General features: G+C 42.0%; 1 protein-coding gene across 1 annotated transcript; it reads right to left on the bottom strand.

Annotated features, from left to right (window-relative positions):
* Positions 1 to 4509: 4509 nt before the first annotated feature.
* LOC131254318 (cation/H(+) antiporter 15-like) lies at positions 4510 to 40713 on the bottom strand. The gene is made up of 3 exons (XM_058255309.1): positions 40450 to 40713; positions 37840 to 38865; positions 4510 to 5619 (listed from the first exon to the last, which is right to left on the bottom strand). Exons 1-3 carry the CDS (start codon positions 40690 to 40692, stop codon positions 4510 to 4512), a joined length of 2379 nt encoding a protein of 792 aa, XP_058111292.1. The 5' UTR covers positions 40693 to 40713.
* Between the last annotated feature and the right edge of the window lie 31376 nt (positions 40714 to 72089).

Raw genomic sequence — 72089 nt, forward strand, 5'->3', positions numbered from 1 at the left:
ATTTTTTGCGACGATAATCATAGCTCGTAGCAAAAGCGCTGCCTATTTGCAATGATTTACAATATGATTACAAATATTCTAACCTTTTATAAAGAAATTAAATTTGTCGCAAAAAGTTTCAGTTGGTATTGGTCGCAACAAGTTAACCTAGTTGTCGCTAATACAAAATATTTGTAGCGACTTTATTGTCGTTGCAAAAAATAATATTTTGCGATGACACTTAATTTGTTGCATAAAGTAGACTTTCTGTGGGAAAATTTGGTGGAAAAAGTTTTTACGACGATAATTACAGCTCGTTGCAAAAACGTTGACTATTTACGATAATTTACAATGTTGTAGCAAATACTCTAACCTTTCGTAATGAAACTATATTTGTTGTAAAAAGTTTTGATTGGTATTTGTCGCAAAAAGGTATCAGTTAGTATTTTGTGACTACAGTCAATTCATTGCATAAAGTGGACCTTAGCGATGACAATTGAAACGCGCTGTGAAAAGCCTTTCTCACCATGTAATTTGCCATTAAAAAATTAGTGGGAGAAGCTTTTGTGATGACTATTGTATTTCATCACAAAAATGTTGAGTATTGGCAATGATTTACAATGTTGTTATTAATACTCCACCTTTTTACAATGAAACTACATTCATTACCAAATGTCTAATTTGGTTTTTTTTTTTGCAATGAGTTTAATTACTCGTCGTAAAAATACCTGTGGAAAAAAATTTTAATTATGTATTTTCGCAACGAGCTTAACCAGTCATCGCTAAAGCCACTATTTGCGACAACTTTTGTGTTGTCGTAAATTTTTTTTTTCAACAACACTTAATTCTTCACAAAGAGTGGCTATTAGTGACGATTGGTTAAGCTTGTTGCGAAACGTCATTGCCGACATACAATTTCCTGTGAAAATTCATGCGGCGAGTTTTTGTGACAAGTTTTGCAACGACAATTGAAGCTCGTGCAAAAAATTTGATTATTAGCAGCGATTTAAAATGCCATTGTAAATAGTCGTTGTTTTGCAACGACTTGGAATGTCGTTATAAAATTTTGACTTTTTGCGATGAAATTAAACTTGTTGCTAAAAAAATTGTTACAAAAAGACTAATTTGTTGTAGTGAGTGAAAAGACAAAATACTTGGGTTGATACAAAACTTTTGTTACCATACTAATGTTTCAACAGTGGTCATTGAATTTCTAATATTTCCTCTCATTTGGCCCACTTGAGCTTTGGATCTACTTCATTTTTTGTATCATGGTCTGGAACGAGCTTGAAAAACATCTGAATGGGGTGGATTTCATACAAACATCACAATGGACCCCACCTAACATCCACTGCAAGTTCCTATGGAAGGATTTCACATAAAATCCCCATCCCCCCAAATTTGGGAGTGGATTACAAGAGACCTTGTGTCCGCCTACATGGGTGGGACCTTGACTGTGGGTCTCACAGTGATGTGTGTACCTTAAAACCACACCATCCAACCATTTTAAAAGTTCACTTTAATACATTATCCCAAAAATGAAGCTGACACAAATTTTAGGCCAACCACAACATAGGAAACAATCATGATTTAATCTTCACCATTAAAAACTTCATAGATTCAACTGAAATGTTTATTTGCTATCAACGTGTTGATAAGGTCACAAACAACTAGGTGAAGAGACCACACAAATATCATATTGATCCAAAGCTTTTGTAGCCCAAAAGAAGTTTTTAATGATTAATCACCACTGTTTTCTTGTACTATGGTTCATATGGGATTTGGAGCTACTTCATTTTTTTTAATCATGCCCTAAAATAAGCTTTCAATATGGATGGACGATGTGGATGTAGTCACATACATCATAGTGGGCCCCACGGTCAGAGGTCTCACCAACCTTGGTGGATCCGAGGTCTCACCTAATCTGCTCCCCCAAATTCGAGCAGGAATTGTGTGCTACCCCCACTAACCAGAAGCGGATTGGCTGGTGGGCCGCATGCCATTGATCTAGCTGGTGTGTTGACATCAGCAAGTTTTGTGGTCCCATCATGAGGTATGTGTTATATCCCAACCGTCCTTTCATTTGGAGAGCTCGTCCTAAGGCTTGAACCGAAAAATAAGACAGATCTGAATATCAAGTGGACCACACTACAAAAAGCCATGGGGGATTGAATGCCTACCATTGAAACCCTTTTAGGGGTCACAAAAGTTTAGGATCAATATGATATTTGTTTTTCCTCTTCATCCAGGATTGTGTGACCTTATGAACAAATCAGACGTAAAATAAACGCTATCGTGGGCCCTATGAATGTTTTAACGGTGAGAATAATTGTCCCATTGCTAGTTCTGGTATGGTCCACTTAAGTTTTGAATATAAATAGTTTTTGGTATGAAGCTCAAAAATGATCTCACAAAATGGATGAATGGTATGGATATAATAAATACATCATTTTGGGGCCCATGTAACTTTGATATCCTATGAACCGTTACTACAACTCGAGCTAGAGGAGTGGCAAGCCTTGTCTTTGTACCACACAGCATGGCGAACACGGTACACCAGCCAATCCACTTTCGAGAATCGAGCTGAGACGAACAGTCTATATACATTTTATCATCCACATCGTCCATTCATTTTTTTATATCATTTTAGAAAATAACACAAAAAACAAGGCAGGTTTATAGCTCAAGTGGGCCACACTACAAGAAACAATGGGAATTGGATTCTTACTATTGAAAACTTCATGAGATCACCGAAGGCTCTAATCAAGCTTATTTTTGTGTTTTCCCTTCATCCATGTCGCGTAACCTTATGAAGAGGTTAGATGGCAAATAAGCTTCATGGTGTAATTCAGGAAGGTTTTAACGACAGTCGTTCCATTCCTACTACTTTCTGTGGTGTGGTCGACTTGAACTTTTGATGTGCCTATTTTTTGGGATTATTCTCTAAAATAATATAGAAAAAATGATAGATGGTGTGAATCTAAAACATAAATGATGGTAGGCCTAGAGAACTAATTACACGTTAAAAGTTGGATTGTCTACTATGTATAGGAGAAAATCTCTCTCTCGCTTCTTTTTTTTTTTTGGTTTAAGTTTGCCAAGCATGGATTCACCGTAAAGCAAGACCTCCATAGATGAAAAAACTTGACATTAAATTAAGAAGCGCTTTCCACGTATGGCATTAACAAACAACATTAAACAAGAGTGCTTCCAAATTCCACATTAACTACAAAAATTGAAAGTTAACAAACAGGCCCTTGGACTCAAACTCCAACTCAAATACTCTAAAAATGTGACTAATCCTATTCTGTTTGATAGTTTTCTAAGCCCAATCATGTTTTTAATATTTAAAGTAAAAACAAAATTAAATGAAACTTTTGACCTGGAATCTCGCAAATCCGGGGTGGGTTGAAAAACTCGTACCATTTGCCAGATACGACTGATTTAATGTACCAACGGCTCAGATCGTTTCCGCCTTCGATCGGCCCTCCTCTGGTCCATCTTAATTTGCCATGAAAGTGTCTATGATCCACTCTACATCATAAGTGGACGGTCCTGATCTTTTGGCAAGGCCATATCGACCACAAGGCTCATGATGAACACGTGGGGATCTCCCTCATGTATCCCATGTCAGCACGTATGCGGCACTAGTGTTTTGGCGCATTGCGGATGCCTGACCACACATAAAAGTTCACTGAGCAAGAGCGTGTGTAATGCTGGCCAAGCCAACGTGGCCAATAGATGACAAATCGCATCCATCAATCATGTGGGTCCCACGGTTTAGATTCTTAGGCTCAGAATCAGTCCAGTAGACTTATCACGTGGCCCACAATTTCGAAACAAATTGACAGCCAAGGAAAACAAGATCACCATTCTTGGCCATCCATTTCCTTCAAGACCAGCTTGATTATGGCAAGGACATCTAAACAGAAGTAGGAACCTGATGGACGGCTTGGATCAATCACCCATAAGCCACATTGGCATATAAGGAGTCATGTAGATTGGCTGCCTGCAGTACATGCCAAATGCCGGTTTTGCACAACAAGTTGCTGATCTAGACCGTTCATCTGGTATCTCCCAGCGTAATTATATACATCTCTATATTAGAGATATCCATTATCCACATATCTGTCGTTATCCGACCTCTCATTTCTAAATCACCAACATGAACCGTGAATATCTCTAATCAGTGAGATGTTGTTTCCCATATAGCCCATATTCAATGGGCCTTTCCAGATGAATGGCCTCGATCACACCGTAACATTAAAATTAAAAAAATAAATAAATTTTAAAAAAAAAGAATTTTAAAAAGAAAAAGAAAAAAGAAAAAAGACCATTCTTGTGCTAAATGAAGAAAAAGAAGTTCGAGGAACTCAAGTGAACGTTGCATTCATGACATTCCCCTGATAAAACATGATGCTAATCCTACAAAACCTCTCTCTCATATATGTGGTACAACTGCACCACGGCTCACGATATCAACGTGCCTTTTGAGCTATACACGGGACGGTGAACACCGCAACCCCATATTCACCACCCCATGGTTAGCTGTTGTTGTATAACTAGCACAGAAACTGATCCATTAAAGAAATCCGGTGCAGCCATGATGTCCCCAAACACCCCAAGCTCTGGATTCTCAATCCAATCCACCAAACCATCAACAAGCGCTGTACCCATCCCAAATCTCCGGCCCACCACCATAAGATCGTAATCACTCCCCATTGAACGGATTGCATTAACAGTCTCTGCACCATTTCTAACAACTTCTTCCCCATATACCACATGATTATTACCCACACATCCGATCCTGAACTTAGCCACCACGTTTTCATCTCGTTGCCTGTCCACATCATCATGCCTATTATCATTCTCCTGGATAATCCGCATCACGTGAAGTTCTACATGCTGGTTTCCCGCCATCCGCAATGCATAAGATAACACGTCACGACAATCAGGACCGCCCAGAATTACTACCCCAATCCGAAACAAATGATTGCTAGACAATTTAGATAAGCCACTTTGGTTGCCACGATCAACGAGAATCCCAACCGAACAAGGAGCTTCTTCGAGTAATTTAGGATTGATATTCAAGAATGCGCGGTCCACCACATCTAATCCATCAATTGATCGTTGTTTTTGGAATGGAACGATAATAAGAGACACCCTCTTATTCAATGCAAGCAAGCATATGTCTTGGTACATGGAATTGTAAGGGGCGACGGCGGTTAAATGTCGAACCGAAACGCAGCCATTCATGGTTTGTTCAAAGTTTCGGAAGGCGCCCATAATATGGTTGGAATTGTTGATTGAGGAAGACCTGTTGAGTGTATTATGTTCTATGAGAATGGGGTTGGCGCGTCCGAGGAGCTCGACTAGTGTCATGGCATAAATACATATTGGGCTTTCTCTATTAGCATTGGATGCATCAAGAAGTTTGATTATAGATGGGACATTTTCTTGGGTACGTAGACATGTTAGTACGCATAATTCTACATTGGGTTTGCTATGTTCCATGGTTCTCCAATTGTAGGGCATGTATGGCCTTTCTTTTTTAGCCAACAGCCTCACAAGGGGGACTGAAATCGCTGTGATAAAGATCGTCGACATGATCATCGTTGTAAAATTTGCCAAGCCCATAATCTGCACATTACGACAACAATAAGTTAGTATTAATATTATTATTTATATTTAAGGGGAGGAGAGTTCCATATGTGAGATGTTTAGGATCAAACATGAGACGTGTAGGGCCGTTTAGATAGCACCAAATACGTTACTTAAAAATAAATTTTAAAAAAGAAAAGAAAAAGAAAAAAAAAAAAAACACTTACAGCAGAAGATAAGCAATGGATAAGTAACTTATTTGAGATAAGTTTGGTTTATGATCAATTATAAGTAGATTTTTTTATTTAAAGTTACTTAATCACTTTAGTTTAATAAGTAGAATTTAAGATTAGTTACTTAAGGTATAAGTAGCTTATCTTAAGTAACTTGGCTCTTTAGACCCTGATCCATAGCTCAAGTGGCAGACTGAGTGAAGATATCTCGTTTCAACACTGAGGCCTTGGTGTCGATTCCCTAGGGGGGGTCCCTAGGGGGGGTGGCTAACAGTGGAGTGTGTTCTAACAGTGGGTGTCTACTAAGAAGCTAACTGGCAATAAATAATAATAAAAAAATAAAAAATTGGTTGTTTGGATGGTAAGTTACTCAAGGCGGCAGCTTTGGTAGATCCTAATGGTGGGGCCTACCTTGATGGATGTGCCTTATATCCATTCCTTTCATCCATTTTGATAGCTAATTTTAGGGCATCATACAAAAAATGAGGTAGATCCAAATATTGGGTTGACCACACCATAGAAACAATGATGATTGAATACTCACCATTAAAAACATCTTGGGGATATTGGAATGTTTATTTGCCATCCAACCTGTTGATGAGGTCATAGAGACCAGGATGTAGGGACCATAAAAATATCAGCTTGATCCAAAACTTTTGTTGCCCACAAGAAGTTATTACTGGTCAATAACCACCGTTCCTATGTGTGGTCCACCTTAGATTCGGATCTGTTTCATTTTTGGGATTATGTTATAAAATGAGCTGTAAAAATGGATGGATGACGTGGTTGTAAGTCACAAACATCATATTCGGCCCTACATTCATGGATCCACCTGAGCTACGCCCCAAGTAGCTGATCTTAATTAGCTCCTACTTAATAAGCAGATAAGCATGTTTGCCAAGTATGTTTTCAAAAAAACACATGGTCAAAAAAGTTGAGTGATGCCCAGAGTGTGGGGCCAACTTAACATATGTGTTATATCAACTCAGTCCATTCATTTTATCAGCTCATTTTAGGGTATTGGCCCAGAAAAAAAACAGGTCCAACTCTAATTAGGTGGACTACATCACAGGAACCGTGATGATTGAATGCCCACCATTGAAAAACTTCCTTAGGCTCACAATAATGTTTATTTTCCATCCAACCTGTTGATAAGGTCATATTGACTAGGATGAAGGGAAAACACAAATATCAGCTTGATCCAAAACTTCCATGGCCCTAGGAAGTTTTCAATGGTGGCTGTTCAATCGCCATGTTTTCTTATGGTGTGGACCACCTGAGATTTGAATCTGCTTCATTTTTGTGCTCATGAAGATCTAGGAAAATGGATGGACAACATACATCAAGTTTAGGTCCACGGTCACAGCATGACTAACTTTGCTGATACCCGGGCCTAACATAATCTTCTCCCTCTCTCCCTGCGGTGGATGTGGGTTGCCGGGTGAGCCCAAATCCATGTACCTACGGCCCACCATGATGCTTCTTAAAAATCCACCTCGTCCATCCATTCTACCAGATCATGTTAGGAGGTGAGCCCAAAAATGAAGCAGATCCAAAGCTCAAGTAGGCCACATTGAAGGTAAAGTGGATATCGAAATCTTCCGGGGCCATGCTGATTATATGCCATCCAATTTGGCCATAAGGTCATTCCCATCCCATAAGATCATATGAAGAAACTGGTAGACAGGTGGATATTTCAAAAAATCAGTGTGAGCCTCATGACTATTTCAACAGTGGAGGTTCAATATCATTGTTTCAAGTAGTGTGGCCCATTTGACTGTTGGATCTGCCTCATATATGGGCTCATGTCTTAAAATCAGCTGAAGAAAATGGTGGACAATGTGGATTTCTCAAAAACATTATGTGGGACACTCCGGTTTTTTGAACTCCTCCCTTCTAAGAGTGAGGGTTCCATAATATAGTTTCAAGCTGTGTGGTCTACTTGAGTCTCGTATCTTCATTATATTTAGACCCACTAATTAAAATGAAATGAAAAAAACTGATGGATGGGGTGGATTTCTCAGAAACATCATGGTAGGCCAAACGTCATTGGGCATAGCTTCAACATGCACCAAATACCACTGTTGCAAGTCCTATGACCCCTATGACCCATTTGAGTATTGGATCTACCTCTTATTTGGGTCCACCCCTAAACTAAAATGAACTAAATGATGATAGGGTGGACTTTTTAAAAAGATCAGATGGTGGATTTCCCAATATGGCACATCCATTCCTCACACAAACATTCATCAAGTTGGAAGTTGGAGCCCATGCCCACTGCTCACAGTGATCATGGTTTAAGTTACTCATTGAAACTTGAAAAGCGAAAAAGAAAAAAAAAAAAAAAAAAGTTTAAAAAAATATAATTAATTTACTTTGTATAATAAGTTACTTAAGTTTAGGGCCCATTTGGATGCCACCAAAAAAGTTTTCTTTTTATAGTTACAGCAGTAGATAAGTAATTTATTTGAGATAAGTTTGGTTTATGATCAATTAAAAGTAGCTTTTTATTTAAAGTTATTCAATCACTTCATTTTAATAAGTAATTATCAACATAAGCTACTTAAGGCATATGTAGCTTAAGTAACTTACGATCCAAACGCTCCCTTACTAACCAAAATATTTTTTAAAAAAAAATTAAAAAATTAAAAAAAGTAGCTTATTAACTTAAATAAGTTTTAAAAACTACTTATTTGGTGGTATCCAAATGGGCCCTTAATGATCAGGTCTACATTTCATCCCTGGACCTGATTAATTCCCTCAATGGGTCAGGCTTTGAATATGTGTTGCATCCGTAGTAAAAGGATCCAAACCCAACTCAGGTCCTTTGATAAAACTTATTTTTAGCACTTAAGGCAGAGTACTATGCATTTATTATTGACCTTGAGATTTCCTAGGAGATAAAAGTATGTGTCATATGAGTTCTTAAAGATTCTAGGCTGATTATTAAGAAGCTCTCGATAGATCACGTGGTTCTCAGGTTAAACTTTTTCCCTATTACAAATAATTGAAATAGCTTATCAAATCATTTCGAGAAATCGACATCTAGTATGTATCTTGGTGCTATAACATCAAAGTAAATGCATTGGTGAATCTTGCTACAACATAAACATAGACTACATCATAAGCATGGACTACATGCACTTCTCTCAAAGCCAAGATTGACGAGTGATGATTCTTATCAACCTTTTGTACGGCTAGTAAAGTCCTCTCAACAAGAACAATTTCTTGCCTTGAGATAGAAATCAATGACTAATGACACCCTCTCATCGATTACATCTAATACAAGTGTCTCCTTAATGATCTTAGATAGATGACAGAGATTTAGTGACAAACTAATCACTTTGTTATTCATAATAATATTCTCTATTACGCTCTTATGATGATATTCTCCTAAACTGCTTAGACAAGTGGTAGTCCGGATATGCCCAACATGAAGAACATTTGGGAGAATGTAGTGGCCACTAGGTTGGCCCTAAGTTATATCACCATGTCAGATGCAAGGGATACTACTAGTCTACGATGATCATTGATGTCATGCACTTCGCGAAATATTGTCACTAATGCCAAATTCATATAAATGCCATCTACATTTTCTGGAAGGATCTACACCAAATTGTTACCTCTAATCATTCCTAGAGATGCCATCCACATTCCATTAACCCAATATTATAACATGGTTATTAGTACATAGTAGTTGATACTAATTACTTCTTAAAGTGGACCAAAGCCTTGCCTCTAAAGCATCTAACAGAAACATCACTAACTTCATTCGTCACAAGATCATCTACTGCTATGATGTTCCTCAAAAGATCATCACTGACAATGGTATACTGCTTAAGAATGTAGCCATTTAGAAGCTATGTGAGAAGCTAAAAATCATGCATCACTTCTCCATGCTCTATGTAATACTCCAAATATTTTGACACTAGTGTATGTACATGAGTAGTTACCCTCATGTACATCCCTATTTGAACCATGCAATTAAGAGAATAACACCTAAACTTGTACTAACGAACATACACTTAGACTCCTGCACACCTCATCAAAACATTTGAGACCCATTATATCATTGTATACTCAACTACTCATGTAACCATCGTTGAAAATGCATCATGAGGTTTAGACATCCAATCATCTACTTCACCATCAGACCACTTGATCACGATAAACCAACTTTGAAATTATCCTATCCGTTTGTAGACATGTCTATTCATAAATCTTACACATTCATCTCATCTAGTACTCATGTTTAAACCTATTTAATCGTTGAGATCATGTTCTAGCGCACACAATCTTATTACATGCTCATGGAGCCTCCATCTCAAAATGTACTTGATTATTACTAATATAAACCATTGAGATCTTTCCATATGGAACTATCTAGCTATCGAATTATTCGATTATGAACAAAACCATTCATCACGATGCCCTAAAAAGTTCCAAGGGCCGATGACCCTCCATCGTTATTCTCTATCATGTGGCCTGCTTAAGTTTTAGATCTACCTCACTTTGGAACCCATACCCCTACTTGACCTGAGAAAAGAATTAGATGGAGAAAATTTTGTTCGATTATTTTAGTGGACCATGCATAACTACCTCAGCTATCTGTATGTGTGTGTGTGTGTGTGTGTGTGTGTGTGTGTGTGTGTGTGTGTGTGTGTGTGTGTGTGTATATATATATATATATATATATATATATATATATATATATATATATATATATAAGCAACCGGCAATTACATCTTGGATGGATTTAAATAAAAATAAAAAATAAAAAAAAAAATAAAAATAAAAAACTAGTGCTAACCCAAAATCGAACTTGACTCCTACCTCTCGTCTCCTTCTTCTGTTTTGGTTCACAATAAAGAGCTCGCACCCACCATCATCTTAACTATTTTTCGAATCTAGACTTCTGAAAAACTCTCAACTGTAGTCATTGCTGCCTTAACCTTCTAGTGCGGCTCACCTTGTTTGCCAATCTTTCATGTTTTTGAAGCTCCACCGCTACCTACCCTGATGAAACTAATGAACGACATGGATCTCTCATTAGAAATCACGATGGACCCCACCTTGCTCTCCAGCTTCCGGAAGAACCTGCTAAAGCAGGATGTCTTCTTTTTTTCCTCGTTAGAGACAACACTGACGCATTGACGATTCTTGTGAAATCACTTTGGTCAATCCCAATCGTCCAATAATTTAGGTATCCTCACCATCTAATGGCTCACAATGCTCTAAGATGGTCTGTCATTGAAAAATAATCGAAAGCTTCCGTAAAACCTTGTTATTTCCCTTGTTACGATTTCTTGAGCGTACAACAGCCAAATCCTATAATCTCCAAACCCATCGGGAAAACTAATACGGACATTTGATTTGATGAGCCCACAAGCTCCGTGGGACCCATATGTACCATCCAATAGAAACAAATTAGAGGAACTTAGATCGGGAATGAATCTGGCATGATCACCTTCTCCATCGGCATTAAAGAACCCACCTCCATTCAAGTGGTTTAAAAAACTTGTCTTTCGATCCAAATTGACATGTGAGGCCCACCTGATCTCTATGTGATCAACGGTCATTGATCAAATCCTCAACAGTGTGCAACTCATGGAAACCATCATAATTGGCTTTACAAACCCATTGCATAAATACTTTTCACATACAAATGCTACCGCACGATAACTTGACTTTGGAACTCTTTTAAAAACCCTAACTCATGACTTGCATCACTTTAGAGATCTCTAGAAAGAACGTAGAGAGAAAGATCAAGATTTGAGAGAGATACCGATAGAGAAAAACCAAAATCGAGTCACTCACTATTCGGCCTTCAAGTACTGAAATGAGTCGGTGTTTGTTGTATTCGACACCAAGTGCACTGCAGCTCAGGTATTTCCCTACAACCCTTTTAATCTGTATTATTGCCTCCTCTCCTTATTTACCAACCGGGGTGACTCACTGAGTCGGCCTAATAGGTCAGCCCGCTGGTTGCTGATTTTTGCATAAGGAACCGATGATCTTAGCATCTGAATATAATAAATCATGATACATTATTACACTAATTTGAAACCACATCAGGGTTATGTAGAAATCATTGCAGAAGCGCACCTAGTGTGTTAGATTCAATTGAGCCAATTCGAGTTTGAATCTAGCCAAGCCGTAAAACTAACTCACATAGAATCCGGCTACACATCAGATCTCCTCACTTACATCAGGTAGGTGATCTTCCCAACTTGAGCATCCTACATGTATATCTTTCGTGAAGCTTAGATATCACGCCTTCTTACTTGATTTTGGTAAATGTGATGATTTTAATGTTGTTTAACGTAAGATGTTGTCTTTTCACTTGATGATGTGGTTCCATAATTTCAAATTTTATTAGTATGTGTTATCATCTCTTTATTTACTATTTGTAGATGTTGTAATACAATTATGTTTAGTTGTTGATTAAATTTTCATCCTCTGATGTATTGTTTATGGAACGAATGTGAGAGTAGGCATAATTTATTTTTGTATCGAACTTGTGAAAATACTATTTATTGAATATATTGATTTCTTACATTTGTTACAGTTGTATGTCATATCTTAATGTAATATTTGTTTGTGTACCTTATTTGTCAATCACATGAGTCCATGTGTCAGGGAGTTGATTGAGCCCTTAGAAGCTGAAGACCAAAGACGTAAGTGGATGCAGAGCATTAAGGAGTGAAGAACATGCAAATGAGGTGCCTTGGTAACCCTAAACCTTAGACCCAAAACGACGTTAGCCTTTAAATGATACTAACCTTAATAGATAAACATTGATTGATCACCACATAGCTTTAAAAGCTCAATTAGAATATGATAGGTAAAGTTAAAAGAGGTGCAAAGCTGCTATAAACATTTCAGCCCAAAATAATAAGTTTTTAGCAAAGCTCAATCCCATTGACAGACGGTTGATACTTTTTAGGCGAAGGCTTCGATCAATCAAACTCTCTTCAATCAAATGAAACTCTGGGCTCAATTGATCGGAGGAGGCAAAAAATGTTCAACAACAAATTCAATTAATATCTAGAGTTTCTCGATCCATCGAGGGAAGCTTTGATGCCGTTGAAGGGGAGTTTGATCAATCGAAGGCATTGCTTGAACGATTGAGAGATCTGCTTTCTCTCTCTCTCTCTCTATTTTTTTTTTTTTTTTGTTTACTGTTAAGCTCGGTTCCTTTATATAGGGCATTCTATTCTTGGATATTTTGATGATTTTTTGGTTTCATTAGAGCTTAGGTGTTTCTCAGTTCATATCCCTCATTCTAAGCCTTTAAATCCATGAGATCTAATTAAGTTAACTTCTTTGTGATTTATCACTTGAATGAGCATTCTAAGCTCCTCTTGAAAATGAACTTAATCTCCACCTTATTGTATAGATTAGACCAAACCTTATAGGTATAATCCTTATTTAAACTCTCTAGAACACCCGTCTAGGTGAATCCTCTAATATTACAACATTTTCATAAGTTGTAGGAGATTCAATCAACCTCTCATCACCTTAGTCACCTTTTGGAGCATCATATAAAAGGAAATTGATCGTAAGAGCCGAAACATCCGTGTCAACAATTGAGTGAGCATTTGAGGAGTGAATTCAAACACGTGAGAGTTTTAAAAAATCAACTCAAGTAAGTCACTACAAAGAGGCTCAATCCGATAAGTGTCGATTGTAGAGTCCATTCACACTTAGTCATTGTATAATAATGAGTGCAAAGTTTGTAACCCAAACTCATATAGGTTCTTGTGTAGGAATGTATTACCTCCGACATGAGAGTGTACGTGTTTAAGTCCTTATGTAGGCCACTTACATGGGTGTGTATGTGGGTAAGTCCTTGTGTAGGCCATTGACATTGGTGTATACATGGTAAGTCCTTATATAAGACAAAGATACTGGTGTGTACATGGTAAGTTCTTGTGTACGCTTTCGACAAGAGTGTATACTTGTAAAGGTTAGAGGTGAACCTAATTTAAAACCTTCGATAGTGAATACCAATACACTTAAGGAAAGTGTGTCCATTGCGAGTAGAGTAGAGAAACTAAATCACTATATGTGCTTGTGTTTATGATTAATTAAATACAGTTATATTCATACTTATATGATTAATTAGTTAAATCTTATGAATGCTTGAATTATATTGTATGCTATGTACTTAACTTGTAAGCACACGCAAGCAGACTATCTCTAATAGACTAGTTACCTAATTGGCGTGTCTTTTTTAGTTTATGTGATTTGACCCATTTTGACTTAGACGCCTTAATGTTAATTTTCCTTCGTGAAGCTTTCACGAACACTGTGGTAGACTTTATCTAATCCCACCACACAATTTCAATTTAGTGAATCGAAGCATGGGTGCTCTGCCTAGGGTCATTCCCGGAAGGATGAACTTATTATTATAGGTGATCTGCCCAAGGTCATTATCAAAATGATTAATACTTTAGTACGAGTGCTCTATAGGGTCATTCCTGAAAGGATCAAAATGTGTACTTTGTCTTAGGTGATTCCTTAAAAGATTAGTACACATGGGTGAAATTGCAGTCTAAATTCAATAATCATTGCTTTAAGAGCTAGAAAGTAAGACTAAGTCCTAAAGAGGGGGTGGTTGAATAGGATCTTTTTAAATTTTCAATTTAGATCATATTCAACCACCTACAATTACTCAAGCAAAATAATTAACAAGGATATGCATGTATTGACTCAAGACTAAAACAAAACTATAGTAAAACATCATGTGTGCATTTTTCAAACATGCTAGCTACAATAGATATAAACATCCACATTCATTCAGAAAAATGAAATAACTACAAATAAGAATCATTTAGGCCATTACACAATGATGTATAGTGGTTCAACTATGTGCTTACTTCACTTCCGACTGTCGTATTCAACCCATGAGTATACCAGATTTCCCTAACATGATGGTTTTATATCAGGTTAAGCTTAAACCTTTATAACCTGCACAAGGTCTAAAACCCACTTGTCCTACTCAATAACAAGTAGCATATTCTCCTACTGGAGGCCTATACAAGGTCTTATACAAGACTTGTTTTACCCAAGAACAAGCTACGTACTCTAGCTCCTGCCGGAGGCCTACACAAGGTCTTAGAGTGTAGTTTTGGATCACAAACTTTGAGTCCAGATCTACACAAGAAAGGGGTTCTTTAATGGACTCTTACACTAGACATACATAGTTGGATTAGTTATGTGAGTCTTCTTATAGGATATGTCTCTAATGGACAAGAATGTGTTCCACTTAGGATTGCATTCAATGCCCTTTATGAGAGAATATTTGCTAATAAATATTAAGGTTAGGGCCATTAATGAATGTTGAAGTTCATATTTCAATCCGAACTTTGAATGCTCAACAAATATATTTAATCACAAAGATTAAACAATGAATTCCATGATAGAAAAACTGTGGGATAAGGAAATGGATAAATAGAATCACAACTAGAGCTCTCAAGGACTTCTCTCAACCTTGCAATGAAACCCTAGCATGGGTTAAATAAAACAACTTGCAATGGTAAAAAATGGGCAGAATTTAGGACACTTCAATAGGATTGAACAAAGTCTCAATAGGATCGACCAACCTAAGATTAAAGTGAAAATGTTGCTGATCAATTCAATGTCCCAAATTGATAAGATCGAACAGGTCTTTGATCTCATTGAATATACCTTCAATCCTATCGAACCTGATTTTGATCTCATCAACCAGTTGATGTTTTATTGTAAAAGCTTACTGGATAGTTTGAATGTCAAAATTGATAAGATAAAAAAAGGTCTTCAATCCCATCGAACATGCCCTCGATCCCATCGACCATTTCAAGTTTTCTTGTAAAGGCTTGTAGGACATATTGACTATTCAAATCGATCATATTGACCGGTCTTTCAATCCCATTGAACATGCCCTCGATCCCATCGACCATTTTAGGTTTTCTTGTAAAGGCTTGTAAGACAGGTTGACTATTCAAATCGATCATATTGACTGATCTTTCAATCCCATCGAAGCTCATCAACATGCTAACGATAGGATTGAGTTCCTAACAACACAGCCAAATGAGATGATATTCTTTTGATTTTCAATGCTTGAATTTCTCCCAAGACCATAAGTCTTAATAATGGAATAGATATACTTTTGAGGTCTAGGCTAGCTAAAGGGTAAGGTTTTGGGTTTTTGAATAGATCAAGGTTACGGTTCAACTAAGGTGAAGTTATGTGATCTTGAATCTTTAAGCCGTTGAAAGTCAAGGGTCTTCGAGACTTTAAATCTTTAACATTTGGGGCTCATCGGACTCTAGACATAGTACTAACAAGCCAATTGACAAATTTGTGCACTTACAATGGGTGTTTTACCCTAATTTTTCCCTTAAAGATTATCACCAGTATTCTTCCATGGGTCATTCTCTAAAATAATCAGTACTGGTTCTCTACTGAGGGTCATCCCCTCAAACGATCATCATATGTGTTCTGCCTTGGGTCATCCCCTAAAAGGATCAACACATGGATTCTCTACCTTGGATTACTTCAAAAAGATCGAGAAGATCTGCTTTAGATTAAATTTGTTATTCTTGAATGCCGATATGATTATTTGAGGAGTTAGATCTAGTTCTTAGATTTTTTTTTTCTATTTGATATATTGAGCTTATGTTTGATACTAACGTGGAACTACCAACTTGAGATTGGAGTAATCTTATTAAGTTGTTCTAATCATATTCCTTAAATATTTCACGTACCAGACTAGAGTATTTTGAAGATACTTAGAGTTATTGTTGATCTTGATTTTACTTAGAAGTAGTTGATTTTTTTCTTCAATTTTAGGCTACTTTATTTTTCTTAAGGTTGATGTAAGGACAATGAATTTTTGGTATATATTTCTCTTTTCTTTCATATTTATTTATTTGGATCTAAATGTTGATGGAATGAAAATTGGTGTTAATGTTTTGTGGATAGAATGTGATTAACTATTAGAATATAATCTTAGTTGTTGGAATGGAAAATGGACTCTAAGACCTGACCCGAGTTCATGTGTGTGCATGTGTGTGTGTGTAAGTATGCATTTCATTTCTCTTGGTCCCGCAGTGCTACTGGTCGAATCCCGGTGACCGCAACCCTCGGATAGTTTTTGTGGTCATCCTTAAGTCTAGTCATGTAGACCCAACTCGTATCGAGCCGAAACCTATGCTATGTTGTTCGCATCGTCATTGTGGTTCCAATGATGCGTCTTGTGCATCCATCCTACGTGTAGATCATAAGTTTTGTGCATTTCATTTTCTAGCCCATGAAAATGGTCATGTGGCCCGCCTAGGGATGGTGTGCACTGGTTTTTAGGTTGGTCCCATCTCTTGGCACCAATTTCTAACACACACTACACACACACTACCTAAAACCCTATTCCTACACCACATATCTCTAAAACACCACCCAAAGACCTAAAAAGCCTACAAACCCTACAACATTGTTTCTAACTCCCTACTTCAATCATGACCTTTCTCTACCCAAGGCAAGAAAGAAATGATTGCTAGGCTTAAAACCTCCCTCCCTCCCTCTCTCTCTCTCTCTCTCTCTCTCTCTCTCTCTCTCTCTCTCTCTTCTCTCCCTCTCATTTCCTCCCTTTCTCATTCCCATTTCCTCCTTACCCATCCCACTCCAGCCCAAGGCAAGAAAGAACTGATTGTACGTGGCCGATCTTTTATTTTTCTTTGATGTTAACATTTTGATCATGTATGTGTGGCCCACCTTGTGGACCAACAAAAAAACCAGACCATCCATGGAGGTTGGATGCCCATGGCAGTCTATCCTTAGACATGTGGCCCTAAAATCCACCTAAATGGGGCACATGCAAGGGGTTCTTGATGATGGGGAAGGTCTAGACATTTATGGGGCCCACTAGGATGGTCCACAACATGAATTTCTAGGGTTAAATCCCATTGTAAATGATGTCTATATTTAATTCCTTTCAATTACATGTTGCTGTCTAGAACTGTTGGATAGATTTTTGGGCTAACTTGAGGCCAGAATTTTGGGCTTTTGGTAGGGAGTTTTGTACCAAGTAATGTATGATTTTTAAATTTGTATGTCCCACCTTTGAGCATGCTAAATTTTAGCCTCAACCTACCGCATTTGGTACCCCCAAAGAGTGGGCCAATATGGGTACCTTGCTTGATTTTTTTATTTTTTTATTTTTACTGTAATTCCAGCAACATTGCAGTTTGGAAACTTATAAATATAAAATAAATTTTTTTGAATAGGTGAGCCACTTTGGTAGACCCTACCTTATACTATACATATGTAGGGATGTTGAAATCAATTTTCTCTAATTTTTGGAGACCCTAGGCCCACCCCTTTTAGGTGCTCAACAGGGTCTGTCTAGAATTCTGCACTTAGCAGATTCTCTAGACAGCTTGTATTCCTTAATTTAATTAAAATATTTTTTATTATCCAAAAATATTAAATTTTTTTAGAGGTGTGGCCCACCCATGATAGGACCTGCCTGCTGAGTTTCAGGGCCAAAGGACCCCTGTACCGATCGTGGTGCAGGCTGGACCGGCCCACCAGGATGGGACGCCCAGGCTGGGACTCCCAGCCTTGGTTGGCCATCCACCCCACCTTGTGGACCCACCTTGATACATTTGTTTCACCCATCGTCCGTCTAATTGTGGCCCATGTGGGACACAACCATCTCCCGTAGTGGTATCCATTTTCGGGACCCATTTGGATGTGTTTTTGGGCCAATTGCCCAGGCTCATAGCACTTTTCACCCTTGGGATGCCCAGACCCATTGGACCACTGCTGGCCTTTCAGTCCTGCAGCATGGTCCCCATTATTTATGTGTGAAATTCAGTCCTTCCCTTTGGTGGGATCCACAGAGATATATGTGGGCCATCAGGGAACTCATACTTAACCCTTTATGATTATTGTTGGGCTTCAGCCGACCCAGAATATGGGTGGGCTGGAATTTCAACAAAAGGCCCACACTTACTTCCCATAAGTGCCTGTTTTGGGGCAGCATGGCCCACCAAATTTGGGGTTGTTTACACACATATCTTGCCCCATTTCCTATCATGCTTTGGGCTTAATTAATGTGCATTTGAGGCCCACCCTAGTTGGGCTTAGTTGGATCAATGTACATATTTAATTATAGGATTCTATAGGCCCAGTTGGGCTGGAACTTTCTAGATAGGCCCATTAGGCCTTTGGGCCTATACTTACTATACTATTGTGATGGGTTTATGGGCCAACATAAACAAATAGTTGGGCCCTTGATTGCCTACTAAGTTAACCACATACTTGGGCCAAGATGTGAGGCCCAATTCACTTGTTTTAAACATGAGAATTTGCCCATATGGTTTGAATATCGAGCTGCCTATTAGGCCCACCACAATATGTGGGTTTGTAACTCTTTTTGGTTGGGCCCAAACCTTACTTAGGGGTCCATAATGTTGCCTATTAATTGGGCCATGTATATTGTCCACTAAGCCCATGGATTTTTTTAGGCCTCGGGCCTTGATTCACTCGAGTAGTAGCGGGCTACCTTTTGGGACCCAGTTGAGGTTGGATGCCCTCCTTGGTGGCCCTAAGGTAGGCCCATAGAGTGGTTATAGGTGGTTGAAAGCCCACCCGGACCCTTGCTAGGACCGCTTTTTCCCTTGGGCTTATATGGTACGTCTTAGCTTGTGATACCCTAGAGTGTTGAGTCCCCACTAGAGGATAATCCCATAGTAAATTGTCTAAGTACCTATACTTATTTCCCCTCCTTGGGAAGGAGGAGTATATATGTTAAGTCTTCATCGTCGTATGGCGCATCCTCATGACCCATGTGCATCATATTGTGACTGGACTGCATTTGTGTGTGATCATGGAGATGATATGACAGAGGGATGGAGTTTCCCTCTTATGCACATCAAGTGCTTGGAGCTGGTGCATGATCTGTATGCATGACACATTCCTTGGCATCACATTTCATGTCAGTATCGGCCTTGCTTCATCAGGGCCTTGCCTCCACAGTGACATTCGTGGATGGTTATATTTATGGACACCAAAAATATATTATCTTGAGCATTTAGGGTACGTTGGATATCCTTAAGTGAAAGTCCCTAAACCTTCAAGGTACCTGGAAGACTCCTCAACGCTGTGACCGAGTGGGAACCATGAGCGCCCGAGTGCCTTACACCGATAGGCCACGTCTCCCACTGTCGTGTAGTCGGTTGAGAGGGCATTACTAGGCTGAGTCTGACCAGCTCGTAAATGGGTTTGCTACTGTCAAGCCTCGCTGGTTATTGACTGTCCACAGGCGGGTAGTGTGGTCTCTTACGCTCGCCTGACTGTGTGGCTTGGAGAGTGACAGTCATCCTGCGGTGCATTAGACCCTGGTGAAACTCCTTAAGATGGAAACATATTTGATATGTGGACTAGTTATGAACATTGGCATCTCCTTGTGTTTGTATAGCCCTAGTATGGCTTCTTGCATTCCTGACAACCTTTGTAGGCTTATGGCATTGGCACTGATCATATTTCCTTTCTGCATTCCCTATTATTCTTCTCCTCACCATTGTCACACTTTTTCACCACCCTCTAAGCTTTTCATAAGCTTATGCACAATTGATACATGCAGGAGATCCTAGGTCGGTGTCTTAGCAGTGGAGCTTAGATGGGAGTTAAGTCGAGGACCCTAGTGTTGCAGATCTTCTCCTTCTATTCGTTTGTCATTAGATGTATTTTCCTTTAGCATTGTATTAAAGTTCAAATTTATAGTGGATTTTATGATGTGTGCCTTTGTAATTTCTCAGATATACTTGTTGTGATCTTGGGTATGCTCGTATTGGAATGGGCATATGGTTATGAAAATCCTCCTTGTAGGATCCCAAGATAAGAACCTGTCTCAGGAGCCAATAATGGGATACTACGGAGGCTGTTGTGGTTAGAACCGGCTATCGAGTTTCTTGTGAGTCCGGTGACTGAGTCTAGGGCGTGACAGGAGTTGGTATCAGAGCATAACAAGTAAATCTAGAATAACTTGGGATAACATCGCATGTCTGCTGAGAGCATAGGACAAGTAGCGTCCCAAGATCCTTCATTTCACTCTGTATTAAGCCTGTAATTGTCCTGATTCCTTATGTAATCGTTATTTTATAGATGATGTTGCTCTATAGAGGCACCCGTGGTACTCGTGGAAGACGTGGTACTCATGGTGCTAGAGGCACACGTGGTGCCAGAGCGACTTGAATGCATCCCGCTCCCGCTATTAAGGATCCGATCCCTGAGGTTTTGATTCAGCTCGTGTTGAGCTTGTTCCTCCTGTAGCGCCTTTTCCTCCAGTTGCTCCAGTTCCCCCACCAATTCCCCCTTCTCAGCCTGCTGTTCTGGTTACTGAGGCTCCTGCTCCGTCAGTTGCACCCGTGCCTCCCCTCAAGGTGAGTGCCCCTCCTGCATTCCTAACAGTGCTAGTCGGTGTTGAGCATTTTCAGCGGTTGATGCAACTTGTCACTGCTGTATTACAGACTTGTTAGCCTACAACCATTCCAATTTCTAAGCAGAGAGATTTCCCATGCTCTAGCACTGTTTTCAGAGAATTCAAGTAGCATGACCCTCCGAGATTTAGGGGTGAGCTAGACCCATATGCCGCCGAGGCTTGGTACACAAAGATAGCGAGGATTTTTTACACGATACAGTGTCCAGCAAACCAGTGTGTTTCTTTGGTGACCTTTCTTCTCCAGGGTGAGGCCTGTCATTGGTGGTCGTCGGTATCTAGGATGGCCAGGATAGATTTGGTCTGGACGTGGGAGGAATTCGTGGTCCGCTTTGACCAGAAGTTCTTCCTTGAGCATGTTCATGAGCAAAGAGCGATAGAGTTTGAGACCCTTGTTCAGGGTGATATGACGGTGTCCCAATATGAGGCCCATTTCTTGGAGTTGTCTAGATTTGCTCCTCATCTCACTGGTGACAAGAAGATGAGAGCTCACCGTTTTCATAACAGTTTGCGACCCGCGCTGCGTAGCCGTGTTGTGGGCCATTGTCTGAGGACATTTGATGAGGTTGTGTACCATGCATTGGTATACGAGGAGGACTGGACTATCCCAGAGATCCAGAGAGCAGAGTTCTGGTGGAGATCGGAAGAGGAGAGCTCCAGCCGGTAGTTCCAAGCAACACCGTCAGTAGGGAGGGAGGGGTATATCAGAGTTTCGACAGCCTGTGGCTCAGCCAGCAGCTTCATCATCATCATCAGTAGAGCCAACCGCTTCACCTTCCAGCCCCTTTTCTGGTGTTTGCTTTAGTTGTGGGTAGTCGGGCATCGGAGGCGAGATTGCCCTCTCCCCTTGCAGTAGCAGAGGCCACTGTAGTTGCCTCCTCCTCGTCCTCCTCAGCAGTGGCATCAATAGCGAGAGTAGCTTTCAGCTCCCGCTCTCAGGGCTCCTCCTTAGCAGCAGAGGTAGCCAGGTAGACCTCCCCAATAGAGACAGCAGCAGCAGCAGTAGAGGGGATATCCACATGTCCAGTCCCTAGGTCAAGTATGTATTGCAACTCATCAGGCACAGACTCAGGATCCACAGTCTTCCGGTTTGCTTCCTTTGCCAGCTTAGGGTAGATTTTATTTCGCACAGTAAGCGCCAAGCCAGGACCTGCAGTCATTGACCGGTGGAGTTATCGAGGGTATTCTTCTTATTTCTACTTGTGTTGCACGTATTTTGTTTGATTCTACTGCTTCCCATTCTTTTGTGTTCGAACAGTTCTGCTAATCGACAGTATTCCATCGGAGTCCATGTCTGAGGCCTTGGAAGTTTTGACTCCCTAGGGAAGTCTATAGTGTTGAGCCATCGTTACCCTTCTTGCCTGGTGTTAGTGGGCGAGTTGTTCCTTCTCACTGATCTGTTCGTGATGACGATGTAGGTTTTGATGTTATCCTGGGTATGGACTATCTTACGGAGTATTGTGTCATCTTGGACTGTGCCGCGAGTATAGTTACATTTCATATTCCCGGCTTTCTAGTGTTCCAGTTCTTCGCCTAGCCCAGAGGAGAGCCGTTATCCAGTTTGTTATCCCGTGTTATCGAGGATTCTGTGGCAGGGTGTATTGAGCAGCTGCCTATTTTTTGTGAGTACCCAGATATATTTCAGGAGATCCCGGGTATGCCATCGCGTCGGCAGGTGGAGTTTCAAATAGATTTGGTGCTCGATACTGCGTCTATCTCGAAAGCCCCCTATCGGATGACACTGTTGGATTTGATGGTGCTGTAGGAGCAGTTAGATGAGCTCCGAGAGTTGGGTTTCATTCATCCTAGCAGTTTGCCTTGAGGAGCCCTGGTATTGTTCGTGAAGAAGAAGGATGGCTCGTTGTGACTCTACGTGGATTACCACGAGCTCAACAGAGTCACTATTAAGATCTGATACCCACTTCCTCGCATTGGTGATTTGTTCGACCAGCTGCAGGTTGCATAGTATTTCTCCATGATAGAGTTGCACTTCGGTTACGATCAGATTCAGGTTTGAGAGGGGGACATTCCGAAGACGGCTTTTCGGACGCACTATGGTCATTTCAAGTTCCTGATCATGTCGTTCGGACTGACCAATGCACACGTCGTATTTACACAGTTAATGAATGAGGTCTTCCGGCCATTCCTCGATCAGTTCGTGGTGGTATTCAATGATGATATTCCTGTGCACTCAAGGACTCGGGAGGACCATGTTGAGCATTTGCATATTGTGCTGGAGACTCTCCGTACCCACTAGTTATATGAGAAGCTGGAGAAGTGCGAGTTCTTGTAGGAGGAGGTGAAGTTCCTCGGTCACGTGGTGACGAGGAAGGGTGTCGTTATGGACCCCTCGAAGGTTGATATTATGCGCCAGTGGGGCCAGCCCACCAACGCATCTGAGATCCGTAGCTTCCTTAGTTTAGCGGGATATTATCATTGGTTTATTGAGGGTTTCTCCCGTATTGCACCACCGCTGACCCGGTTGACACGGAAGGTGCCGAATTCGTCTAGAGTGACACTTGCGAGGGGGCATTTTTAGAGTTGAAGGACAACCTCACGTCTGCTCTTGCTCTCACTCTTCCTGATGGGAGTGAGGGTTTTGTTGTATTTACCGATGCCTCCAGAGTTGGTTTGGGTATTGTACTAATGTAGCACGGGAAGCCAGTGGCGTATGCCTCGAGCCATCTCAAGGTTCATGAATTGAACTACCCCACCCATAATTTTGAGCTAACATCAGTTGTCTTCGCACTGAAAGTGTGGAGGGATTATCAATATGGGGTCAGGTTTGAGCTCTTCTCAGATCATAAGAGCATGGAATATTTATTTTCGCAGTCCGAGTTGAACCTGTGGGAGAGGCGTTGGATGGAGTTATTGAAGGATTATGATTTCAACCTTCAGTACCACCCAGGTAAGGCGAACGTGGTGGCAGACGTGCTTAGCCATCAGCCACGAGGCCTGGTGGCTCAGATGATGGTGCGAGAGTGGCAGATGCTCGAGGATGTTTCAGAGTTTGACTTTGAGTTCGGTCTGCAGTCTTCCATTGTTCAACTTTCGAGCTTGTCGATTTAACCCTCTTTAGTGGCTAGGGTGATCAAGGCTTAACAGACGGACGAGTCACTTCAGGAGTACCGAGTAGAGGCTGCATCCGTGGAGTAGTCAGACTGGCAGATTGGTTCCGATGGTTTGTTACGCTTTAAAGGCCGATTGTGTGTCTCGGACATGCTAGAGTTACGTCATGATTTGATGACTGAGGCACAATGATCGAGACTTACTATTCACATGGGCTCCACGAAGATGTATCGTGATATGAGGAGGCAGTATTTTTGGCAGGGGATGAAGCGCCAGATTGTGAGTTTTGTGGACGAGTTTGATACATGCTAGCGTGTCAAGGCTGATCACCAGAGACCCCCTGATCCCTTCTAGCCATTGACCGTTCCAGTATGGAAGTAGGAGCATGTATTGACAGATTTTATTGTTGGCTTGATGAGGACTCATCACAGTCGCGATACCATCTGGTTTGTCGTTAATCGTCTAACGAAATTGGTGTATTTTATTCCGATGCGTGCTACTTGGACTATGGACCGGCTAGCGAGGATCTTCGTTGAGGAGATAGTGAGACTACATGGTGTTCTAGTTTTGATCGTTTCATACTGAGACTCCAGATTTACGTCACAGTTTCGGAGGAGCTTCTAACAGGTGATGGGGTCTATTTTACATTTTAGCACCGCTTATCATCTACAGACAGATGGGTAGACCGAAAGGGTCAACTAGATCCTTGAGGATATGCTCAGAGCTTGTGTGATCGATTTTGTGGCCAGTTGGGATAAGCATTTGCATCTCGCCGAGTTTGCGTACAACAATAGCTATCAGGCGACTATCGGCATGGCTCCTTTGAGGCACTTTGTGGCAGGCCGTGTAGATCTCCTAGATGTTGGACCGAGGTTAGAGAGCATCATCTCCTAGGTCCCGAGCTTGTGTAGCAGACGTTGGAGATTATTGATGTTATCAGGTAGAAGATGCGCACAGCTCAGAGCCGACAGAAGAATTTTACTGAACGTCAGCGTCGACCCCTCCAGTTTGCAGTTGAGGACATGACATATCTTAAGGTCTTACCTATGAAGGGCATGGTTCAATTTACTGTGAAGGGCAAGCTTACCCCGAGATTCATTGGACCTTTTGAGATTACCGAGTGCATGGGAGCTATGGCCTATAGGCTTGCCTTATCTCCTGAGTTGTTCGCGATCCATGACGTGTTCCATATTTCTATGTTGGGGAAGTGTGGGTCGGACACCATTCTTATGATTGATTGACAGTCACTCAAGGTCCGTGAGGATGCTTCTTACATCGAGTAGCCGATTCGTATTCTTGATCGAAAGGAGCAGGTCCTTAGGACCAAGGTCATTCCCTTGGTGAAGGTACAGTTGGGTCATCATTCGGAGGCCAAGGCGTCTTGGGAACGCGAGGCCGAGATTAAAGAGCGTTATACCCATTTGTTCGTTAATTGATGTATGATGCTATGTATGCCTTCTCTTTGATTTGGTGATTGCTATTTATATGATGGTAGTGTTATGCCTTTCATTTTGTCCTGGATAGATCAATTTCAAGGATAAAATTTCTTTGTTAGTGGGGAGGGTTGTAAGACCCGACCCAAGTTCATGTGTTTGCATATGTGTGTGTATAAGTATGCATTTCATTTCTCTTAGTCCTACTGCCTACCAGTCGAATCCCAACGGTCCACGACCCTCGGATAGTGTTTGTGGTCATCCTTAAGTCTTGTCATGTAGACCCGACTCGGATTGATTCGAAACCTATGCCATCTTGTTCGCATCGTCATTGCGGTTCCGATGACGCATCTTGTGCATCCATCTGACGTGTAGATCATAAGTTGTGTGCATTTCATTTTCTAGCCCCTTGATCATGGTCATGTGGCCCACTTAGGGATGGTGTGCACGGGTTTTTAGGTTGGTCGCATCTCTTGGCACCAATTTCCAACACACACTACACACACACACTACATAAAACACTATTCCTACACCACCTATCTCTAAAACACCACCCAAAGACCTAGAAAGCCTACTAACCCTATAACATTGTTTCTAACTCCCTACTTCAATCATGACCTTTCTCTACCCAAGGCAAGAAAGAAATGATTACTAGGCTTAGAACCTCCCTCTCTCTCTTCTCTCCCTCTCATTTCCTCCATTTTTCATTCCCATTTTCTTAGTAGGAGAGGGTGGGACGTCCCCACCTATCCAACCTAATCTAGCCCCTTTCACCTCAAATTCCTCTCAATCCAACCATCCATACCTCATCTCACTCATTAATACATCATCCTTTGAGCACTACAAGCTAGGTCATACAAGTTTGGAAGAGATCTAAGGTGGGTGTACTTCTAGGATGTAGGAATTTCAATTCCATGCTCTAGATCTATTAATTCTTTCATATGGGAAGTGTAGGACCCACCAATCCATGGTGAAGATCCTACACCATCCGTTAGATATGGCCAAATGGCCTATTTCATACATACATATCCCATGCACGAGGTTTTTCCCTTATGGGCCCCATCATGGAGGATTTCTAGACCTTAGAATCATGGTTGGGATAGCATCCCAACCATTGATCTTGATTCTAGGACAGGCATGTAGTTGATCTATATTGTAACATGTAAATTAATGAAATGTGTGGTGTGATTGATGAAAGGGGAGGGCCTCAATGTGGCGGAGCCCCTCCTCTTGTGGCTAATCCTTTATTTTTCTTTGATGTTAGCATTCTGATTATGTGTGTGTGGACCAACAAAAAAATCCAGACCATCCATGGAGGTTGGACACCTATGGCAGTCCATCCTTAGACATTTGGCTCTAAAATCCACCTAAATGGGGCACATGCATGGGGTTCTTGATGATGGGGAAGGTCTGAAAATTTTTGGGGCCCATTGGGGTGGTCCACAACATGATTTTTTGGGGGTTAAATCCCATTGTAAATGATGCCTATATTTAATTCCTTTCAATTACATGTTGATGTCCAGAACTATCTGGACAGATTTTTGGGCCAACTTGAGGCTAGAATTTGGGGATTTTAGTGGAGAGTTTTGTACCAAGTAATATATGATTTTTGAATTTGTATGTCCCACCTTTGATCATGCCAAATTTCAGCCTCAACTGGCCTCATTTGGGTCCCCAAAAGAGTGGGCCAATATCGGTACCTTGCTGGATTTTTTGCTGTAATTCCAGCAACATTGTAGTCTGGAAACTTAAAAATATAAAATAATTTTTGAATAGGTGGGCCATTTTGATGGACCCTACCTTGTACTATACATATGTGGAAATGTTAAAATCAATTTTCTCCAATTTTTGGAGACCCTGGGCCCACCCCTATTGGGTGCTCAACCAGGGTCTATCCAGAATTCTGTACTTAGAATATTCTCTGGACAGCTTGTATTCCTTAATTTAATTAAAATATTTCTAATTATCTAAAAATATTAAAATTTTGTAGAGGTGTGGCCCACCCATGATAGGACCTACTTGTCGAGTTTCAGGGCCAAAGGACCCCTGTACCGATCGTGGTGCGAGCTGGACCTGCCCACCAGACTAGGACGTACATCCTTGGTTGGCCATCCACCCCACCTTGTGAGCCCACCATGATGCATTTGTTTCACCCATCATCCATCTAATTGTGGTCCATGTGGGACACAACCATCTTGTAAGACCCGACCCGAGTTCGCATGTATGCATGTGTATGTAAATATGCATTTCGTTCATCTTGGTCTCATGGTCCTACCAGTCGAATTTCGGCGACCATCGAGATACGGTTTGTATTTGCCATGACCCTTAAGTCCCATCATATAAACCCAACCTGGGTCAACTTGAAACTAGTACCATAGCGACTGCATCGTCACCGTGGTCCCAACTTCACGTCTCGTGCGACAATCCGAGTTGTACATCAAAGATGTAGGCCGTGCTCATTTTGGATCGTAGATCACGATTTGTGGGGCCCACCTAGGGTTGCACAAAATTTCATGCATGCTTGCATCATATTAAGGGTCATGATTAGCCTAGCTAGGATAGGTTGGGGTCCCCTAGGTAGCTAGGTCTTAGCTAGCCCTCCCATCATTAGTTACCTTATCTAGGTGGTCACCTTTTTGCTTCTCTCATGCTAGCAAGCCTCTTTTTCTCTAACCGAGGTCTAAAAATCTGACCTCTCTCTCTTCTCTAGGGAGAGAATTACCCCTCTTTTCTAGCAACCCAATGATGAGTTTTGGTAAAAACCCCTTTTCTCTAGCAATCCTTCCCTCCATTCCTTCCATTCTCTCCCTCTCATTCTCTCATTCCCTCCCTCGATTGCCAAAAACATCGCCAAGCTCCCTCCACTCCAGCCACCTTCTTCCCTATTTCCCCCTCCATCTAACCCTTAGAATCCCATCTACACCCTTGAATCTTCTCCCCTTGAAGCCTAGAACACTACCCTAGGAGTTTTGAAGGCATCTTTGGAGGTGGGTGCTTTTCTTGGCTTCTTCTCTCTTTCTTCTCCTTTCTTTCTTTTCCTTGCATGCATGGAAGTATATAGGACCCACCAATCCATGGTGGAGTTCCTACATGGCTCCTCGGATGGAGGTCATGGGCCTAGATCTTACTCATTCCTTCCATGGTGGGCCATTCTCCATAGACCGACCATGAAGTACTTCCTCTTCATTCTAGCATCTCATAGGCCATTTAGGCCTTTGCATGCATAGTTGGGAAAGGTGTCCCCACCCTCCAGTAAATTTTCTTGATGTATAGTAGCTTGCATGTAACATATGTACATAGTGGATGTCATGGATTGTAGTGTGGAAGGTCTATTAGTGGCAGGACCTTCCACCAATGGCCGGATCACTCTCCTTCTCCCTCCCTTTCTCTCCTCTTTCTTCTATTTATTTCTAATGATGTGTGACCCACTAAGAAGGTTAACAACATCTCCGATCCTTCAGGGAGATGGAACATCCAAACCCACCTTGTTGGATCTCCAGGCCCAACATGCATGCATGGGTTGGGTGGCATCCAAACTTGATTTTTCATGGAGATGTTAATGCACTAATGGATCTAAAATTTTTCTAACCCATCAAGGTGGATCCCACTTTATGGATCAGGGCAATAAACCCTTAGAATAATTTATATGGGCTGAAATATGGACAACATATGTTGTTGTCCAGATTTCAGGCTTAGTTTGAGTATGACTTTTGAGCTAATGTTTGGATTTATTTGCATGCCCTTTTCTCCTAAATTTCTTTGGAAATTTTGTAGTGCATGGACCCCACTTTGATGTGGAATGGGGCCCACACCATTTCTCCTATGATTGAGACCCATGGGATGGGCCAAAGTGGGCTAACTGTCCAAATATTTCTGGACAGTTCAGCAACATTGTAAGTTGGAAATGAGCATTTTTACTTGCCTTTCTGAAAGAAGTGGGCCACTTCAGTAGACCCCACTTATTTTTCAGATGTAGAACTACCTTTTTCCCAATTTTCCAAGGGTTTGGGTTGGTCCAGGCCCACTCCATGTGGTCCCAAACATAGGGACAACTATAATTCCAATAACATTTCACCCTGGATAGATTGTAATTCCAAAATTTATTAAAATACTTATGAGTATCCAAAAATCATGAAAATTTGCAAGGAGGTGGAACACCCATGGTAGGACCCACCTAAAACATTTTATGGTCAATGGACCCCTGTGAACACCGTGGCAAGGGATGGACCGGCCCCCTACGTTGGGACATGCAGACTAGACAAATTTTTCTGGACAGATTGTTTTTTTTTTAATTTATTAAAATACTTTTAGTTATCCAAAATTTACAAATTTTTGTGGCGGTGTGGCCCGCCTATGAAAGTACCAACCTACAAAATTTCAGGGCCAACGGGCCCCTTTACAGTCGTGGTGTGGCCTGGAGTAGCCCACCAGACTGGGACGCCCAGGCTAAGGCATCCAGTCTTAGTTGGTTGTTCAGGCCACTTTGTGGGCCCATGTTAATGTATTTTACATCCCACCGTTCATCCATGTAGGGTGGGTACATAGGGGATTTGATCATACTTCCCTTTAGTAGCATTCAATTGGGGCCCATTGGGTGAGTTTTTAGGCCCTATACCCAGGCCCATAGAGCTACCTTTGCATGGGACGCCCAGCCCATTGGGCTGCTACTGGACGTCCAGTCCAGCAACATGGCCCATTTGGTTTATGTGTTAAATCCACTCCCTTTATTTGGTGGACCCCCCTGTGATATGTATGGGTCACCAGGAACTAAAATAAATTTATGAATTAATTATTTTAAAATTTTCAGCAAGCTCAGATTGTGGGTGGGCTGGAATTTCAGCAATAAGCCCATGATTATTGCCCATAAATGAATGTTTTGGGGCAGTATGGTCCACCAAATATGGGGACATTATTACACATATCTTGCCCCATTTTAGTTAGATTTTTTTTTGGGCTGAATTAGTGTATATTTAAGGCCCATTCCAATTGGGTTTTTATTGGACTAGTCTTCTTAGTTATTTGTAGAGTTTTCCTAGGCCCATTACCTTGAAAATTTTGATGGGCCCATTGGACCCTTGGGGCCTATATTTATCATGCCATTATGATGAGTTTTATGGGCCAAATACTTGAGTAGTCGGGCCCTTGCTTACCCATTAAAAATAAATCCATACTTGGGCCGAGATGTGTGGCCCAACTTACTTGTTTTAAATATAAGGATTTTCCATATGTTGGAATAATGGGCTGCCCATTAGGCCCACTATAATGAGTAGTCTTATGATCTTTATGGTTGGGCCTAAACTTTGTTTAAGGGCCCACCATGTTGCCTAAGTGTTGGGCCTTGTGTACGGTCCACTAGGCTCTGATTGTTTAGGCCTTGGGCCTTATTTTACATATGTGTAGTTAGCGCGCTACCTTTTGGGACCCAATTGAGGTTGGATGTCATCGTTGGAGGCCCGAAGGTAGGCCCATAGGGCCTTTATTGGTGGTTGAAGGCCCACCTTGGGCCTTGTTAGGACTGTTTCCTCCATCGAGACTTTATAACTCTCTTAGCTTGTGGGTCACCCCAAAGTATTAGGCCCCCACTAGAGGACTTCACTTCTCCTTAGAGTACCTATCTACGTATCTAGACCTTGTTCCTCCTTGGGAAGGAGGAATATATTCGACAGGTAGAGCACTTACATCATTGTGACCCATATGCATCATTTGTGTGAATTGATTGCATTATGTGGTGGTCATAGGGAGATGAAGTTTCTCCCCTTTATGCACATTCATTACTTGAAGCTTGTGCATGATCTGTATGTGTGACTCATGCATTGGCATCGTATTTCATGATAATACCGCCCTTGCTTCACCAGGGCCTTGCTTCTACAGGGATGTTCATGGATGGCCGTATGTGTGGACATCGAAAATATTACTTGAGCATACCGATGCATAGGATGCCCATAAGTGAAATTCCCAAAACTTCCATGGTACCAAGGATCTGTCCCAATGTCGTGACCGAATGGAAACTATAAGCACAGGAGGGCCTTATACTGTTAGGCCGTGACTCCCACTGTCGTTTAGTCTGTTGGGTAGTGGTGTGGCCTTACTCGCCTGATGTAAGGAGGTATTGCTAGGCTGAGTTTGACCAGCTCGTAAATGGATCCACTACCATCAGGCCTTGTTAGTGATTGGCTGTCCACAGGTGAGTAGTGAGGTCTCTTACACTCGTTTGACTATGCAGGTTTGTAGAGCTACAGTCATCTAGCAGTGTAATAGACCCCGATGATTTCCTTATGTTTGGAAATGTACTTGATATGTGGATTGGTTATGAGCACTAGTATTAAATTGCATCGCATTCGCATCGGCTATATAAGCCCCTTCATGCATTGCCTTAGTATGACTCCTAGTACTCATTACATCGTATTCATGATAAGCCTTGGTAAGGCTAGTGATATTGTCATTGACCATGTTTCTCTTCCTGTACCTCCTACTATTCTTCTGTGCACCATTATCACACTTTTATACCACCCTCTAAGCTTCTATAAGATTATGCACGATTGATGTGTGTAGGAGATCCTAAGCAGGCATCGTAGCGGTAGAGCTTGGAGTAGAGTCAAGCTTGATGACCCCAGTGTTGCAGATTTTCCTTTCCTTATTTTATTATCTCATATATGTCCTTTTGGACCTTGTGGATCCTTGTAAAAGTTCAAATTTATAGTGAATTTTGTGATGTGTGCCTTTGTTATTCTTAGATATACTTGCTATGATCTTGGGTATGATCCTATTGGTAATGATTATACTATTATGAAAATCCTCCTTGTAGGATCCTAGGATCGGAACTTACTTCAAGAGCTAAGAACGGGGTACTACGGAGATTGTCGTAACCAGAACTGGCTATCGGGTTCCTTATGAATCTGGTTACTGAGTCTAGGGCATGACACATCTCCCTCAGTGGCATCCATTTTTGGGACCCATTTGGATGTGTTTTTGGGCTAATTGCCTTGGCCCATAGCACTTTGCACCCTTGGGATGCCCAGGCCCATTAGACCACTGTTGGGCTTTCAATCCAGTAGCATGGTCCCCCTTATTTATATGTTAAATTCAATCCTTCCCTCTGGTGGGACCCACAGAGATATATGTGGGCCATCAGGGAACTCATACTTAACCCTTTATGATTATTGTTGGGCTTCGGTAGACCCAGAATATGGGTGGGTAAAAGGCCCAAACTTGCTGCCCATAAGTGCCTGTTTTGGGGCAGCATGGCCCACCAGATTTGGGATTGTTTACACACATATCTTGCCCTATTTCCGATCATGTTTTGGGCTTAATTAATACACATTTGAGGCCCACCCCAGTTGGGATTAGTTGGATCAATGTACATATTTAATTGTAGGATTCTATAGGCCTAGTTAGGCTAGAACTTTCTAGATAGGCCCATTGGAACTTTGGGCCTATATTTACTATGCCATTGTGATGGGTTTATGGGCCAATATACACAAATAGTTGGGCCCTTGGTTGCTCACTAAGTTAACCACATACTTGAGCCAAGATGTGAGGCCCAATTCACTTGTTTTAAACATGAGAATTTGCCCATATGGTTAGAATACCGGGCTACCCATTAAGCCCACCACAATATGTGGGTTTGTAACCCTTTTTGGTTGGGCCTAAACCTTACTTAGGGGTCCATAATGTTGCCTATTAGTTGGGCCATGTATATTGCCCCCTAGGCCCATGGATTTTTTTTAGGCCTTGGGCCTTGATTCGCTCGAGTAGTAGTGGGTTACCTTTTGGGACCCAGTTGAAATTGCATGCCCTCCTTGGTGGCCCTAAGGTAGGCCCATAGAGTGGTTATAGGTGGTTGAAGGCCCCACCTGAACCCTTTTTAAGACCACTTCGTTCCTTGGGCTTATATGGCCCATCTTAACTTGTGGGCTACCCCAGAGTGTCAGGCCCCCACTAGAGGATAATCCCATAGTAAATTGTCTAAGTACTTATACTTGTTTCCCCTCCTTAGGAAGGAGGAGTATAAATGTTAAGTCTTCATCACCATATGACGCATCCTCATGACTCATGTGCATCATAGTGTGACTGGACTACATTTTTGTGTGGTCATAGAGATGATATGATAGAGGGATGGAGTTCCCCTCTTATGCACATCGAGTGCTTGGAGCTGGTGCATGATCCGTATGCGGGACTCATGCATTGGCATCTCATTTCATGTCAGTATCACCCTTGCTTCATCAGGGCCTTGCCTCCACAGGGACATTCATGGATGGTCGTATTTATGGACACTGGAGATATATTATCTTGAGCATTTGGGATACGTTGGATATCCCTGGGTGAAAGCCCCTAAACCTTCAAGGTACCTGGAAGACGCCTCAACATCGTGACCTAGTGAAAATCATGAGCGCTCGAGTGCCTTACACTGATAGGCCGCATCTCCCACTATCGTGTAGTCAATTGAGATGGGATGTGGCCTTATCCACCTAAGTGAGAGGGCATTGCTAGGCAGAGTCTGACCAGCTCGTAAATGGGTCCGCTACCATCAAGTCTCGCTGGTTATTGGCTATCCACAAGTGGGTAGTGTGGTCTCTTACGCTTGCCTGATTGTGCGGCTTGGAGAGCGACAGTCATGCTGCAGTGCATTAGATCCCAGTGGTACTCATTATGATGGAAATGTATTGGATATATGGACTGGTTATGACCATTGGAATCTCCTTGCATTTGCATAGCCCTAGTATGGCTTCTTGCATTCTTGACAGTCTTGGTAGGCTTGTAGCGTTAACACTGATTATATTTCCTTTCTTCTTTCCCTATTATTCTTTTGCACACCAGTGTCGCACACTTTCACCACCCTCTAAGCTTTCCATAAGCTTATGCACAATTGATGCGTGCAGGAGATCCTAGGTCGGTGTCTTATTAGCAGAGCTTAGATAGGAGTTGAGCCGAGGACCTTAGTGTTGCAGATCTTCTTCTTCTCTTCTTTTGTCATCAGATGTATTTCCCTTTAGCATTGTATTAAAGCTCAAATTTATAGTGGATTTTATGATGTGTGCCTTTGTTATTTCTCAGATATACTTGTTGTGATCTTGGGTATGCTCGTATTGGAATGGACATATGGTTATGAAAATCTTCCTTGTAAGATCCCAGGATCGGAATCTATTTCATGAGCTGAGAATGGGATATTACGGAGGCTGTTGCGGTCAGAACCGACTATCGGGTTCCTTATGAGTTCGGTGACCGAGTCTAGGGCATGACATGGATGTATTAATAAAACTAAAATGTAAATTTTATATATCATGGGCTCCAGATTCGGGTCATGAATAACCCTATTCAGGTACCCGAATTACAGGGCGACACTCTATCATCCAACTACTAATGGATTAGCCAAAAGCATTTAACCAAATGATCATCGAGTTGATGAAAAAGAGAGTCTCTAAGCACAAGTAAGTCTATAATGAGTGTACCACCAAGGCCATGGTTTACTCTTTCGATTATGGAACTAAATGGTGCTTCCCCTAAAAGTGCAAGTACCCTCCCTAAGGATTGTGGAACATTAATCCCTTGATAAAGACCACAATGCTAGGATTTCCCTTTCTTAACTTGAAGCACTTGATGAAAAATAACTTGAGGCTTAGAAGTGACTTAATTTATACCGGGCTTGAGTATCTTCAACTTACAAAAGGAAAGTACAATATTGCTCCTTTAAGAAGGGCAAACTAGTGAAAATTCAGTCACTTCTTAAAGGAGCAATATCGTACTGAATTTACACCCATTTGGTACGATATTGCTCCATTAACATTTGAGTATCTTCAAGCAATCAATTGTTATCACTAACAGAATGAAAATTCAATACCAAATGGGTTGGATCATATGTTGTTCAAGAAGTTTATTCCAAAGGAGCTTGGTCATTGACCGCAATAGTATCAGCATTAGCTTCCCTGTTAGTGGATGGTTTCTCAAAATATACTTCGCATGAACATCAATACACTCAAGCAATATAAGCGCCTAAATTATGGGATGCTCTAGCGATGTTTAAGCTAAAGATGTTGGATGATCTAGCAATCTAATTATGATCCTAAACTATTGAATGCTCTGGCAACATCTAAGGTTAAATTGCGGAATACTTCAACAACTTACGAGTTTAAACTATGGATATTAAAAGCAATACTAATACCTTGTCGCAAAAATTGTCATCATGGTTTAAAGCTACATATGAATATAAACTACAACAAAGCCTCAGCACCATCAAGCTAATTTCGATCTCTTCCATCTCTCCCAAGTAAGTCACAAAGAGAACATGCTTTGAAGCCCTACTACTACAGCACACGACCATCACTTGACCACTGTTGTACTTCCCATTGGATGCCAAACAACATCATCCATACTAATACCCATTTATAATCAAGTATGGTCATTGGTATACCCATGCCCAGACCATTTATTAAATGGGCTTAAATTGATACCCATATCCACACCTGCACCCATTTACCTATATCCATACCTAGCATGTACTGGAATAGGTTCAGGTACCCGTCGGGTATACCTAATCTGTTGCCACTCATAATGTTAAGAGGTTTACATACTAATATACTTGATAATTTGGGTCATATTTTGGACCCATCAAATTATGATCCCTGAAGTTGACCTAACTCATGAAAGAAATTACTCAAATACAACCATAGTTTAAAATCATAGAAACTTCTCTCTCTCTCTCTCTCTCTCTCTCTCTCTCTCCCTCCCTCCCTCCCCCCCCCCCCCTCCCTCTCTCTCTTGATGTGATGGACGACCCATATCAAAGGAGGACCCACATGAAAGGGGGCCCACGTGATGGATGGTCCACATCAAAGGTGAGACGCACATTATGTACAACCCATATCAAGGTAAGCCCACATAATGGATTATCCACATGAAAGGAAGGCTCCTAATAATGAATGACCCAATCCAAAACGAGCCCCCTATGATGGACAACCCAAATTGAAGGTGGGGCCCACATGATGGGCGATCCATATCAAAAGTGGGATCGACATGAGGGGTAATGGATATTGAAGGTGGTGCCACATGATGGACAATGACACTGAAGGTGGGCCCCATATAATGGATGGTCGACATCAAAGTTCCACTCTTAATGATGAATAGTCTACATCCAGGGCATGCCCTACATGATGGTGCTACATCGAAGGTGGAGCCCACATGATGGATAGTCCACATCAAATGTGGGTTCACATAATGGGCGTGGACATTGAAGGCAGGCCTCACATAATGGACGATCTACAACAAACTTGCCAATGATGAATGACCCACATCCAAGGTGAGCCCCTCGAGATGGACAACCCAAATCAAAGGTGTGCCCCAAATGATGGACGGTCCACATCAAAGGTGAGATCCACATGATGGGCGGTGGATATTAAGAGTTGACCCCACATGATGAACATGACATTATGGTAGGCCCCACATGATAAATGACCCATATCAATGCGGGTCTTAATGATAAATTACCCACATCTAAGGCGACCCTACTTGATGGATGACCCACTTTGAAGTTGAGCTTTACATAATGGACAATCCACATTAAAGGTGGGCCCGCATGATGGATGACCCACATCCAAGGTAGGCCTGGCATGATGGATAGCCTAGTGGGCCTTGCAAGGTGAATAGTCCACATTGAAGGTATATTCAATATGTAAAATCTAAAACAAATATACAAATAATTTCAAGTTTTGTCAACTCGAATCCAATTTTATGGAGTCTCTCTTTAGTTTTCACTAAGTCGTGACTGAATCTAGTTTTACCCAATTTTAATTGAAACATGGTCAAGTTGAGTTAACTCAGGTTAAGCTAGTTTTTAAAAGTAAGCTTACAGGTAGTTAAGAGTAGTAATTACTATTTAGAGTGATTATGGCTTTAGCCAAAATCTTTTTTTTTTTTAAAGAAAAAAAAGAAAGAAACTAAATAGCTTTGCAAGTCAAGGCATGCAGGTAGCTAGCATTTGAAAATGTTGCTTTCAAGGAAGAGAAAAGAGAAGGAAAATTGCTAGAAATAGTTGAAGAAATTTTACCTTGTAATTAACCCAATTACCATACATGAGTGCATGAATGAAGCCGCGGAAGTTTAAGATGAATCCCAACGCGATTGCATCATAGAGAGGGATCTTGAAGAAGAGAGCAGGCACCGTGGTCCCTATTATTTTTGTAAGATATCCAGCAATGACCGTAGCTTGAAGTGACCCCCAAGAAACTGTATTATCGATCTGAAAAATATTTGTGTTCATACCTATGGTGGCATAAAAGAGAGACATAAAGATTTGACTTATGTCCTCCGTCTTATCCACAATGGTCGATGCTAGCGGAGGCCCGTCCGGCATCACCAGCCCCATAATCAAAGGTCCATTATTTATTGTCGCGCCGATTGATTCGCTAAAGAACCCGATGACCAGGACCATGAATTGACTGGCAAAGATGTACCTTCGGTCCACTGGTTTCCCTTGAGGTGTTTGGCGGTTGATCCATAATGAAATTGGCCGGATAACGAATGTAATGAATAGGACTAGTGTAAGCATGGAAATCAAGTAAAAAAATGCACTGGTTTTTCCATCAATAAATATGCTTATCTCATTTTTACTACGACCCATGGTTTTTCGTGTTTCTAAGAGGATGACCACAATCCATCCTACGACATCATTGATCAGAGATGTGGACAAGGCGAGTCGTCCAAGCTCTGAATTGAGTAGGTTGAGCTCTTCGAGGATCGGATGAATAACATGGAAAGATGTGACTGCAATTGATGAACACAAGACACGAAGGAACTTCGCTTGACGATTGCTTCCTTGGACTTTGGTTAGCCTTTTATAGGTGAACATCATTGTAACGTAAGGAAGGATCATACCACATAAGGAGATCACTATTTCTCTTATACCAGATTTGCAAATGAGCGTCACGTCCATCTTCAATCCTTGGATGAAAAGGTAATACATTGTCCCAATTCTCTCAAAGGTGTGGAGTATATACTTGCCCTCTTCGGAAAACACAGTCTCAGTAACGAATTTAATGCTTCCCAACACGCTGGGCCCGACGATGATACCACCCTAATAAAATGGCATGGATCATCATAAAGACAGGATTAGTAAAGGCTTGATCACTTCCATTTTGATGCTTTATATGTTTAAGGACTAGACAATCTTGGACTTGTTCACCAACGATGTGGTTCGAGCCCATATCATAGAAACACCTCCTTATTGCCTTGCCCACCTACTGTCATTAGATGATACATCTAACCATGATCTGGACTTCTAAATCATGGATTCATTATATATAAAGCATGTCTCATAAATCACATTGATCAAGAAATCCTATTCATCCAATGGGAGTCCATAAAAATGAATGATTCATAATAAAATATTCAATGGTTCAAATTCAAACAAATAATTAAAACTATTTATCAGTATGAATTTTTGTATATTCTCCATACACAACTGTGACCCATCAACAATTAGAACAATCTCAGTCAGATAAGGTTCAAGTTGCACTAACTCGACATATATGGTAGATGAATATCTCTGACTAAGGAAATCACTAAGGAATTAAAGATTCAGAGGATTCAACGATGGAGTCGTGAATATACTAACTAAACAAGATTCGACTTACTTTAACGATGTGTTGGACAGAAGTGAAGAAACTAAACTAAGCTATGCTAATCAATCCAACTTGCTGCAGTACTATGGTGCTGAACAAAAGAGGAGAGGCTAAACTAGACTATGCTAAGATGTGATGGGCCTCCATGTCGAACCAAAGATTGATAGGTAACAATGAGTTGAAAAGGTTTCTTATGTTTGAATTGGTGAGGGCCGAAGCTCTTCTTTTTGTGCTATTTTCATAAACTTGGATAAGCAGTGGCCTTGCATATGGGGCCCCATCCAATGGACGGTCCACATCAAAGATGAGACCCATATGATGGATGGTGGATATTGAAGGTGGGACCACATGATGGAAGGTTGACCTCAAGGTGGACCCACATGATGAACGACCCATATTGAAGGTTGGGCCCACATGATGGATGGTCCATAGTAAAAGATGAGATCCATATGATGGATTGCCCACATCAAAATGTGGCCTCACATTATAGACTATCCACATCAAGTGGGGACCAAATGATGGATGGTCCATAGCAAAGGTGGGACCCATATGATGGGTGGTGTACATCAAAGGTGGGCCCACATGAGGAATGATCCATATTAAAGGTGCCCCCACATGATGGATGGTCCACATCAAGGTGGGCCCATATAATGCACGATTCACACCAAAGGTGGGCCCCACATGATGGATGACCCACATCAAAGTGTGGCTCGGACAATCCACATAAAAGGAGGGACTCACATGATGGATGAAGGACTTCAAAGGGGGGCCAACGTGATGGATAATTGATATTGAAGGTGGGCTTATATGATGAATGACTTATATTGAAGGTGGTGCCCCCATATAATGAATTGTCCACATCAAGGTGGCCCATATAATGGACAGACTGAGCCTCACATGATGGATGGCCTACATCAAAGTGTGGCCCCTCATGATGGACAATCCACATCACCAACTCGACATATATTATAGATGAATAACTTACTATTTAAGAAATCTAGCAAGTAGAATGTGAAAAAGAAGGAGAAGAATCATACAATAAGATCTGAAACAATTTTGGGTTGTTTGAGAGGCGTCATGACAAAGCGGACTGCCCGTGTGATAATGGTCACCATGCTGATTTGCATCAACAGCCTAGGGAGGGAGAAGTTTCTCGGATAATCATTATGGAAGTAACCCAAAGAGTTTACCTTAGTCACATCGATGCACTTGAAGTCACTAGCCTGGTTGCGCGTCGCGTTGAGACCACGGGCAGCCCGTAATACGAACGACGCATCCATGACCAGAGACCCTTGAGTGCCTAAGGTGGTTATCCCAAAAGAAAAGCATCCTAAATGAATGTCTTAAAGAGGAATCCATGCAAGGGACGTAGAAATTTGTGGATGTGAGGAAACTGCGAGAATGGCTTTGAACGTTGACAAAGTGTTCTCTTTTCTTCGGATCTAAATTTTCCCTACAACAAATGTTATAGGATGGACAGGATTAGGTGCGGCCTTGACTGTAGAGCCCACCTTGATGTATTATCCATGCTGTCCATTTGTTTGGCTAGATTATTTTATGGGTTTAAGACAAATACCAAGAAGATCCAAAACTCAGGTGGACCACATCACAGGAAACAGTGGTGTTTGATCATTAAAAACTTCTTATGGGCCCACAAAATTTTTGGATCAATCTGATATTTATTTTTTCTCTTCATCCATGTCTTTTTTGTGACCTTATCAATAGGTTGGATGGCAAATAAATATTATGGTGGACCCTATAAAAACTTTAATGGTGGGTGTTGAAACACCACTGTTTCTTATGGTATGGTCCACCTGAGACATGGATCTGCTTATATTTTTAGATCATGCACTAAAATGATCTTTTAAAATTCATGAGTGTCCTTGAACATAGTGATGACAAGGCTATGCTATGCAAGTCGACAAACACCATGGTATAAGATTCGAGGATTTACACATGTGAAAAACATATTGTCATAACAAGTGAATGAGAAGTGAAAAGATATTTCGAGGTGTTTTCATGAAAAAGCGTCCTCAGCGAATATGAAGTTTACATTAAAACACTTGCTTTGAATGGTTATTACACTAAAACACCTGCTTTGAATTGACATTTAATAGGAAGCCAGGTCTGTGTAATGGTCTTACTTAAATGGTTTTTTTATGCGAATGGCTATTGCCCACTAGGACGTAATAATAATTATACCATGATCATATTTATAAATATGGTTAACTGCCCATATTTAATGATAGTAGTTCGCAATAACATTAATGATATTAGTAGATTATATCATATTGTAATAATTGATTATGGGTTTAATATCATGGTTACACTTCAGCATCATGTATTAACATTAAAAGATGATGAAACAGATTATACTGCACGGTGTGTAATACTATATCATGGTTACAATATTATGGAACCCACGAATCTACCGAAGTTCACAATTAATTAAATATGATATTGATTAAATATGTGTATATCCATTAATTGTAATCATTAAACGTTAATATTAGTATTGATCATGATGATATATAAGCAGAATTGGTCATATTACAATATCTTTAATTAACCAATTAATTGAGGGATATGTGTGAGTAATATTAGTATGTACTAATATTAAAATACTAACATATATTGACATCAAATATCAGTAATATTAATATATGATATTCACATTGTGATATCATATATTAATTAATATTAATATATTTATGATCTCAATTAATGAATATAATTGATATACAATACAATGATATTAATATACCATCCTCAATATTATTAATTATATGGTAAACCATATATAAATTGTATGTGACTAATAATATCATGACCATATGGTATATATATTACTTAATTAAATATGTGTGAGACCCGACCCGAGTTCGCTTGTGTGCATGTGTGTGTGTGAGTATGCATTTCGTTCATTTTGGTCCCGCGGTCCTACCGGTCAAATTTCGGTGACTCGCGACCTTTGAGTAGTGTTTGCAGTTACCCTTGAGTTTGGTTATGTAAACCCGACTCGGGTTGACCCTAGACCTATGCCATTGCATCCATCTCGTCGCCGTGATTCCAACGCCGCATCCCGTGTGTTAATTCGATATGTACATCTCAAGTTATGATCATTGATCGATATGGGCCATTGATTGCATGATTGGTGACCCTACCATGGGTTGCACATTTTCCTATGCCATCATTTCACCCTAGCCTCAGATTTTTAGAAAGGCTATGACCCTAAGCCTTGTTAATATCACCATAGGTCACCATCATTGCCTAGGAGAGAGAGAGCTCATCATTACAAGTCTTAAAAGTCTCTCTCTCTCTCTTTCTCTCTTATTTCTCTCTCTCTCTCTCTTCTCTTCTTCTCTAGCAACTTCCCTTACATCTTCCTCTCTTCTCTAGCCCATTCTCCCTCAAATCCTCTCCCATCTAACCTTCAATAATCCATCTCACCCATTGAAACATGTCCCTTGGAGCATGAAGAGAAGACTGATGTAAGCTTGGAGTGAGATCCATTAAGGTGGGTGATTATAATTTTTGATCTTCTTTTCTACCCTTTGATCTTATTTTTCTTCTTAGATGGATCATATAGGACCCACCAATCCATGGTGGGGATCCCATTTCATCCCATGGATGTAGCCCTTTGGCCCATCCTACATGCATGTCATGATCCATGATGGGGCCATTCTCCATGGACCCCTTCATGATGTATTTAATGATCCACTCCATATTAAGGTCATCTAGATCCTAAGGATCATGTTAGGATGGCATCCCAACCATTCATAGCAATTATAGATCATGCATGTAGTGATTTTATGTTGCATGTATAATCAATGTAGTTGTATGTGTGTGATTCACTATTGGGAGCGCCCATTAGTGGCGGGGCCCTACCCCCATGGCCGGATTACTCTCTTTTTTTCTTCTCTTTTCTTTGATGTATGGATGATAATGTATATGTGTAGCCCATTAAGTGGGCCTAGGATGTCCCAAAATAAATAAAAATAAAAATCCAGCAAGGTGGGATACCCTTACCACCCAACTCCATGATCATTGGCCACCTTAATCAATGCATGCAAGTGTCCTAGTCCTAGTATGTGATCTGGAATTATGTGAGGCCTACTGAGGAAGGTCACACATCCTTTTTATGGCTGAGATTATTGAGATATAGGCTGATGTGTCCAGCCATGTATTGCTGTCCAAAAACCTGGACTATTGCATGGACTGTCATGTTCAATCTTTGGCATGGATTTTTGGATCATGATTGCCATTATTTTCTTTATAATTATGGGGTGTAATGAGAAGGTGTGGACCCCATTGTGAGGTGTGATGGGTCATACGTTGGATGGCCCATGAAATGGTACCCAAAAAGGAGGCCTATAGGGGTGGGTGGTCCACCTTGTTGGGCCGTCCAGCCCACATGTATGGAGGGAAAACATACACTTCAGCTTGGTTTCTCTAAGGGATGGGCCACTTTTATGGACCCCACCTTACTTTATTTTATGAAGAAAATACTAAACCTCCATTTTTCCCCTCTTGGATGAAGGTTGGGCCCACCTTATTGGGTAAACAATGCATGGACAGCAACATCTCTTCCTGGACAGATTGAAATTCCTAATTTAATTAAAATATTTATGAGTATTCAAAAATCATAAAACTTTTTAGAGAGGTGGTTCACTCATGGTAAGACTCACCTACAAAATTTTGGGGCCAATGGACACCTGTACACACCATTGTGGTGGCTGGACCGGCCCATTACAATATGGTGTCTAGATCAGTCCAATTTTCTGGATAGTCTGTTTCATTTAAATAAATTAAAATACTTTTAAGTGTCCAAATATTGTAAAATTTTGTGGGGCTGTGACCCACCTATAGAAGTGTCACTATGAAAACTTTTAGGCTCAAAGGACATTCGAGCTAACTGTGGTACAGCCTGCAAATTTGGGTTAGTTTGGGCCAAATACCTAGGCCCATATGGGACGCCACATGTGGGCTACCTGCTGGACTTTGGTCTAGCAGTGTGGCCCACCTACTCCCTTGTGTCGTATGATGTAACCTTATATGGTGGGGCCCTCTGACTTGATAGCTTAACCACTTGGGCTGATGTCCTAATCAAATGAAACAATTACTAGACTCCAATAAGCCCATAAATCTGTTGGGTTAAAAATCCAGCAACTTGTTATAATTATGATTGGCCTTTGGGCTGAAATTTTGAGGAGTGGGGCCCACCACATTGTGAAGATCTTAGAGGGAATAATTTATATCTTTGGTTCCTTAAATGTTGGGCTTGATAAATGAACTTTTGAGGCCCACCACAGTTGAATTTAATCGGGTCCATGAATGTAGCTGGTTGTTGAACTCTTTAGGCCCAATTGGGCTGGAACTTTCCAGATAGGCCCATTGAACTCTTAGGCCATTTTTACCATACTATTGTGTTGGGTTAGTGGGCTGGATTACACAAGTAGATGGGCCCTTGGTTGCCCACCAAATCAACTTTAATACTTGGGCCGGGTTGTAGGCCCAACTTACTTGAATAAGAGCATGACATTTGTCCATGTGGTTTGAGCAATGGGCTGCCCCCTAGGCCACCACAATATATGGGATTAGTGGCCTTTATGTTGGGCCCTAACCTTTCCCCTATGGGCCCATAATAGTATACATGGGTTGAGCTATGTGTGTTTCCCTTGGACCCATATTTTAGATAGGCCTTGGGCCGCCTTTTTGAAGCCCAACATGAGTATTTGTGATATGATTATGGCTGCCCGTTTCTTATTTCTGATATTGCGTGGACTTTGGGCCTTGATCCATGATTAATTAGAGATGGGCTACCTCTTGAGGACCAATTGTGGTTGGATGTCCACAATGGTGGCCCTAAGGTAGGCCCATGGGCTTTTATAGGTGGTTAAAGGCCCACAATAGACCCTTGCTAGGCCCGTTTCATCTATTTAGGCCTATACCATTGTTCTCCTTAGTCTCGTGGGCTACCCCAAGTATATGGGCCCCCACTAGAGGTTATATTCCTTATGAGGAATTGGTTAAGTAACTAGACCCTTCATGGTTAGGTAGATAGTTCATCTTCACCTCATCGGCACCCCTATTCATTTTCATGGCCCACTCCCATACGCATTATATGCATGCTTGGTTGAGGTATGATTGGCCATGGCTGTGTCATTATGTAGGACATGTTGCTATCTCCCCGAGAGATGGATGCTTAATTGATGTATGGGTGATTGTGTGATTCATGCATCTAGCATTGCATAACTTGTGGATATCTACCCTTACTTCATCAGGGCCTTGCCTTCACAAGGGTATTCGTGGATGGCCATATGTGTGGATACCAGAAATATTAGTTGAGCATACCGGGTGCATAGGATGCTCATGGGTGAAATTCTCAAAACTTCCATGGTACCAAGGATCTGCTCCAATGCCGTGACCGGGTGGAATATATGAGCGCATGAGGGCCTTCTACCGTTAGGCCGCGGCTCCCACTGTCGTGTAGTCGGTTGGATAGGGGTGTGGCCTTACCTACCTGGTGTGAGGAGGCATTGTTAGGCTGAGTCTGATCAGCTCGTAAATAGGTTCGCTACCGTCAGGCCTTGTTGGTGATTAGCTGTCCACAGGCGGGTAGTGAGGTCTCTTATGCTCGTTTGACTGTGCAGGGTCTGTAGAGCGATAGTCATTCAGCAGTGTAATGGACCCCGGTGATTTCCTTATGATTGAAAATGTACTTGACTTATGGTTTGGATATGAGCACTGACATTACTTGCACCGCATTACCATTGGCTGTACAAGCCCCTCCATGCATTGCCTTGGTATGGCACCCATTACTCATTGCATCGCATTCATGGTAAGCCTTGGTAAGGTTAGTGATATGCACATTTATCATGCTTCTCTCCTTATACCTCCTACTATTCTTCTGTGCACCATTGTCACACACTTACACCACCCTCTAAGCTTTTATAAGCTTATGCACGATTGATGAGTGCAGGAGATTCTAGGGAGGCGCCGTAGCAGCAGAGCAGGGAGTAGAGTTGAGCAGTGAGGACTCCAGTGTTGCTAATTTCTCTCTTTTCCTTTTATTCTCATGTATGTCCTTTTGGACCTTATGGATGATGTAAAAGTTTAAATTTTTAGTGGATTTTGTGATGTGTGCCTTTGTTATTCTCAGATGTACTTACTGTGATCTTGGGTATGCTCGTATTGAAAATGATTATACTGTTATGAAAATTCTCCTTGTAGGATCCCAGGATCGGAACCTACCTTAGGAGCCGAGAATGGGGTACTACGGAGGCTGTTGCGGCCAGAACCGGCCATCGGGTTCCCTGTGAGTCTGGTTACCAAGTTTGGGGCATGACAATATGGTATATTGATATGTTAATACCATATATAATATTTCATATATCATATTAATTAATTATATCATATATTAATTATATTACCATATGATATACCATGTTAATATCAATATTAATATATTACATATGATATCAATATGATATATTAATATGTATATATTAAGTAATATATGTTATTAATATATCAATATTATAATTATTAATATGATATAGTTAACTATTATATCAATGTATAATAATAATATTAATTAATGCATATACAATTGATTATCATATAATTATTAATATATATAACTAATAATTAATTATTATAATATTAATTGATATTAGCTAATATGTAATATATCATATATTAACTAATATGATTAATTAATATATATATATATAATTAATATTAATAATTAATTATTACTAGTAATATATAATATATATTTTTAAAATTATAAATACCAACAAATAACTTGCCAAGGAGTTGAGCTTCTCTCTCTCTTACAGAAGGATTATAGTAAATTTTCGTTGTTTTTTAGAATGAGATAATCCTCAATTTATAAACAAAGAGGTTGAAATTTCAGCTAGCCTAAGACTGGTTTCAGTTGGCTGGATTCCACTGGATTTGTTCCAACGACTATTGGATTGCGCGGGATATGATCTATCCAAAATTCGGCTGGCCCGAGGTCAAATTCGGCTAGCCAAATTTCTATAAAAATCAAATATTTGCATTACAAAAATTTGACCCGAACTTTCTCAAGCTAGTCGAATTTCATGTTTAGGCTAGCCGAAACAAAACTTAGGTTAGCCAAATTTTCAACAGAATTTGTTATTTTTCTTAGGCTTGAAGTTAGGTTGGCCGAATTCCAAAGCAAAAACACTTATTAAAACCCAAGTTAATAAAATTTTGAAAGTACCTAATCCTAAGGTCTTTCTAGGGTTATACCACATGTGTTTTAGAAAATATATGAGTCACCTTGTCTTGAATTTTGACTTAAACTTGTCTTGAATTTGGGTGTTGACTTCTTGAGAAGATGTGCTGATCTTGAGCTGATCTTCAACCATGTAGAGTAGTTGTGATTTCATACTTGTGATCTGACCTTGAAGCACTTTTGTCTTACGAAGTTTGACAATCTATATATGCTTAACATAACAACACTTACAGATACCCCTGAGATAACTAAGATAAAAGGTAAATTTTATTTAATTGTTGGATTGTATTGAGTTTATTTATTCTTTTATGCCTGTGGTGTATATTTTCTTTACTATTTATAGAGCTATGTTATATAGCTTATTCTTCCAAATACTTTCTTTCATTACTGTAGCAGTTACAGTAGTTGAAGAGTCTTTCTCTAGATTCTTCTTTTATTACGTTTTCTATTTGTGATTATTCCTCTTTCGTTGGTTAAGTTGTGTGTTTCTTAATTGCTTTTGGTATAAAATTATATTTTTATTGGCTATGATTTTGCAAAAAGCGCTCTAAATATCTTGAAGATTTTTTCATCCACTTCCTATTTCTCGTCAAATGCCACATATCACAATTCACATTAACTTTTTCTAAGTAATGTGAAAAAAATAATGTACAATACTAAGAAAAGCAATCGTTTTGGCTTCTAACAAATAAATGGATCAAATAATCAATTTGTCCTACTTTTGCCTAATTAATTGTGAGACCCGACCCGAGTTCTCTTGTGTGCATGTGTGTGTGTGGGTATGCATTTCGTTCATTTTGGTCCCGCGGTCCTACCGGTCAAATTTCGGTGACCCGCGACCTTCGGATAGTGTTTGCGGATACCCTTAAGTTCGGTCATGTCTTTGCGTTCGTCTCGTCGCCGTGATTCCAACGCCGTTTCCCATGCGTTAATCCGATATGTACATCTCAAGTTATGATCATTGATCGATATGGGCCATTGATTGCATGATTGGTGGACCCCACCATGGGTTGCACATTTTCCCATGCCATCATTTCACCCTAGGCTCAGATTTTTAGAAAGGCTATGACCCTAAGCCTTGTTAATATCACCATAGGCCACCATCATTGCCTAGGAGAGAGAGAGCTTATCATTACAAGTCTTAAAAGTCTCTCTCTCTCTCTTTCCCTCTCATTTCTCTCTCTCTCTTCTCTTCTTCCCCAGCAACTTCCCTTCCATCTTCCTCTCTTCTCCAGCCCCTTCTCGCTCAAATCCCCTCCCATCTAACCTTCAACAATCCATCTCACCCATTGAAACATGTCCTTTGGAGCATGAAAAGAAGATTGATGTAAGCTTGGAGTGGGATCCATTAAGGTGGGTGATTATAATTGCTGATCTTCTTTTCTACCCCTTTGATCTTATTTTTCTTCGTAGATGGACCATATGGGACCCACCAATCCATGGTGGGGATCCCATTTCATCCCATGGATGTGGCCCTTTGGCCCATCCTACATGCATGTCATGATCCATGATGGGGCCATTCTCCATGGACCCCATCATGATGTATTTAATGATCCACTTCATCTTAAGGTCATCTAGACCCTAAGGATCATGTTGGGATGACATCTCAACCATCCATAGCAATTATATATTATGAATGTAGTGATTTTAAGTTGCATGTACAATCAATGTAGTTGTATGGGCATGATTCACTCTTGGGAGGGCCCATTAGTGGCGGGGCCCTACCCCAATGGCCGGATTACTCTCTTTTTTTCTTCTCTTTTCTCTGATGTATGGATGATAATGTGTGTGTGGCCCATTTAGTAGGCCTTGTATGTCCCAAAAAAAATAAAAATAAAAACCAAGCAAGGTGGGATGCCCTTACCACCCAACTCCATGATCATTGGACACCCTAATCAATGCATGCAAGTGTCCTAGTCCTAGTATGTGATCTGGACTTATGTGGGGCCCACTGAGGAAGGCCACACACCCTTTTTATGGCTGAGATTATTGAGATATAGGCTGATGTGTCCAGCCATGTATTACTGTCCAAAAACCTGGACTGTTGCATGGACTCAATCTTTGACATGGATTTTTGGATCATGATTGCCATTATTTTCTTTATAATTATGGGGTGTAATGAGAAGGTGTGGACCCCACCATGAGGTGTGATGGGTCATACCTTAGATGGCTGATGTTTTATTTAAACCAACACGATTTAAATGATTTTTAAACTCGCAAGTATACGAATCAGATGCAGATACGGTACGTATTACGAGATCGTTCCCACGAGGACTGGTCGTCACAATTCAAATCTATGATTCTCCTTAACTAATCCAACAAATAATGGAATGAATTACTAAGCACAATTTTATGAAAAACAATTAATTAAGAACAGGGAAGAAAATTCAATCAGAGAGAGAGCACTAGGACTTTCGAATCCACCCCTAATTATCCTAACCCTTGTTTTGTCTGTTGATTCACCTTGATCTAGATTGATACCACTTATACAGAGAAAGCACAATCTGTGTCCTTAATCGGGCATACAAACTGTCTAATTCCTTTAAGCAATGCCATGAATGACATATCCCATATCCTTGGTCGGGTACATGGAATGTACATTCATTAAAGCACCCTATTTCTTCCTCTATAGGAAACTTGTTCTTGATCAGACACAAGCACCTATAATAAGCATCCAAACAACATCCATATATATACTTTAATCAAGTTCATAGATGGAGAAGTATAGAATTTAAACCCATAAAGCCCACTTAAAGAAAGAAACAAATTAATTGAAATTCAAAGTAAATCAACCAATACAAGAGCTAATCAAATTAGGGGCTTCATCTCAGCCCTAGCTGAGAGATTAGTGACCCATAAAATCCATAAAAAAATATTAAATAAAATTCATAAAAGAAACGTCAAACCAAACAATCTCTCTCTCTCTTCTTTCTTCTCTTTCTTCTCTTTCTTCTCTCCCTTGCTCCAGATCTGGAATCCCCCTCATTCTGAATGACTTTCCCACGTCCAAAACTCCCCTTTTATAGCTGCTGGATGGCTGGGGTCGGTGGCAGAGTCGTAGAAGGACTCAAAGTGTAATTTTTCGCAGCCGTGATCGGTGGGCCCCACTAAGGTATTTTCTGGAAAATCCACCCCGTCCATTGGATTCAGGACGAAATTTCAGTCAAGAATGGGTGGTTTTGAATGTCCATTGATATGGCCCAGAGAAGAAAATACAAAAAGATCAGTTTTGAACGTCGCCGGGTAGCCCTTTTGTGGGCTCTGTATCACGCACGTGTGCATGCATGAGAGAAGAATATCAGCATGGTTTTGAAGCTCTCGAACCACTCTACAAGATGGACGGCTCGGATCGGCCATACGGGTGACGTACGGGGCCCACAATCCTTCGCAAAAACGGACAGCGACCGTCCGTTTTGCGTTTTTCAGCGGTCAACGTCCGTACACATGCATGGAACCAAACGGACATCTAGGCGATGATAATATCGGCCCCAGGAAGTGGATGGACGGTTTGGATTGTTCATTTGGACACTAGGTGGGCCCCACAATTGACGACCGCTGTTCGGTTCGCGGAGCGCTGGAAACGGAAATTTCCGTTTTTAAGAAAGAGTTCGGGTCAGCGTTGCTGACCCGACGCAGGTCGTTCGGTATACGGGCGGTGCACATGGGCACCATGTACACATGCTATACATAAGGGGTCCACTGTGATGGTTTCGAGAAATCCAATCCATCCATCCTGTTTCTCAACTTATTTAAACCGTCAATACAAAGGTTGAGGCAGTTCCAAATATCAGGTGGGCTCCAAATTAGAGATTAATAGGCTGATCTGTCCGTTGGACCACTTCCTGAGATCTTCTATGCCTGAAATTTAATATGTACGGTTAATTTACGGCCCTCATCCCGTGTATGAAGTTTCGAGTTGATCGGATGGCGGGAAACATGTGATCTTGCATTCTGGATCATTTTCGGGCCCCTTTGCCTTGCTTTCCTCAGATCCCAGGCGTGTAAAATCTTCACTATTGGTTTTCTGGAGTCCATCCCGTGCTCTGGTAATTTTGGATCATGAAATCCATGCCTTTAACATCAATTTTCAATTAACGCTCCTGACTTCATCCTGTAACAAAAATACAATTAAAATACTCCATTAAGCATTATCATATACGTAAAATCTGATAATTACTGGGGTCTGATATGCAATATTTGACCCTGATCAATGGCCCATGAAATGGTACCCAAAAAGGAGGCCCATAGGGGTGGGTGGTCCACCTTGTTGGGCTGTCCAACCCACATGTATGGAGGGAAAATATACACTTCAACTTAGTTTCTTTGAGGGATGGGCCACTTTTATGGACCCCACCTTACTTTATTTTATGAAGAAAATACTAAACCTCCATTTTCCCCCTCTTGGATGAAGGTTGGGCCCACCTTATTGGGTAAACAATGCATGGACAGCAACATCTCTTCTTGGACAGATTGAAATTCCTAATTTAATTAAAATATTTATGAGTATCCAAAAATCATAAAATTTTGTAGAGACGTGGTTCACTTATGGTAGGACCCACCTACAAAATTTTGGGGCCAATGGACACCTGTACACACCATGGTGGTGGCTGGACTGGCCCATTACAATACGGTGTCCAGATCAGTCCGATTTTTAGGACAGATTGATTTATTTAAATAAATTAAAATATTTATATATGTCTAAAAATTATAAAATTTTGTGGAGATATGTTTCACCCATTTCAGGACACAGTTACCAAATTTCAAGTCCAATGGACCTTTGTGCACACCGTGGTGAGGGCCGGACTGGCCCACCACGTTGGGACGTCCAGGTCAGTCCGATTTTCTGGACAGTCTATTTGATTTAAATAAATTAAAATATTTCTAAGTGTCCAAAAATCTTGAAATTTTGTGGGGGTGTAGGTCACCTATGGACGTATCACTAGTAAAATTTTAGATCCAAAATACATTTGAGTTGCCCGTGGTATGGCTGGAAGTGGTCTGCTAGGCAGGGACGCCCAGGCTGGGGCATCCAGCCTGCTTCGTGGGCCCACCTTGATGTGTTGAATGTCCTACCACCCATTCATGTAGGGTCCTTAGGGGATCGATCATACTTGCCCCCTTTTTATTTAATTAGAACCCATTAGGTGGATTTTTGGGCCAGATACCCCAGGCCCATAGGGCTGCCTACACATGCGACATCCCTGCCTTAGGCTACTGCTGGGCTTGCATTCTAACGGTCTGGCCCATTTCATATATGTATTGCATATCCTCTCTCATATGGTGGGGCCCACAGTGATGTGTGTGAGCCATCAAGAATTAATTATACTAAGAAATACTTCTAATGTTGAACTCCAACCAACCCAGAAATTTGGGTGGGCTGGAATTTGGCATTGAGCCCAATAACTGTTGCCTATAGATGTTCTTTGGGGCAATATGGCCCACTAGATTTGAGGAGGATTTATGTCAGTATCTTACCATCTTAATTATATTTTTTTGGGCTTAATTAGTGTATGATTAAAGGCCCATCCCAAATAGGATTCTTCTTGGGCTAGTCTCTTAGTTAAGTATGAGCCTTATAGCCTTGGTTGGGCTGAAACTTTTGATAGGCCCATTGAACCCTTGGGTCCTATATTTACCATGTTATTGTGATGGCCCTTATGGGCCAAATACTCAAGTAGTTGGGCCCTTGTTTGCCCACTATAATAAATCCATACTTGGGCCAAGATGTGAGGCCCAACTTACATGTGTTAAAAATTTAAGGATTTCCCATATGTTGGGATAATGGGCTGCCCATTAGGCCCACCACAATAAATGAACCTATGACCCTTATGGTTGGGCCCTAACCTTGCTTAAGGGCCCACCAGGTTGCCTTTGTTTTTGGGCTTAGTGTATGGCCCACTAGGCCATGGGTTGATTGTGCCTTGGACCTTTCTTTGCATATGTAGCAGGCTGCCTTTTGGGACCCAGTTGAGATTGGATGTCCTCCTTGGTGGCCCTAAGGTAAGCCCATAGAGGCCCTTATAGGTGGTTAAAGGCCCACCTTGGGCCTGGCTAGGACCGTTCCTCCTTAGGATTTTGACTCTCTTAGTTTGTGGGCCATCCCAAAGTACTGGGCTCCCACTAGAGGACTTCTCTTCTTCTTAGAATACCTGTCGATGTGCCTAGATCTTGACCCTCCTTGGGACAGACGATTTCATATTCCTCAGGTAGCACACTTACATCGTTGTGACCCATATGCATCATCTGTATGAATTGATTGCATTGTATAGTGGTCATTCAGGGACGGAGTTTCTCCCCTTGTGCACATTGAGTGCCTAAAACTTGTGGATGATCTGTGTGTGTGACTCATGCATTGGCATCGCATTTCATGAGGATACCGCCCTTGCTTCATCAGGGCCTTGCCTCCACAGGGACATTTGTGGATGGCCGCATGTGTGGACACCGGAAATATTACTTGAGCATACCGGGTGCATAGGATGCCCATAGGTGAGATTCCCAAAACTTCCATGGTACCAAGGATCTGCTCTAACGCTGTGACCGGGTAGAATACATGAGCGCACGAGGGCCTTATACCGTTAGGCCGCGACTCCCACTGTCGTGTAGTCGGTTGGATAGGGGTGTAGCCTTACTTGCCTGGTGAGAGGAGGCATTGCTAGGCTGAGTCTGACCAGCTCGTAAATGGGTCTGCTACCTTCAGGCCTTGTTGGTGATTGGCTGTTCACAGGTGGGTAGTGAGGTCTCTTACGCTCGTTTGACTGTGCGGGGTCTGTAGAGTGACAGTCATTCAGCAGTGTAATGGACCCCGGTGATTTCCTTATGATTGGAAACGTACTTGACATATGGTTTGGATATGAGCACTGACATTACTTGCATCGCATTAGCATTGGTTGTACAAGCCCCTTCATGCATTGCCTTGGTACGGCGTCCAGTACTCTTTGCATCATGTTCATGGTAAGCCTGGGTAAGGCTAGTGATGTTTTCTTTGATCATGCTTCTCTCCTTGTATCTCCTACTACTCTTCTGTGTACCATTATCACACACCTACACCACCCTCTAAGCTTCTATAAGCTTATGCACGATTGATGCGTGCAGGAGATTCTAGACAGGCGTCGTAGCAGCAGAGCGTAGAGCAGAGCTAAGCATTTGAGGACCCTAGTGTTGCCGACCTTTCTCTCTTTTCCTTTTTATCTCATGTATGTCCTTTTGGACCTTATGGATGATTGTAAAAGTTCAAATTCTTAGTGGATTTTGTAATGTGTGCCCTCTGTTATTCTCAGAAATACTTGCTATGATCTTGGGTATACTTGTATTGGAATGATTATACTGTTATGGAAATCCTCCTTATAGGATCCCAGGATTGGAACCTGCCTCAGGAGCTAAGAATGGGGTATTACAGAGGCTGTTGCGGCCAGAACCGGCCATCGGGCTACTTAATGTCTGACCTACATTTCTTCAACATAGACACATGGAATGCATCGTAGATCGCGGATAACTCAGGAGGTAAGGCAAGCCTACAGGCCACACTGCCTACACGCTTGAAAATCTCAAAAGGTCCAATGAATCTCGGGGCGAGCTTGCCCTTCACACCAAAGCGAACCACGCCTTTCATAGGTGAGACCTTGAGATATATCATGTCCCCGACTGCGAACTCAAGGGGTCGACGCCAACGATCAGTAAAACTCTTCTGCCAGGTCTGAGCTGTGCGCATCCTCAACCTGATAACATCAACAACCTCTGACATCTGCTGCACAAGCTCGGGACCTAAGAGACGATGCTCTTCAACTTTGGTCCAACAACTATGATATTTGCACGGTCTGCCATAAAGTGTCTCAAAAGGAGCCATGCTGATAGTCGCCTGATAGCTGTTGTTGTACACGAACTCAGTGAGGCGCATATGCTCATCCCAACTCCCCTCAAAGTCGATCACACAAGCCCTGAGCATATCCTCAAGGATCTGGTTGACCCTTTTGGTCTGCCCATCTGTCTGCGGATGATAAGCGGTACTGAGATGCAAAGTGACCCCCAGCACCTGCTGAAAACTCCTCCAAAACTAAGACGTAAATCTGAAATCTTGGTTTGAAACGATCGAAATTGGGACGCCGTGCAGTCTCACTATCACCTCAATAAATATCCTCAACTCAATGAATATCTTCTCTAGCCCCTTGTCCCTCAAATCCCCTCCCATCTAACCTTCAATAATCCATCTCACCCATTGAAACATGTCCCTTAGAGCATGAAGAGAAGATTGAGTAACTTTTGAGTGTGATCCATTAAGGTGGGTGATTATAATTTTAATCTTCTTTTCTACCCTTTGATCTTATTTTTTTCCTAAATGGATTATATGGGACCCACCAATCCATGGTGGGGATCCCATTTGATCCCATGGATGTGGCCCTTTGGCCCATCCTACATTCATGTCATGACCCATGATGGGGTCATTCTCCATGGACACCATCATGATGTATTTAATGACCCACTCCATCTTAAGGTCATCTAGACCCTAAGGATCATGTTGGGATGGCATCCCAACCATCCACAACAATTATAGATCATACATGTAGTGATTTTATGTTGCATATACAAACAATGTAGTTGTATGGGTATGATTCATTCTTGGGAGGGCTCATTAGTGGCGGGGCCCTACCCCATGGCCAAATTGTATTTCTTCTCCATATTTTCTTTATTGTCTTTATGGTAAGTCTGATGTATGTGTGACCCACTTGATGTGCCATGCAACTAGGCCCAAGTGGTTAGATATCAAGGCCCACCTTGTTGCCCCATATTCTTGTCATGTTTTGGACAGCCTTTGGGCTTGAATTTATGGGTGATCTTGGAAGGGGCTTGGGTCTGAGAGTTATGTGACCCATATAGGTGGACCCCACCCTAAGGAAATGGTGATTTATTTCCATTTTAATTATCTTTTGGGGTGGTTTACAGCAACATGTTGCTGTCCAAATCTGTCTGGACAGATTTTTAGGTCATCTTGAGGCCAGATTTTTGGGCACTTGGAGGGGCGTTTGGTTCCATATAATATATGTTTCTTGAAGGTGTGGACCCCATTTATAATTATGCCAAATTTCATCCCCAACTGACTCCATTTGGTTATCCAAAAGGGTGGGCCAAGAGGGGTGGTCAGCCTGATTTTCTGCTGTGCAGTCCAGCAATGTAGACTGTTGTAAACTGAAATTCATAAATTATTTTGATGATGGTGGGCCCCCTTTTTGGATTTTCAATTATTTTATACATGATGAGAGACCTTGGTCCTTAATTTCTAGAATTTTGGAGGCCCATGACCCACCCATTGGAATGGCCCAAATGTAGCATAGTCATACTCCAGCAATACTCCACCCTGTACAGATTGTATCTTTCAAATTAATTAAAATACTTATGGGTATCCTAAAATCATGAAAATTTATATAGAGGTGTTTCACCCATCTCTTGACTCACCTACAAAATTTTGGGGCCAATGGACATCTGTACACACCCATAGTGGTGGCTAGACCGGCCCATTACAATAAGGTGTCCAGATCAGTCCGATTTTCTAGATAGTTTGTTTCATTTAAATAAATTAAAATATTTTTAAGTGTCCAAAAATTCTAAAAGTTTGTGGGGGTGTGACCCACCTATGTAAGTATTACTCTATAAAATTTTATACCTAACGGACATTTGACCTGGCCGTGGTGTGGCCAGCTAGCCAGGGACGCCCAGGCTGGGGCGTCCAGCCTGCTTCATGGGCCCACCTTGATTTGTTGTATATCCCAGCCGTCCTATCCATTGGTGGCCCACGTAGGGAGGGTCTACCTTACATGTACATCCCCTATGGGACCCACTTTAATGTACGTGGAGCCTGCCTTAATGCATGTATAGCTAGGCTGTCTAGGCCTTGGATCGCCTAGGCCCATATGGGACGCCCCATGTGGGCTACCTGCTGGACTAGTAGTGTGGCCCACCTACTCCCTTGTATTGTATGATGTAACCCTATGTGATGTGGCCCTCTGACTTGATAGCTGAACCACTTGGGCTGATGTCCTAATCAAATGAAACAATTACTGGACTCCAATAGGCCCATAAACCTGTTGGGTTAAAAATCCAACAACTTGTTCTAATTATACTTGGCCTTTGGGCTGAAATTTTGAGGAGTGAGGCCCACCACATTGTGAAGATCTTAGAGGAAATAATTTCTACCTTTGGTTCCTTAAATGTTGGGCTTAATAAATGCACTTTTGAGGCCCACCACAGTTGAATTTAATTGGGTCCATGAATGTAGCTAGTTGTTGAATTCTTTAGGCCCAATTGGGCTGGAACTTTCCAGATAGGCCCATTGAACTCTTGGGCCATTTTTACCATAATATTGTGTTAGGTTAGTGGGCCGGATTACACAAGTAGATGGGCCCTTGGTTGCTCACCAAATCAACTTTAATACTTAGGCCGGGTTGTAGGCCCAACTTACTTGATTAAGAGCATGACATTTGCCCATGTGGTTTGAGCAATGGGTTGCCCACTGGGCCACCACAATATATAGGATTAGTGGCCTTTATGTTGGGCCCTAACCTTTCCCCTCTAGGCCCATAATGGTATATATGGGTTGGGCTATGTGTATTTCCCTTGGACCTATGTTTTGGATAGGCCTTGGGCCGCTTTTCTGAAGCCCAACATGAGTGTTTGTGGTATGATTATGGCTGCCCGTTTCTTATTGCTGATGTTGCGTGGGCCTTGGGCCTTGATCCATGATCAATTAGAGATGGGCTATCTCTTGGGGACCAATTGTGGTTAGATGTCCATATTGGTGGCCCTAAGGTAGGCCCATGGGCTTCTATGAGTGGTTAAAGGCCCACCATAGACCCTTGTTAGGCCCATTTCATCTATTTAGGCTCATACCATTGTTCTCCTTAGTCTCATGGGTTACCCCAGGTATATGGGCCCCCACTAGAGGTTGTATTCCTTATGAGGAATTGGTTAAGTACCTAGACCCTTCATGATTAGGTAGAGAGTTCATCTTCACCTCATTGACACCCCTATTCATCTTCATGACCCACTCCCATACGCATCATATGCATGCTTGGTTGAGGTATGATTGACCATGGTTGTGCCATTGTGCAGGACATGTTGGCATCTCCCCGAGAGATGGATGCTGAGGATTGATGCATAGGTGATTGTATGATTCATGCATCTGGCATTACATAGCATATGGATATCCGCCCTTACTTCATCAGGGCCTTGCCTTCACAGGGGTATTCGTGGATGGCCGTATGTGTGAACATCAGAAATATTATTTGAGCATACCGGGTGTATAGGATGCCCATGGGTGAAATTCCCAAAACTTTCATGGTACCAAGGATCTGTTCCAACGCCGTGACCCGGTGGAATATATGAGCGCACAAGGACCTTATACCATTAGGCCGCGGCTCCCACTGTTGTATAGTCGGTTGGATAGGGGTGTGGCCTTACCTGCCTGGTGTGAGGAGGCATTACTAAGCTGAGTCTGACCAGCTCCTAAATGGGTCCGCTACCTTCAGGCCTTGTTGGTGATTGGTTGTCCACAGGCGGCTAGTGATGTCTCTTACGCTCGTTTGACTGTGCGGGGTCTGCAGAGCGACAATCATTCAGCAGTGTAATGGACCCCGGTGATTTCCTTATGATTGAAAATGTACTTGACTTATGGTTTGGATATGAGCACTGACATTACTTGCATCGTATTAGCATTGGCTGTACAAGCCCCTTCATGCATTGCCTTGGTATGGCACCCATTACTCATTGCATTGCGTTCATGGTAAACCTTGGTAAGGCTAGTGATATGCTCATTGATCATGCTTCTCTCCTTATACCTCCTACTATTCTTCTGTGCACCATTGACACACTTTCACCCCCCTCTAAGCTTCTATAAGCTTATGCACAATTGATGCGTGCAGGAGACTCTAGGTAGGCGCTGTAGCAGCAGAGCATGGAGTAGAGTTGAGCAGTAAGGACTCCAGTGTTGCTGATTTCTCTCTCTTTTCCTTTTATTCTCATGTATGTCCTTTTAGACCTTATGGATGATTGTAAAAGTTTAAATTTATATTAGATTTTAGGATGTGTGCCTTTGTTATTCTCAGATGTACTTGCTGTGACCTTGGGTATGCTTGTATTGGAAATGATTATACTGTTATGAAAATCCTTGTAGGATCTCAGGATCGGAACCTGCCTCAGGAGCTAAGAATGGGGTACTATGGAGGCTGTTACGGCCAGAACCGGCCATTGGGTTCCTTGTGATTCCGGTTACCGAGTTTGGGGCGTGACAATAATTCACACAGAGTCGCAACGAACCATCCTTCTTCTTTACAAACAATACCGGGGTTCCCCAAGGCGAACTACTAGGACGAATGAAACCTAACTCATGGAGCTCATCCAACTGCTCCTGCAGTTTCCTCAACTCCAATGGTGTCATCCAGTAGGGGACCTTCGAGATAGGCGTGGTACCGGGTACTAAATCAATCTAGAACTCCACCTGCCGATGCGGTGGCAAACCCGGGATCTCTTGGAATACATCCCGGTACTCACAAACAACTGGCAGCTACTCAATGCTCTCTGCCACAGAATCCTTAATGACTGAAGCTAAGAAACTAGATAACGGCTCTCCTCTAGGCTCAACGAGGAACTGGAATACTGGCAAGCCTGGAATATGAAACGTAACTTTCCTCGCGGCAGAGTCTAAGATGACACGATACTCCGCAAGCCAGTACATACCCAGAATCACATCAAATCCTATCATCGTCATCACGAACAGATCGACAGGGGGAACATCTCACCCACTAATACCGGGCAAGAAGGATAGCGACGGGTCAGTACAATAGACTTCCCCATCGGAGTCGAAACGGTCAAGGCCTTAGACACGGCCTCAGACAGAATACTGGTCAATCGGTAATCGGCCACAAAAGAATGGGAAGTGCCAGAATTAAACAAAACATGAACAATGCATGCAAAAACAAGAAGAATACCCTCAACGACTCCACCGATCGATAACTACGGGTCCTGGCCTGACACCTGCTGCGCAGAATAAAAACACCCCTGAGCTGGTAAGGGAAGAAAATCGAAAGATTGAGGGTCCTGAGTTTGAGCCTGCTGGGCTGCTATACATGCTGGACCAAGGGACTGGACAACGTATGGATATCCCCTTTGCTGGTGTTGTGGCTGCTGCTGTCTCTGCTGCTGCTGTCTCTACTGAGGAGGTCTGCCTGGCTGCCTCTGCAGCTGAGGAGGAGCCCTAAGAGCAGCGGGTGGAAGTTGTGCTCTCTGTTGCTGCTGCTGAGGAGGACAAAGAGGGGGCAACTACGGTGGCCTCTACTGCTGAATGGGGAGAGGGCACTCACGCCTCCGATGCCTAGCTTGTCCATAGCTGAAGCATACACCAGAAAAGGGGCCGAAAGATGAAGCGGATGACAATGCTGATGATGATGAAGAAGCTACTGACTAAACCGCGGGCTGCCAAAACCTTGATCTACCCCTTTGTCTCTACTGATGGAGCTGCTTGGAACTGCCGACTGGCGCTCTCCTCTTCCGATCTCCACCGGAACTCTGTTCTCTCAATCTTCGTGTCAAAGCCTAGTCCTCCTCATAAACCAGTGCCCAATGAACGACCTGGTCGAATGTCTCCAAACAATGCCCTACCACACGGCTATGAAGGCAGGACGCAACCCAGTCACAAAACGACAGACCCTCATCTTCTCATCACTGGTGAGATGAGGAGAAAATCTAGACAGAGCTAAGAAACGGGCCTCATACTGAGATACAGTCATATCACCCTGCACTAGGGTCTCAAACTCGATAGCCCGCTGGATCTGAACATGCTCGGGGAAGAATTTTTAGTCGAAATGGACCACGAACTCCTCCCATGTCCAAACGAACTGAGGCCCGACCATCCTATATACAGATAACCACCAGTGACGGGCCTCACCCTGAAGAAGATAGGTCGTAAGGGATACTCTCTGACCTGCAGGACACTGTATAGTGTCAAAGATCCTCGCAACCTCAGTATGCCATGCCTCGACGGCAGAAGGGTCAGGGTCACCACTAAACCTCAGAGATCATGCTGCCGGAACTTTAGGGCTATCGCACTAGCACGTGGTAAGCCAGACTGCCCAGAAACCTCAGTGGTAGATGGCTGACAGGTCTGCAATGCGGTGGCAACAAGTTGCATTAGCTGCTGAAAATGCTCGGCTCCTATAGGTACTATTGGAAAGGCAGGGGCAGCACTCGCCTTAGGCGGAGACACAGGTGTGGCAGGCGGAGTAGGAACCTTTGAAACCGGAACAGCAGGCTGAGGAGGGGGGATAGGTGGGAGAACTGGAGCAACTGAAGGTACGGGCACTACGGGCTCAACTGGGAGAGCATGCCGGATCAAGAGCGAAAGGAATCAGGACAATTATAGGCTCAATACGGAGTGAAAGGAAGAATCTCAGGAGACTACTAGTCCTATGTTCTTGGCAGACATGCGATGTTATCCTGAGTCATTCTAGAATTACTTGTTATGCTCTGATACCAACTCCTGTCACACCCTAGACTTGGTAACCAGACTCACCAGGAGCACGGTGGCCGGTTCTGGCCGCAACAGCTTCCATAGTTCCCCATTCTCTGCTCATAAGGCAGGTTCCGATCCTGGGATCCTACAAGGAGGATTTTCATAGTAGTATAATCATTCCAATATGAGCATACCCAAGATCACAACAAGTATATCTGAGAATAACAAAGGCACACATCACAAATCTACTACGAATTTGAACTTTTACAAGTTTACATCAGGTTCAAAAGAACATACATAAGGTAATAAGGAAAGAGAAAGAAATTAGCAACACTAGAGTCCTCACTGCTCAACTCTACTCCACGCTATGCTGCTAAGATGCCTGCCTAGAGTCTCCTGCACGCATCAATCGTGCATAAGCTTATAGAAGCTTAGAGGGTAGTGTAAGTGTTTGTCAATGGTGCACAGAAGAATAGTAGGAGATGCAAGAAGGGAAACATGCTTAATAAGGATATCACTAGCCTTACCAAGGCATATCATGAATATAATGCAATGAGTACCAAACGCCATGCCAAGGCAATGCATGAAGGGGCTTACACAGCCAATGCTAATGTGATGCAAGTAATGTCAGTGCTCATATCTAAACCATATGTCAAGTACATTTCCAATCATAAGGAAATTACCGAGGTCCATTACACTGCTGAATGACTGCCGCTCTACAGACCCCGCATAATCAAACGAGCATAAGGGACCTCACTACACGCCCGTGGACAACTAATCACCAGCAAGGCCTGAAGATAGCGGACCCATTTACGAGCTGGTCAGACTCAGCCTAGCAATGCCTCCTCACACCAGGCAGATAAGGCCACACTCCTATCCAACCGACTACATGACAGTAGGAGTCGTGGCCTAATGGTATAAGGCCCTCATGCGCTCATAGTTTTCACTTGGTCATGACATTGGAGTAGATCCTTGGTACCATGGAAGTTTTAAAAATTTCACCCATGGGCATCCTATGCACCCAGTATGCTCAAGTAATATTTTCGGTGTCCACTCATACGGCCATTCATGAATATCCCTGTGGAGGCAAGGCCCTGATGAAGCAAGGGTGGTATCATCATGAAATGCGATGCCAATGCATGAGTCGCACACACAGATCATGCACAAGTTTCAGGCACTCAATGTGCATAAGGGGAGAAAATTCATCCCTCAATGACCACCATACAATGCAATCAATTCATACAGATGATGCATATGGGTCGCAACGATGTAAGTGTGCTACTTATGGAATATAGAATCCTCCGTCCCAAGGAGGGTTAAGATCTAGGCACATAGACAGGTATTCTAAGAAGAAGAGAAGTCCTCTAGTGGGAGCCTAATATTTTGGGATGACCCACAAACTAAGAGAATCAAAATCCTAAGGAGGATCGGTCCTAACCAGGTCCAAAGTGGCCTTCAACCACCTATAAGGGCCTACCTTAGGGCCACCAAGGAGGACATTCAACCTCAACTGGGTTCCAAAAGGTAGCCTACTACGTGTGTAAAGAAAGTTCCAAGGCATAATCAATCCATGGCCTAGTGGGCCATACACTGAGCCTAAAACAAAGGCAACCTGGTGGGCCCTTAAGCAAGGTTAGGGCCCAACCATAAGGGTCATGGGTTCACTCATTGTGGTGGGCATAATGGGTATCCCATTATCCCAACATATGGGAAATCCTTATATTTTTAACACAAGTAAGTTGGGCATCACATCTCGGCCCAAGTATGGATTTATTATAGTAGGCAAACAAGGGCTCAACTACTTGAGTATTTGGCCCATAAGGCTCATCAAAATGACATGGTAAATATAGGTCCCAAGGGTTCAATGGGCCTATCAAAAGTTCCAGCCCAACCAAGGCTATAAGGCTCATTAATTAACCGGGAGACTAGCCCAAGAAGATTCCAATAATATGAGTATCTGATCTTGCACTAATTAAACCCAAAAATGGTAAGATAACTGACTTAAAACCTCCTCAAATCTAGTAGGCCATATTGCCCCAAACCTCCTCAATAATTATTGGGCTCAATGCAAAATTCCAGCCCACCCAAATTTTTGGGTTGGTTGGAGTCCAACAATAGAAGTATTTCTTAGTATATTTAATCCTTGATGGCCCACACACATCACTGTGGGCCCCACCAAATGAGAGAAGAAATGCAACACATATATCAAGTGGGCCAGGCCGTTGGAATGCAGGCCCAGTAGTAGCCTAAGGCAGGGATGTCCCATGTGTAGGCAACCGTATGGGGCCGGGGTATCTGGCCCAAAAATCCACCCAATGGGCCGCAATTAAATAAAAAAAGGGAGGATGATCAATCCTCTAAGGAACCCACATGGATGGGTGGTGGGATATACAACACATCAAGGTGGGCCCACGAAGCAGGCTGGACACCCCAGCCTGGGCGTCCCTGCCTAGCAAGCCACTTCCAGCCGTACCACGGCCAGTTTAAATATTCGTTGGGTCTAAAATTTTGTAGGATGATACTTCCATAGGTGGCCCAAACCTCCACAAAATTTTGAGATTTTTGGACACTTAGAAATATTTTAATTTATTTAAATGAAACAGACTGTCCAGAAAATCGGACTGATCTGGACGTCCCAGTGTGGTGGGCTAGTTTGGCCCTTGTCACGGTGTGTAAAGGGGTCCATTGAATCTAAAATTTGGTAGGTGGGTCCTAAAATGGGTGGAACACACTTCCAAAAAATTTTAGAATTTTTAGACATTTATAAATATTTTAATTTATTTAAAGAAATCAATATGTCCTGAAAATCAGACTGATCTGGACACCATATTGTAATGGGCCGGTCTAGCCACCACCGTGGTGTGTACAGGTGTTCATTGGACCCAATATTTTGTAGGTGGGTCCTACCATGGGTGGCCACCTCTCTGCAAAATTTTATGATTTTTTGATACTCAAATTTTTTTTAATTAAATTAGGAATTTCAATCTGTCCAGGAAGAGATGTTGCTGTCCATGCATTGTTTACCCAATAAGGTGGGCCCAAACTTTATCTAGAAGGGGGAAAGTGGAGGTTTAGTATTTTCTTCATAAAATACAGTAAGGTGGAGTCCACAAAAGTGGCCCATCCCTTAGAGAAACCAAGCTGAAGTGTATGTTTTCCCTCCATACATGTGGGCTGGACAGCCCAACAAGGTGGACCGCCTACCCCTATGGGCCTCCATTTTGGGTACCATTTCATGGGCCATCTGAGGTATGACCCACCACACCTCAAGGTGGGGTCCACACCTTCTCATTACACCCCATAATTATAAAGAAAATAATGGAAATCATGATCCAAAAATCCATGCCAAAGATTGAACATGACAGTCCATGCAACAGTCCAATTTTTTGGATAGCAATACATGGCTGGACACATCAGCATATATCTCAATAATCTCAGCTATAAAAAGGGTGTGTGGCCTTCCTCAGTGGGCCCCACATATATCCAGAACACAGACTACGACTAGGACACTTGCATGCATCGATTAAGGTGCCCAAAAATCATGGAGTTGGGAAGTAAGGTTGTCCCACCTTACTAGATTTATTTTTATTTTTATTTTTATTTATTTTGGGACATCCTAGGCCCACTAAATGGGCCACACACACATCATCATCCACACATCATTCAAAAGAGAAGAAGAAAGGAAAGTAATCCAGCCGTGGGGGTAGGGCCCCGCCACTAATGGGCCCTCCCAAGAGTCAATCTCAACTATACAACAATGTTACTTGAACATGCAACATTAAACTAATGCATGCATGATCTATGACTAGAATGGGAGGTTGGGATGCCATCCCAACATGACTTTTAGGGTCTAGATGCCCTTGAAATAGGTGGATGATATAATACATCATGATGGGGTCCATGGAGAATGGCCCCATCATGTTTCATGATATGCATGTAGGATGGGCCAAAAGGCCACACCCATGGGGTCAAATGGGGTCCCCACCATGGATTAGTGGGCCCCATATGATCCCCACAAAAGAAATAAGAAGATTTTAAGGGTAGAAAATCAGATCAGCAAGATCATAGTTACCTACCTTAAGATCTCTATCAAAACTCCACTCCAAGCTTCTAATGGTCCAAGGAAGCAAGATGAAGGGTTGAGATGGGTTTTCAATAGAGGGATTGAGGGGAAAAAGGAGGAGAAGGGGCTGGAAAAGAGGGAAAAGGGGGCTAGATTTTTTTATTTTTTTTTTGTAATAGAGAAAGAAGGAGAGAAATGAGGGAGGAGAGAGAGGAATGAGATGCACTTGCTAGCAAGAAGGGATTTTTATTCAAAGTGATGATTACATTTGCTAGAAAAGAGGATGTGGTGGTCTCTCTCTCTCCCTAGAGAAGAGAAATTTCAGAAAATTTCAAATTGGGGAAGAGAAATTGCATGGGGAAGAAAAAATCTCATGATGACTTCTAGAAAAGAGAAAAAGAAAGAGTCATGATGAGTTTGGAGAAGGGAGTCCATCATTGCTAGACTAGGCCATATGTTAGCATGGAAATGGTGATTTCATCACCATTGGCAAACATGCATATGGGGAAATGTGCAAATCATGTGGGTCCCACCAAAAACTAGATCTATGGTCTAAAAGATGAGCGACCCATAACTTTTGATGGACATGTCGGATTTTTGCACGAGACGCGTCGTTAGAACCGCGACGACGATGTGGTTGCAATGGTGTAAGTCTCAGGTCAATCTGAGTTGGGTCCATATGACTAAACTCAAGGGTAACCGCAAACATTATTCGAAGGTCGCGGGTCGCCGAAATTTGACCGGTAGGACTGTGGGACCAAAATGAATGAAATGCATACTTACACACGCACACATGTGAACTTGGGTTAGGTCTCACACTCATATGGATAGGGAAGAGGTCAGACGCACTTCAGGGTGGGCCTCAACAGTGATTTTTTTTCCATGGGCTCCTTATGGGGGTAGCAGATTAGGTGCAGCTCTTACCGTGGGTCCCACCTTGATGTATGTACTATATATCCACACCGTCCATCTATTTTAAAAGATCATTTTAGTGCATGATCCAAAAATATAAGTAGATCCATGTCTTAAGTGGACCATACCATAGGAAACAGTGGTGTTTTAACACCCACCATTAAAGTTTTTGTAGGGTCCATCGTATTATTTGCCATCTAACCTATTGATAAGGTCACAAAAAAGACATGGATGATGAGAAAAAATAAATATCAAATTGATCTAAAAATTTTGTGGGCCCATAAGAAGTTTTTAATGATCAAACACCACTTTTTCCTGTGGTGTGGTCCACCTGAGTTTTGGATCTTCTTGGTATTTGTTTTAAACCTATAAAATAATCTAGTCAAACAAATGGACAACTTGGATAGTACATCAAGGTGGGCTCTTGTCATACTGCAGACTCGGTAACCGGATTCACAAGGAACCTGATAGTCGGTTCTGACCGCAACAGCCTCCTTAGTACCCCATTCTCGGTTCCTGAAGCATGTTCCGATCCAGGGATCCTTCAAGGAGGATTTTCATAACAGTATAATCATTACCAATACGAGCATACCCAAGATCACATTAAGTATATCTGAGAATAACAAAGGCACACATCACAAAATCCACTATGAATTTGAACTTTTACAAGTATCCATAAGGTCCAAAAGGACATACATGAGATAATAGAAGAAGGAAAGGAAAGTCTGTAACACTAGGGTCCTCAAGCTCGACTCTATTCCACGCTCTGCCGTTACGACGCCTGCTTTCACACCCCAGACTCAGTAACCGGAATCATAAGGAACCCGATAGCCAATTTTGGCCACAACAGCCTCCTTAATACCCCATTCTCGGCTCCTGAAGCAGATTCCCATCCTGGGATCCTACAAGGAGGATTTTCATAAAAGTATAATCATTACCAATATAATCATACCCAAGATCACAACAGGTATATCTGAGAATAATGAAGGCACACATCACAAAATCCACTATGAATTTGAATTTTTACAAGCTTTCATAAGGTCCAAAAGGGCTTATATAAGATGATAGAAAAGGAGAGAAAAGTCTGTAACACTAGGGTCCTCAAGCTCAACTCTACCCCAATCTCTGCCGCTACGACGCCTGCCTAGGATCTCCTACACGCATCAATCATGGATAAGCGTATAGAAGCTTAGAGGGTAGTGAAAGTGTGTGACAATGGTGTACAGAGGAATAACAAGAGATATAGGAAGAAAAACATGCTTAATGACAATATCATCAGCCTTACCAAGGCTTGTCATGAATAAGATGCGATGAGTATTAGGTGCCTTACTAAGGCGATGCATAAAGGGGACTTATACAGCCGATGCGAATGCGATGCAAGTAATGTCAGTGCTCATATCCAAACCACATATCAAGTACATTTCTAATCATAAGGGAAATCACCGGGGTCCATTACACTACGGAATGACTGCTGCTATATAGAACTGCACAGCCAAACGAGCATAAGAGACCTCACTACCTGCTTGTGGACAGCCAATCACCAACAGGGCTCGACGGCTGCAGACCCATTTCACGAGTTGGTCCGACTTAACCTAATAATGCCCTCCCTCATAGGCTAATAAGGCTACATCCTTACCCAACCATCTACACAACATTAGGAGTCGTAGCCTAACAGTATAAGGCCCTCGTGCACTCATAGCTTCCACTCGGTCATGGCGTTGGGGCAGATCCTTGGTACCATGAAAGTTTTGAGAATTTCATTCATGGGCATCCTATGCACCTAGTATGCTTAAGTATATTTTCGGTGTCCACACATACAACCATCCACGAACATCCCTGTGGAGGCAAGGCCCTGGTGAAGCAAGAGCGGTATCATCATGAAATGCGATGCCAATGCATGAGTCATACATACAGATCATGCACAAGCTTTAGGCACTCATTGTGTGTGAGGGGAGAAACTTCATCCCTTAATGACTACCATACAATATAATCAATTCATATAGATGATACATATGGGTCATAATGATGTAAGTGTGCTACCTGTAGAATATATTCCTCCTTCCCAAGGAGGGTCAAGGTCTAGGTTCATAGATAGGACTCTAAGGAGAAGTGAAGTCCTCTAGTGGGGGCCCAATACTTTGGGTTGACCCACAAGTTAAGAGAGTCATAAAGTCTTAATGGAGGAAACGGTCCTAGCCAGGCCCAAGGCGGGTCTTCAACCACCTATAAGGGCCTTATGGGCTTACCTTAGGGCCACCAAGGAGGACATCCAACCTCCTGGGTCCCAAAAGGTAGCCCGCTATGCATATAAAGTAAGGCCCAAGGCCCAAGCAATCCATAACCTAATGGGCTATGCACAAGGCCCAGCTCATAGGCAATATGGTGGGCCCTCAAGCAATGGTTTGGGCCTAACCATAAAGGTCATAAACCCACATATTGTGGTGGGCAGCCCAGTAGTCCATCTTCATGGGCAATTTCACACTTGATATAAATGAGTTGGGCCTCACTTTTTAGCCCAAGTACAGGGTTAATTTAGTAGGCAGCCAAGGACCTAACTACTTTCATATTATAGCCCCTAAACCCATCACAATAGGTAGAAGAGTATAGGCCTAAAGGTCAATGGGCTTACTGAAAAAGTTCTAGTCCAAAAGGCCTAGGGAACTAGTCAATTGACCACATGCAATGTTCTAATAAAAACCCAACTTGGGTGGGCATCAGATGAGCACTAATTACACCAAAAAATGCTGAAGGAAAAAGGCAAGATAACTGGTCAAATCATCCTCAAATTTGATGGGCCATGCTGCCCCAAAAACAACATTTATGGGTAGCAACATTGGGCCCATTACTGAATTTCCAGCCCACCCATTTTCTGGGTTTGTTGGATTTCAGTAATTAAATTAATTTATAGTGCATTTAATTCCTGATGGCCCACACACATCACTGTGGGTCCCACCAGATGAGAGGAGGAAATGTACAACAAATATTTTAAGTGGGCCATGTCGTTGGAATGCAGGCCCATCAGCCTATAGTAAGGATGTCCCAAGGGTGGGACGACCCAAGCTATGGACGGCTTGGCCATTATAGTAAGGTAGGCTCCTCACACCTCAAGTGGGCCCCACATGGGACGTACACCTAGGATGGACCATACACACATGGGCCTCACAAAAATGGAAGGACAACATGGAGGAAAAACATACATCATGGTGGGTCTGACTAAGGACGGTCAGCCCATGATGGGCGTCCACCAACTGGACGTCCATCATGGAGAGCTGGTCTAGCCACTTGGGCCCACAATTATAGCCCCAAATACCTCTGGAACATCATAAGGTGGGCCCCACAAACATGCACAAGGGCTCCAATGGGTTGGGCCCAAAAAGTTCTATAGTTGTAGAGAAGACAACAAGGTTATAATAAAAATCTGCAACATACATGTTGCTGTCCTAAATTTGGGCCATCCAAATGGGTGGGTTCTAGGCCTCCAAAATTCCTAAAATTTGCACCCAAGGTCCCTCATCAAGCCTACAACATGGTGGGACCCAGAAAGATGAACCACCATTTGAGAAAGTATTTTCAAATTTTAGTTTTTAAGGGACTATGCTGCTAGATTGCACAACAGAAATTTTTGGCAGTCCACTATGTTGGCCCACCCTTTTAGATGCCCAAATGGGGTCCAATGGGGCTGAAATTTGGTATGATTGTAGGTGGGTCATGTAGCTACAGGAATCACATATTAATTTGTATCAGTCTTCCCAACAAATAACCAAAAATCAGGCCTCAAGGTGGCCCAAAAATATGTCCAGACAGTTTCTGGACAACAACAATAGATTGGAAATAAATAATTATAAACAGTAATTAAAATGGGATTTAATCCCAAGAAATTAGAGAATGGACCACCCTAGTGGGCTCCACAATTATCCAGATGATCTCACAGCCCAAAATACCTTTGCATGTGCCCTAATTAGTTAGATTTTGAGGCCACATGTCATAGGGTGGAATGCCATGGCCGTCCTCTCTCTTTTAGGTGGCTGGATTTTTTTTGGCCCAAAACGTGAGCCACACACCATGATTAAGAGATGAAAATAAGGGAAATGAGAGAAAAAAGGATAATCTGGCCATAGGGAAAGGGCTCCGTCACTATTGAGCCCTTCAAAGAACAATCTAACCACACATCATACATTAATATGCATCTACAATATGAATCTCACACATGCATGGCTAAAAACTTAAAATGGATGGTGGGGATACCATTCCCACCATGATCTAAGGTCTAGATGATCTCATCATGTAAAGAAATCAAAGGATCCACCATGATGGGGTCCATAGAGGAAAGCCCCATGCATGGGACATGCATGCATAAGGTGGGCCATTAGGCCACAACCATGGGATTGTGTGGGATCTCCATCATGGATTGGTGGGTCCCACACCTCCCTCATTGAGGAAATAAAACATCTAAGCCATGGAAACTAGATTTCTACATCTAGAGGAACACCCACCTCTAAAGATGCCTTCAAACTCCAAGATCTAGGTTCATAGCTTCAAAGGGAAGGTGATAGAAGGTTGTATATGGGGTTTTGATGGCTAAATGGTGGAGGAAAGGAGGAAGACGGTGCTGGAATGGGGAGAGGGGGCTAGAATTTTTTTACAAAGGGGAGAGGAAATGAGAGAATGAGATGGAGAGAGAGAGAGAGAGAGAGAGAGAGAGAGAGAGAGAGAAAGGGGAGGGTGTATAGCAACGCACTCATTGCTCTCTCTTGGAAGAGCAAAGTCATAATGCCATGTAAGAGGTTGGATAGAGAAACAAATGATGGCTTTCTTGGTTAGAGGAGGTAATTATGGGTTTTTGGAAGAAATCTCATAATGACTAGCTAGAGTCTAGGTAGGCTAGTCGCTTTATGAGAGAAAGTGCTCATAGGTTGGGCTCCACTTTGAAAAACGTGCA

Source organism: Magnolia sinica, chromosome 8 (assembly GCF_029962835.1).
Source record: "Magnolia sinica isolate HGM2019 chromosome 8, MsV1, whole genome shotgun sequence".
Lineage (NCBI taxonomy): Eukaryota > Viridiplantae > Streptophyta > Magnoliopsida > Magnoliales > Magnoliaceae > Magnolia > Magnolia sinica.

Bases quoted from the DNA above. Each gene is read 5' to 3' on its own strand.
- LOC131254318 (XM_058255309.1), bottom strand. From the start codon at position 40,692: ATGGATGCGTCGTTCGTATTACGGGCTGCCCGTGGTCTCAACGCGACG. The intron at 38,866-40,449 runs GTATGATTCTTC...CCATTTTATTAG, and splicing joins AAATTGTTTCAGATCTTATT to GGTGGTATCATCGTCGGGCC. The intron at 5,620-37,839 runs GTAAAATTTCTT...CGTAATGTGCAG, and splicing joins GTAATTGGGTTAATTACAAG to ATTATGGGCTTGGCAAATTT.